This window comes from Pongo abelii, chromosome 20, assembly GCF_028885655.2.
Source record: "Pongo abelii isolate AG06213 chromosome 20, NHGRI_mPonAbe1-v2.0_pri, whole genome shotgun sequence".
In the NCBI taxonomy this organism is placed as follows: domain Eukaryota; kingdom Metazoa; phylum Chordata; class Mammalia; order Primates; family Hominidae; genus Pongo; species Pongo abelii.
In genome coordinates, this window is record NC_072005.2 from 8214309 (window position 1) to 8284536 (window position 70228).

General features: G+C 52.1%; 1 protein-coding gene across 4 annotated transcripts; it reads left to right on the top strand.

The window, feature by feature from the left end:
- The first annotated feature begins 3831 nt into the window (after positions 1-3831).
- CERS4 (ceramide synthase 4) lies at positions 3832-58891 on the top strand. Of its 4 annotated transcripts, none has more exons than XM_054539546.2 (12): positions 3857-4008; positions 5237-5393; positions 47561-47766; positions 50864-50981; positions 52083-52201; positions 52287-52344; positions 52699-52749; positions 53082-53174; positions 53421-53549; positions 54349-54455; positions 58141-58297; positions 58383-58891. In XM_054539546.2, exons 3-12 carry the CDS (start codon positions 47594-47596, stop codon positions 58563-58565), a joined length of 1188 nt encoding a protein of 395 aa, XP_054395521.1. In that variant the 5' UTR covers positions 3857-4008; positions 5237-5393; positions 47561-47593; the 3' UTR covers positions 58566-58891. The 4 variants fall into 4 exon arrangements, with proteins under 4 accessions (XP_054395522.1, XP_054395521.1, XP_024094013.1 ...); XM_024238245.3 differs by having other exon boundaries at positions 47593-47766; XM_054539547.2 differs by lacking the exon at positions 5237-5393 and having other exon boundaries at positions 3832-4008.
- The last annotated feature ends 11337 nt before the right edge of the window (positions 58892-70228 follow it).

A 70228-nucleotide genomic window follows, 5' to 3' on the forward strand; every position in this document is an offset into this window, starting at 1 on the left:
CCCCAGCCTCCCACTCTGTTCTTTCCTAATTTTAAGTCCAATTGTTGGCCAGGTGCATTGGCTCATGCCCATAATCCCTTGAGGGATCACTCGAGGTCAGGAGTTCAAGACCAGCCTCTCCAACATGGTGAAACCCCATCTCTACAAAAAATACAAAAATTAGCCGGGCGTGGTGGTGTGCACCTGTAATCCCAGCTACTCGGGTGGCCAAGGCAGGAGAATCACTTGAACCTGGGAGGCAGAGGTTGCAGTGAGCTGAGATTGCACCACTGCACTCCAGCCTGGATGACAGAGTGAGACTCCATCTCAAAATAAATAAATAAGTCCATTGGTGCCTCTCCCTGGAGAGAACCCAGGAGGGCTTATTGTGGCTGGGCCAGCCCTGCTGTCCTCCCAGGAAACTTCCTCTCAGTATAGTTCCCCCACCCGCTCATTTCTCAGGGCTCAGATGTCACCTTGTCCAGGAAGCCTGCCCTGAACACCCACTCACTCTCAAGCTTGGGGTCCGGCCTGAGCTCCATGCTCAGGGATCGGGGTGGAAGGTGAGGACAGGTGAGAAGCTGCCAAGCTGCAGAAGGTGCAGCCTGGGTCCCTTCCTGCCTGGCTGACCCCAGGTGTCTTCCTCCAGCTTCCCAACCTTTGCCCCATGTGGTACCTTCCACCTGAAATCTCTCTCCAGCCCTGGCCCACCCAGGTCCTCTTTTGAGCTCTCCTACTCCACTTGTCCGGAGTCCTGGGGCTTCTCCCCTGGGGTTTGGACTCCACCATTCCACCATGTATCCTGTATTATATTATCATTATTGTTTGTAGATACCGGGGTCTCACTATGTTGCCCAGGCTGGTGTCTCCTTTTTTTTTTTTTTTTAATTGAGACAGGATTTCACTCTGTTGCCCAAGCTGGAGTTCAGTGGCATGATCATAGCTCACTGTAGCCTTGACTTCTGGGCTCAAGTGATCCTCCCACTTCAGCCTCCCACTTCAGCCTCCCGAGTGGCTGGGACTACAGGAGCACACCACCACACTTGGCTAATTTTTGTATTTTTGGTAGAGATGGAGCTCTTGCCATGTTACCGAGGCTTGTCTCAAACTCCTGAGCTCAAGCAATCCACTCACCTCAGCCTTCCAAATTGCTAGGATTACAGGTGTGAGTGACCAAGCCCAGTCATATATTATTATTAATACAAACAAATGCCATGCTCTGAGCACCCTGGAGTGTGCGACGTGTGATATTCAATAACTCCCTAGTCACGACAACTGAGAAAAGTTGCTTTATTATCTTTCTTTTCCAGGTGTGCAAACAAGCTCTTGGAGGGAAGGAGAGGAGAAAATAAACAAGTGAATATGGTGGGGGTGGGGTAGAGCAGGCAATGGAGGAAGGAGGAGGGGACTGAGGGCTCAGGGAGAAGGATGGATGCTTTTGAAAAGGGAAAGAGGCTGGGACACAGCGGCTCTTGCCTGTAATCCCAGCACCTTGGAAAGTGGAGGTGGAAGAATCACTTGAGCCTAAGTGTTCCAGACCAGCCTGGGCAACATAGCAAGACCCCACCTCTACCAAAGTTGTTTTTTTTTTTTTTTTTAATTGAGACAGTCTTGCTCTGTCACCCAGGCTGGAGTGCAGCGGCACGATTTTGACTCACTGCAACCTCCGCCTCCTGGGTTCAAGCAATTCTCCTGCCTCAGATTCTCGAGTAGCTGGGATTACAGGTGCGCAACACCATGCCCAGCTAACTTTGGTATTTTTAGTAGAGACGGGGTTTTGCCATGTTGGCCAGGCTGGTCTCGAACTCCTGACCTCAGGTGATCCACCTGCCTCGGCCTCCCAAAATGCTGAGATTACAGGCATGAGCCACCACACCCTGCCTACCAAAGTTTTTTTATTTAAAAAAAAAAAAAAATTAGCCAGGCATGGTGGCAGACATCTATATTCCTAGCTACTCTGGAGGCTGAGGTGAGAGGACTGCTTGAGCCCTGGAGTCCCAGGCTGCAATGAGCTAGGATCATGACATTCCATTCCAGCCTGGGCAACAGAGTGAGACTCTCATCTTTAACGAAATTTTTTTTGATAGAGTCTCACTCTGTTGTCCAGGCTGGAGTGCAGTGGCACGATCTCCGCTCACTGCAACCTCTGCCTCCTGGGTTCACGCAATTCTACTCCAGGCTAATTTTTGTGTTTTTAGTAGAGATGGGATTTTGCCACGTTGGCCAGGCTGGTCTCGAACTCCTGACCTCAGGTGATCCACCCGCCTCAGCCTCCCAAAGTGCTGGGATTACAGGTGTGAGCCACCACACCCAGCCTCTAACAGATTTTTTTGAAAAAAGAAAAGAGAAGCCCGGGCATGCTGGCTCACGCCTGTAATCCCAGCACTTTGGGAAGCCAAGGCTGGCGGATCACAAGGTCAGGAGTTTGAGACCAGTCTGGCCAACATAGTGAAACCCCCGTCTCTCCAAAAAAAATTATATATAAAAAATTAGCCGGGTGTGGTGAGCGCCTGTAATCTCAGCTACTCGGGAGGCTGAGGCAGGAGAATCGAATGAACCCGGGATGCAGAGGTTGCAGTGAGCCGAGATCGTGCCGTTGCCGTCCAGCCCGGGCCACAATGCAAGACTCCGTCTCAAAAAAAAAAAGAAAAAAGAAAAAAAGAAAAGAAAAGAGAAATAGTGTAGCAGAGGGAAGGCCAAGTGCAAACGCTAGGAGTCTGAACTTGGAGGGACAGGTTCTTCCACACTTGCAACAGATGTCTCCCGCCTCCCTGACCGCCCCGCCCCCGCGCCCCTGTCTGTGTGAGGAAATCAAATCTCAGCTTGCCTAGGGCCCTATGGCAGGGAGGCCCCAACTTCACCCCATGGGTCTTGGGTCTGCTGAGCTGAGTCAGAGAAAGGTTTATTATCCCCATTTTACAGAGGCTTATTGTCCAAAGGCGAAGCCACTTGCCCAGAGTACATGCGGTGGGCCAGCGACTATGAAACCCCCTGGGGCTGTCCTCTGTTCAGGGATCGCCCAGGCTCCCTGCCCCTGCGCGCTGCTGAGACTGGGTCATTTTCGGTTCTACCAGGCAAGCGGGGGACCCAGCCCCCACTGCTGCTGCCCTCAGCCAAAACCAGGGCTGCGCCACCACCCACCCGGCCTATCTCCCATCTTATCTCCCCAGTTCTGTCGCCTGACCCCTGCACCCCACCAAATCGCAGGCTTTGCCCGGTGCCCTCACCGCCTCGGTTGACCCCGCGCGCGCCTCGGGCGAACCCCTGGACTGGCCCTCCAACAGGGCCCCAGACTCGGGGTACCCAGGGTGGCCGTTGAGGCCTGGGGAAGTCTGGGCCTCCCCTGTGCACCACCCAACTGAACGCCCCAGAGGCTCAGGGCGCCCCGGGAGTGTGGGGGTGTGGACAGATGAGCAGGGCCAGAGCATCTCGGGCAGAAGAGGGGACCTGGGAGGGGGCCGGGGAGACAGACAGCGAACAGGGGTGAAGCCGGGGCCGGACGGAGCGCGCAGCGGACAATACTGGGTTCAAAGGCGAGAGATAAGGCGCAGACTAGAAACGCTAGGCTGGACCCGGGCCAGGCGCGCCGCGGGGCAGAGATGGGCGGAGCGGGAACGGGGGCGGGGATGGGGTGCGGGTGCGGGGTCGGGGGCCAGGGAGAGGCCTAGTTGCGTCGAGGGGGGCAAGCGCCCGGAGGACCCGGCGCCCGCTCCAGGCCCTGCCCCTCCAAGGCCCTGCACCAGGCCCCGCCTCTCCAGGGCCCCAGCCCCGCGCCAGGCCCCAGCCCCGCGCCAGGCCACACCGTTCCGGGGCGCGTGCCCCGCCCAGGCCCCGCCCCCACGGCCCCGCCCCGGGCTCCCCCCACTCAAGCCTTTTTTCCCCTGCTGGGGGCCGAGGCCCGGCCGGGAGCAGAGTCCGGCTGCCTGGAGCGGGCGGCGCGTGTCTGCAGCTGCTCCAGGTACCCCGCTAGGCGCGCCGTCCCCAGCCCCGCCGCCGGCCCTCGGTGCGCCCGGCCGCCTGCGCCCCAAGGTAAGCGAGCACCCCGCGCCGCGAACACCGCCCCGAACGCCACCCTCACGGCGGGCCCCGGTCCCGCCTCCGCGGCCATGGCGGCCCCAGCCCGGCCCCCACTCGCAGCTGGGTTCCAGCCCCCATCACCCCGCCAGGGACTGTCCCCCTCGGGGCTTCCCATCTGGGCCGTCTCCCCGAACGATCCGCGCTCCCCCACGAGGGCCAGGGCGCAGCGGGTGCCCGAGGACGCGGCTGCGAAACGGGCGGGAGCGAGTAGGGGCGATCCTGGCCTCGTGACGCGGGGGAATCCGGATGTGTGAGCCGGGGGAGCGCCCCGTGCCCCCGACGTGCCAGGGCTGGGGACGCAGCTGGGGCCCTGGCCTCGGAGCCCGCAGCCCGGCCTCGTAGACGGCTTCTGAGAACCGCTTAAACACGTCATTCCAAGCCCGAGCTAGCCCATCAGGCGGCCGGGGTGAGGTGGAGGTGCCCAGGCGGGGATAATGTCATTTGGCCTGGTCGGACCAGCCAGCGAGAGCTTTTTAGGCCCAGGAAACAGCAAGGTTGTGTGGCAGGGCCCAGCCGGGAGTGTGTGCGGAGCAGAAAAGAGGCCAGCGTGGCTGAAACGCGGAGAGGGAGGGTCTGAGGTGGAGAGAGGTTGGCCGGGGCCTGGGAAGCGGCGAGGAGAGTGTGGAACCCGTTCTCGGGGCGGTGGGGACCAGGGAGGCTTGGAACAGCAGGTGCATGGCGTGATCGGATTGTGTCTTAAGAACATCCCGTAGCCGCTGTGGGTAGGAGAGATGGGGATACTTGGAAGGGGGCTGCTGGCTTGACCTGGCTGGAAGGTGTGATAGGAAGTGGGTGAACTGAAAATTCGCTTTGGCACAGGAACATCGTCTAATTCTGTTTGCAAGTGGCGCGTGGGGGACCGATGTTTCTCCTGGGTAGTTAGAAGTATATAGAAGAGGCTTTCATTGCTGGGATGGGAGACTTGAGGAGAAGCTGCTCTGGGGGACACAGGGAGGGGGGCGGGGGAGAGGCTCTTGTGGTTTGCAAAACCTATGAGATGGGGGAATGCTCCCATCGACTCCAGTCTGAGCTCAGGCAAGGTCTCAGGCATCTGAGCGCAGAGGCCAGGGTGACCCCACTGGGGCGACCTGGGTCTGTTATATGGCGATAGGGTTCCTGGACTGTGGAATTGTCTTTGAAGCCCTCGGCCTCCCCAGCCTCAAATGGGTCTGCCTTCCAGGAGCAGCTGCTGTGAATAAACACAGAAGTGGAGCTGGGGGGCTGATTAGAAGCCTCATTCAGTGCACCTGGGCCCCAGCAGGCCCAGCCAGGCGTGGAGGAAGAGGCATTGAGGACTTTCCTTACCTGTTTTTCCAGCTCACCCACTGCCAGCAGAGGTACTCTGAGCCTGGGGGGTGGGGGGTGGGGGGCGGCCTTGGTCATTGAACTGGCTGTAGGGCCCCCAGGGAAAGGTTTCTGAGCTTCAGTTTACCCATCTGTAAAATGGGTCAGTAGTATCTGAGCCTGGGAGTGTTCATGGATCAATGAAAGCCGAGGCTAGGCAGATCTCGGTGGCAGCCACACCCCTAAGGAACCAGGGAGGGCTCTAACGGCCGGTGGGAGTTCAGGGGGATGTATGGGCTTCCATTTTCTCCTCTAAGAAATTCACAACAGTGTCCACCTCCTGACCCAGGGCTGTCTGCAGGTTGAATAAAGCGGTTGATCCAGTGCCTGGCACAGAATGTCTTGGCTCAGGAGTCACTGGGATGCCTGTAGTTGGCAGCAGAAGTGAGCCCAGGTTCCCTTCTCCCACCCGTGGGATGGCACAGAAAGGCAGGTGCCTTGGGAGCTCGCTGCCCTGTCCCCTTCTCTGAGCACCACAAGCTTCTCCCTTTCCGACCAGCTGGGCTTGAGCCTGACCACCCCCCGGCCCTGTCCTGCCACTTTGAGTTGAGGGCCTCCGGGCTACTGACTTCACCACCTCTTGCTTCAGTTTCTCCACCTGTAAAATGGGATAATAGCAGTCATGACCTATAGGTGAAGAGCTGAACACAGTGCCTGGCTGGTTGTGAATACATGCTAAACAGGCTATTAAAATATCACGAGTATCACAGAGCTGGAGGCTATTAAAATATCACAGAGGGGCCGGGTGTGGTGGCTCACGCCTGTAATCCCAGCACTTTGGGAAGCTGAGGCAGGCAGATCACCTAAGGCCAGGAGTTCGAGAGCAGCCTGGCCAACATGGTGAAACCCCATCTCTACTAGAAATACAAAAATTAGCCGGGCGTGGTGGCATGTACCAGTAATCTCAGCTACATGGGAGGCTGAGGAAGGAGAATCTCTTGAACCTGGGAGGCAGAATTTGCAGTGAGCCGAGATCGCGCCACTGCACTCCAGCCTGGGTGACAAAGTGAGACTATCTCCAAAAAAAAAAAAAAAAAAAAAAAAAAAAAAAAAAAAAATCAGAGTCATGCCTGGGGTCAGGGGGAGTCCAGAGGAGTCACCTGACTCAGCCTAAGGAGGAGTCAGGGAAGGCCTCCTGGAGGAGGTGACAGTTGGCTGGGTCGCTAAGGGTGAGGAGGAGTTAACCAGGCCAAGAGACCAGTGGGCAAATTGCAGAGGAGAGAAACTGCCAGGGTGCTTGGATGAAAGAACCACAAAGCCAGGGTTGTAAGATCCAGAAGAGGGGAGAGGAGGAAGGGCAGAGCCGGCCTGCCAGCCTCGAACAAGCATTTGGCATTATTTAGAGCTCAGGGAACAGACTGCAGGGGTCAAAGGCAGGAGCCTGGAGACCAGGATGGAAGGGACTGCACCAGGCCAGGAGAGTAATGATGGGGCTGGACCAGGTGAAGGCGTGGACGTGTGAGACTTGGGTGGATCTTGGAGAGATATGGAGAGGCCGGGGAAGGGAGCAGCTGCTCATGGGGGAGCAGCTTTAGGTGCAAGTCAGCAATCTGTTCTCAGCATCTGGAAATTGCCATGCCACTAGACACCCAGGTGGTATGGCGTAGGATGGGCTTTAAAGCAAACTGGGAGCTTGGGAGACAGCAGAAAGAGGGCAAAAGGAAAACCAGGAGTGGGTGGCAAGCTGGGAGCCAAGGGAGCTGGGAATGTCATAGGAGGAAAGGATCTTGAAACCCCTGTTTGATAATTCAGTAGCAGGCATCTTTTTTCTTGGAATGGAGTTTCGTTCTTGTTGCCCAGGCTGGAGTGCAATGGTGCGATCTCGGCCCACTGCAACCTCCACCTCCCAGGTTCAAGCAATTCTCCTGCCTCAGCCTCCTGAGTAGCTGGGATTACAGGTGCCTGCCACCACACCTAGCTAATTTTTATATTATTAGTAGAGATGGGGGTTTCACCATGTTGGCCAGGTTGGTCTCGAACTCCTGACCTCAGGTGATCCACCTGCCTCGGCCTCCCAAAGTGCTGGGACTACAGGTGTGAGCCACCGTGGCCAGCCCGTCTCACTCTCTGTTGTGGCTGCTCTTTACCAACCCTGTTCTCTTCCCCATGCCTTTCAGTACAAGCTCTTTTCTTTGCTTTTCTTCCTTGTTTTTGTTTTTTTTCTTCAAGACAAGTTCTGGCTCTATTGCCCAGGCTGGGGTGCAGTGGTGCAATCTTGGCCCACTGCAACCTCCACCTCCCAAGTTTAAGCAATCAGCCTGGGACTACAGGCATGAGCCACCACACCTGGCTAATTTTTGCATTTTTTTGTATGATTTTGTAGAGTTTTGCCAGTTGCCCAGGCTGGTCTGAGACTATTGAGCTCAAACGCCTCAGCCTCCCAAAGTGCTGGGATTACAGGCATGAGCCACTGCACTCGGCCTCTTTCTTTCTTTCAAAGGGAGAATCCTGCTCTGTTGCTCAGGCTGGAGTGCAGTGGCATGATCATAACTCACTGCAGCCTTGACCTCCTGAGCTCAAACTCAGCCTCGACCTCCTGAGCTCAACCTCAGCCTCCTGAGAGCTGGGACCACAGGCATGCACCACCATGCCTAGCTAATCGTTAAAAAAAATTTTTATACAGATGGACAGGGGTCTTGCTATGTTGCCCGGGCTGGTCTTGAACTACTGGCCTCAAGCAAGCCTCCAGCCTCAATCTCCCAAAGCACTAAGATTATAGGCATGAGCCACCGTGCCTGGCCAAGCACAGGCTTTTCTTTGCCATCCTTGAATAGGCCCCTCAGACCCATCATGGCTCTGACCAGAGTAGCATAGAGGGGCCCGGTGCGGTGGCTCACACCTGTAATCCCAGCACTTTGATAGGCCGAGGCGGGCAGATCACCTGAGGTCAGGAGTTCGAGACCAGCCTGGCCAACATAGTGAAACCCCGTCTCTACTAAAAATAGAAAAATTAACCCTGTGTGGTGGCATGCTCCTATAATCCCAGCTACTTGGGAGGTTGAGGCAGGAGAATTGCTTGAACCCAGGAGGCAGAGGTTGCAGTGAGCCAAGATCGCACTACTGCACTCCAGCCTGGATGACAGAACAAGACACTGTCTCAAAAACAAACAAACAAAATACAGAGTAGCATAGAAGAGACCTTCCCCTCCCTGAGTCTGGACTCTATACCTTTGTTAATGGGATGCTGTCACACACACACACGCTGAACCGCCTGGAGCTCAGCTCAGCTTTCCCTCCCTACCCTCTCCTGGACTCCTAGAGACAGCTTTTAATCCAGGGTCCCACGACACTGTATCTGAAGAGTGATCATTTCCTACCAGCCATGCCCTGGGGACCCCTTCTGCCCTGTGCCTGGCCCCACTTTCTTCCCACCCCTGTCTGTCTATCATTTGTTCATTCAGCACAGACTTAGGAAGTGTCTGCAGTGGGAGGCAACGGGGACAGACAGTGAGCCACAGGAAGGCTTACAGAGCTGATGTCCCCGCAGGGAGAAGGTGATGGGGACAAGGATGAGGCTTGAAGGAGCAGCTAGACATCTGGAGGAAGAGTGCCCCAGGCAGAAGGCCCAGCAGGTGCAAAGGCCCTGAGGCTGGAACAGGCATGGTGTGTTGGAGGAACGCAATGAGACCGGGGTGCCTGGAGCAAACTAAGCAAGGAGTCATAGAGTAGAGAGAGGAGTAGATGAAGAGACTGAAGGTCCTTGGGAACCCCCAGTCCAACCACAGCAGACCCTGGAGAGTCCTTGCTCAAGGGGACTTGAGGGGTGAAAGGTTATGGGACCCTACTGCTTTTGCACGGTTACTTTGTCGTCCTGTATGTGCAGTGGTCACCTGTGCTGGGGTGCTCGAACCTTGAAGGCTGAGGAAACTGGCAGGAGGAAGGAGAGGAGGACCACTCAGTGGCCAAGGCTTCTCGTCCTCCCCTCCACACAATGGGGCTCAGCTGAACTGGGAGAGGGAAGTAGCCAGGGAAGGGTACTGATGAGCGTATGGAAGCAGAAGAGATGAAGGGCAGTGCGGAGGAGGTGGGGGAGGAGGAGGAGGAGAGGGAGGAAGAGGAGGGGAGGAGAGGGAGGAGGGGGAGGAGGAGAAAAAGGAAGAGGAGGGGGAGGAGGAGGAGGAGGATGAAGCGATGGCAGCAGCCAGAGCTGGATGGAGGAGCCAGGACGTTCTCAGATAGGTGATGGGGGAGCCCTAGGGATGCAGGGATGGTAGCCTCGATCAGGGGCCTAGAGGACAAACAGCAAAAGCCAAGCAGCAGGGCCAGGTGCGGTGGCTCACACCTGTGATCCCAGCACTTTGGGAGGCCGACGTGGGTGGATCGCCTGAGGTCAAGAGTTCGAGACCAGCGTGGCCAACATGTCGAAACCCTGTCTCTACTAAAAATAGAAAAATTAGCCAGGTGCAGCGGTGTGTGCCTGTAGTCCCAGCTACTCAGGAGGCTGAGGCAGGAGAATTGCTTGAACCAGGGGGGCGGAGGTTGCAGTGAGCAGAGATCACACCACTGCACTCCAGCCTGTGCAACAGAGCAAGACTCTGTCTCAAAAAAACAAAACAAAACAAAAAAACAAGCAGCGGGTGTGTCTGGGGGATGGACCAGCCTCTAGCCTGTAGTCACTCCCTTCCCAGGCAAAAGAGAACTCGGTCCCCTCTCCCTGTACCCCACAAGAGCCTGGGCACCCTCCCCACCCCCACCACGAACCTGGGCTTCACTGGGAGGGAATTTGGACACTTGGATGCTGGAGCCTAGATCTGAGGTTCTGTCGAGCCACGGCACTGTGACCTGGACTGTCCCCTCCGTCCGAGTCCAAACTGGGAGGGGGCATCCCTTGTCTCTGGCACTCCTCTGTGATCTGACAGGTGTGATGAGCCACAGCAGGGACAGGGGAATAGGGGCTGGGCTTTTTAGGGTGATAGCACCCAGACAGTGACGGGACGGGAGGGAGGTGGTCCTCTGGGTTTTGTTTCTCCATCTGGGATGTTGGTGAGGGCAGGCATAAGCAGAAGGCTATAGGAGTTTGAGGCTGCTGTGACAGGATCACGCCAGTACACCCCAACCTGGAAGGCACAGCGAGACCCTGTCTTTAAAAATAAATGGAGGCCAGGCATGGTGGCTCACGCCTGTATTCCCAGCAATTTGGGAGGCTGAGGCGGGCGGATCACCTGAGGTCAGGAGTTCGAGACCAGCCTGGCCAACATGGTGAAACCCTGTCTCTACTAAAAATACAAAAATTAACTAGGCATGGTGGCATGAGCCTGTAATCCCAGCTACTTGGGAGGCTGAGGCAAGAGAATTGCTTGAACCTGGGAGGCAGAGGTTGCAGTGAGCTGAGATCATGCCACTGCACCCCAGCCTGGGCAACAAGAGTGAAACTCCATCTCGAATGAATGAATGAATGAATGAATGAATGAATGAAAGGCTGTCACCTCCCTGCCCTCATCTCTTCCCACGCACTCCTCCGTTCCACCCACACGAGCCACCTCTCTGTGCCTTGAGTCCAGGATGCCTGGCCCTGCCTCAGGGCCTTTGCACTGGCTCTTCTCCCTTTCTAGAATGTTCTATCATCAGGACTTCCTCCCTCACCTCCCCACCTTCTCAGGGAGGGCTTCCTGACCTCCCTCTTTAAAACTGTAGCCCTGCCGGGCACCGTGGCTCACACCTGTAATCCCAGCACTTTGGGAGCCTGAGGTAGGCAGATCACCTGAGGCCAGGAGTTCGAGACCAGCCTGGCCAACACGGTGAAACCCCATCTCTACTAAAAATGCAAAGATTAGCCAGGCATGGTGGCGGGCGCCTGTAATCCCAGCTGCTTGGGAGGCTGAGGCAGGAGAATCACTTGAACCTGGGAGATGGAGGTTGCAGTGAGCCGAGATGGTGGCACTGCACTCCAGTCTGGGTGACAGAGCGAGACTTTGTCTCAGAAAAAAAAAAAAAAAAGAAAATTGCAGCCCCCACTGCCTGACTCCTCATTGCTTTTCCTGCCTTATTTTTCTCTCCACCTGACAATAACAAAACAAATTATCAAAATGCAGGGCCAGATCAGGTGGGTCATGCCTGTAATCCCAGCACTTTGAGAGGCCAAGTTGGGCAGATCGTTTGAGCCCAGGAGTTCAAGACCAGCCTGGGCAACATAGCAAGACCCCATTTCTAAAAAAAAAAAAAAAGAAAAAAAATTAAGATATAGAGTCTTTGCCACTCCCTCATCTCCACCATGTCCAGAATATCGGCTCCATGGAGTGAAAATTCTTGTCTACTCTGTTCTCTGCTGGGATCCCAGTGTGTAGTTGGTATGCAGTGGGCACCCAATAAATGTGAAGTGATCCCAGGCATCCCGGGTCCTTATGGCTGCAGCCTGAGAGGTTGGACGTGGGGGGTGAATGGCGTTGGGGGTAGGGTACCTCAGGTGGCAGGTAACAGGCAGGTTCTGGAGACAGGCAGGCTTGGGTCCAAGTCCCAGACTCTACTCCCTACTTTATGACTTTGGATGACTCCATGCCTCACTTTCCCCAGTTGCAAAGTACAGATGACAGAGGGACCTGGCACTGCAAGGAGACGGTATTTTATTTTGGGCAGTCAGGACCCCTCTGAAAAGGCGACATTAGGGCTGGGGCCTGAGTGGGAGTGAGTGATGGGCTGAGACAGGAATTGGACTTGTTTACTGCCCTCTCAGAGACTCCTCATTCAGCGGGGAGACAGACGTGTCCCTGGGCAGTTACAAGGCAGATTAACCAGGGTACAAGGAAAGCAATCAGAGACACTGAAGGCAAGGAGAGGCTCCTTTTTTGTTTTTTGAGACAGAGTCTCGCTCTGTCGCTCAGGCTGGAGTGCAGTGGCGCAATCTCCGTTCACTGCAATCTCTGCCTCCCGGGTTCAAGCGAGTCTCCTGCGTCAGCTTCCTGAGTAGCTGGGATTACAGGTGTCCACTACCACACCTGGCTAATTTATTTATTTATTTATTTTTTTTTTTTTTTTTTGAGATGGAGTCTCATTCTTTCACCCAGGCTGGAGTGCAGTGACTCCATCTCGGCTCACTACAAGCTCTGCCTCCCGGGTTCATGTCATTCTCCTGCCTCAGCCTCCCGAGTAGCTGGGACTACAGGTGCCCGCCACCACGCCTGGCTAATTTTTTTGTATTTTTAGTAGAGACGGGGTTTCACTCTGTTAGCCAGGATGGTCTCGATCTCCTGACCTCGTGATCCGCCTGCCTCGGCCTCCCAAAGTGTTGGGATTACAGGCGTGAGCCACCGCGCCTGGCTAATTTTTGTATTCTTTTGTAGAGACAGGGTTTTGCCATGCTGGCCAGGCTGGTCTCGAACTCCTGATCTCAAGTGATCTGCCCGCCTCATCCTCCCAAAGTGCTGGGATCTGCATTTGGCATTTCTTTTTTGTTTTTGCTTTTATTTTGAGACAGAGTCTCACTGTCACCTAGGTTGGAGTGCAGTGGTACAATCTTGGCTCATTGCAACCTTTGCCTCCCGGGTTCAAGCGATTCTACTGCCTCAGCCTCCCAAGTAACTGGGATTACAGGCACGTACCACCATATCCAGCTAATTTTTGTATTTTTAGTAGAGATGAGGTTTCACCATGTTGGCCAGGCTGGTCTTGAACTCCTGACCTCAGGTGATCTGCCCGCCTTGGCCTCCCAAAGCACTGGGATTACAGGCGTGAGCCACTGTGCGTGACCAAGGAGAGGCTCTTGACCCAGGCTGGGAGTCTTCAAGACTTCCTGGAGGCAGCCACAGGCAAGCTGCCCACTTGAAGGTTTAACCATGCCAGGCATCAGATAACGGAATGCTGAACAGTGATTTAGAGGGAGCGGCCCAGGCAAAGGCCTGGCATCCGGGAATGGCATCGGAGCAACATTCCTAAAATTGAAGGAGACTCTGGGAATCCGCCCGTGGAGACCCTAGGCCGAGAACCTCGGAGTCAGGGTGGCTGCGGGCGGAGGGCAGACAGGGAGGCCAGGACAGGGCGGTGGGCTGGACCAGGTCACAAAGGCCTCGAATGCCAGGTCAGAAGCCACGGGGAGCCTCCCAGGAGATCTTGAGATGGGGAAGGGATAGGGTGGTACTCAGAGCCACTGCTGAGAGAGGGATGGACTCCATCTGTGTGTATCCCAGAGGAGGGGCGGTCCTGGACCGTCATCTGAGAGGAAGTGCTTTGCCTCCAGTTACACAAACACCTCCGGTCCTTAAAGGGACCATAGGTAGCCTCTGCCTCCCCACTGGGGGCCCTTCTCTGTGCCAACCCATCCAACCCAGAGGGCTGACGGAAGACATGTGCTCTGCAGGGGCTCTCTGTGGCTTCTTGCTTCACTAGATGGGTGGGTATCAAGATAGTGACTTGAGGCCAGGCACGGTGGCTCATGCCTGTAATCCCAGCACTTTGGGAGGCCAAGGCAGATGGATCACCTGAGGTCAGGAGTTTGAGACCAGCCTGACCAACATGGTGAAATCCCGTCCCTACTAAAAATACAAAAAAATTAGCCAGGTGTGGTGGCACATACCTGTAACTCCAGCTACTCAGGAGGCTGAGGCAGAAAAATCGCTTGAACCCGGGAAGTGGAGGTTGCAATGAGCTAAGATTGTGCCTCTGCACTCCAGCCTGGGCAACAAGAGAAAAACTCTGTTTCAAAAAAAAAAAATTAGCTGGGTATAGTGGCATGAGTGCCTGTAGTCTCAGCTATTCGGGAGGCTGAGGCAGGGGGATCATTTGAACCCAGGAGTTTGAGGCTGCAGTGAGCTATGATCATGCCACTGCACTCTAGCCTGGGCAACAGAGTGGAATCCTGTTGTCTCTAAAAAAAAAAAAAAAAAAAAAAAAAGTTAAGTGGATGCCTGGGGACCCTAGAGCTCCACGGCTGCTGCCCTCACCCTGTTGTTTTCCTCCCTCTCGGATGGTGCCATCTTAGAATTCCACGCCTGGAATTTGCCCACCTGACTCTCCTCGCCCCCTCCCACCCCTCGGCTGTGTGTCCCCATATTCCTGCCCAAGCAGGCAGTTCCCAGATCTACCCCAGATACTCATCCCAATCTGCCACCCCCACCCCTTGAAGACACCCTACCTGGACCTCAGCACCCCTCCCCCAGGCTCCTGTCTCTGCCACCTCCTCCACCATCAGCCTCCCTCTCTCTTCTTTTTTGGAGACAGCGTCATGCTCTGTTACCCAGGCTGGAGTGCAGTGGTGCAATCTCAGCTCACTACAATCTCTGCCTCGCAGGTTCAAGCGATTCTCTTGCCTCAGCCTCCTGAGCAGCTGGGATTACAGGCATGCGCCACCATGCCCAGCTAATTTTTATATTTTTAGTAGAGATAGGGTTTCACCATGTTGGCCAGGCTGATCTGGAACTCCTGGCCTCAGGTGATCTGCCCGCCTCGGCCTCCCAAAGTACTGGGAATACAGGCATGAGCCACTGCATCCGGCTGAGCCTCCCTACCTGTTCTGACCCAGCTTCCCCACTCGGGCTGCTGTCACCTGCAAGAGGCCAGCCAGCCTCTGAATGACCTCCAGGGACGGGACAGCCTCCTAGGGCAGCCCGCGTTGCCAGGAGAACTCCCAGAATCGCTCCCTCCCGAAATCTCTGCCGCCTTCCCATGGCATCAAGGCTAAGGGCTTCTGTTACTACTGCTGTTTTGAGTTTTGTTTTTTGTTTTTTTGTTTTTTTGGAGACGGAGTCTCGCTCTGTCGCTGGGGCTGGAGTACAGTGGTGCAACCTCGGCTTACTGCAAGCTCCGCCTCCTAGGTTCATGCCATTCTCCTGCCTCAGCCTCCCGAGTAGCTGGGACTATAGGCGCCCGGCTAATTTTTTTGTATTTTTTTTTAGTAGAGACAGGGTTTCACCCTGTTAGCCAGGATGGTCTCGATCTCCTGACCTCACTATCTGCCCACCTCGGCCTCCCAAAGTGCTGGGATTACAGGTGTGAGCCACCGCGCCCGGCCTGTGTGTGTTTTGTTTTTTTGTTTTTTTGTTTTTTGTTTTTTGTTTTTTTTTAACAGAGACAGGGTCTTGCTATGTTGCTCAGGCTGGTCTTGAACTGCTAGGCTCAAGCAATCCTCCCACCCCAGCCTCCCAAAGTATTGGAATTACAGGTGTGAGCCACTGCACCTGGTTCTGCTGCTGTGTCCTTCAAGACATGGTAACAGACACTTGCTAACCTCCCCTTGAATCTGGAGTGCCCAAGGGCCTGGGCTGGCAGCCTTGCCAACATCGGGAACTGGTCAAGACTGCACTTTGTTTTGTGTTCATTGTATTTGTTTTCATGGCTAGCCTCTGTACGTGATACCAGTGCTGGCTTGCTCTTTCAGGGAGAGAGGGAGGGAGAGAAAGTGTCTTATGAAAATAAATGTATTTTGGTAAACAAACAATGTGAGCCTTTTAACTTTTTTTCTTATTTTTTTGAGACGGAATCTTGCTCTGTCACCCATGCTGGAGTGCAGTGGCACGATCTTGGCTCACTGCAACCTCCATCTCCCAGGCTCAAGCGATTCTCCTGCCTCGGCCTCCCGAGTAGCTGGGATTACCATGCCCAGCTAATTTTTTTGTATTATTAGTAGAGACGAGGCTTCACCATGTTGAGGTCGAACTCATGACCTCAAGTGATCCGTCCTCCTCAGCCTACCAAAGTGCTGGGATTACAGGCATGAGCCACCACACCCAGACTAAAATTTTATTTTATATTTACTTACTGACTTATTTATTTTTTATGTATTATTATTATTTTTTTTTTTTTGAGACGGAGTCTTGCTCTGTTGCCCAGGCTGGAGTGCAGTGGCACGATCTCAGCTCACTGCAAGCTCTGCCTCCCAGGTTCACGCCATTCTCCTGCCTCAGCCTCAGCCTCCGAGTAGCTGGGACTACAGGTGCCCGCCACCACGCCCAGCTAATTTTTTGTATTTTTAGTAGAGACGGGGTTTCACTGTGTTAGCAAGGATGGTCTCAATCTCCTGATCTCGTGATCCACCTGCCTCAGCCTCCCAAAGTGCTGGGATTACAGGCGTGAGCCACCGCGCCCGGCCCTATTTATTTTTTTTTTGAGATGGAGTCTCGCTCTGTCACCCAGGCTGGAGTGCAGTGGTGCAATCTTGGATCACTGCAACCTCGGCCTCCCAGGTTCAAACGATTCTCCTGCCTCAGCCTCCTGAGTAGCTGGGATTACAGGCATCCGCCATCATGCCCAGCTAATTTTTGTATTTTTTTGTAGAGACGGGGTTTCACCATGTTGGCCAGGCTGGTCTTCAACTCCTGACCTTAGGTGATTAGCCTGCCTTGGCCTCCCAAAGTGCTGAGATTACAGGCATAAGCCACTGTGCCCAGCCTAAAATTTTATTTTTATAGATAGGATCTTGCTCTGTCACTCAGGCTGGAGTGCAGTGGTGCAATGATAGCTCACTGCAGCCTTGACCTCCTGGGCTCAAAGAGGTCCTCCTGTGGAGCTGGGACTGCAGGCATGTGCCACCATGCCCAACTAATTTTTACCTTTTTTTGTGTGTGTGTGGAGTTGGAGTCTCACTATGTTGTCTGGAACTCCTGCGCTCAAATGATCCTCTTGCCTCAGCCTCCGAGAAGTGCTGGGATTACAGTGCCTGGCCAGCATGAGCCTTCTTTTTTTTTTTTTTTTTTTTTGGTGAGACGGAGTTTCCCTCTTGCCCAGGCTGGAGTACAATGGCGCGATCTTGACTCACGGCAATCTCCGCCTCCCAGGTTCAAGCGATTCTACTGCTTCAGCCTCCCAAGTAGCTGGGATTACAGGCATGTGCCACCACACCTGGCTAATTTTGTATTTTTAAGAGAGACGGGGTTTCTCCATGTTGGTCAGGCGGGTCTCGAACTCCTGACCTCAGATGATCCACCTGCCTCGGCCTCCCAAAATGCTGAGATTACAGGTGTGAGCCACTGTGCCTGGCCAGCATGAGCCTTTTGAAGGAGAGCAGTGAGTGCCTCACAGCACAGGTGGAAAAGGGACAGGTGGCCACAAGGGTGGAGGGAAAGCCTGAAACTGGAGCTTGGTTGTTCTCTGGGATCCTGAGTGCCCTGGTCTCAGTTGAGCCTTTTATTCATCTGTGCAGTCGGTGGACAGTTTCCTGCTACCCGTCGTGTGTCAGGTGCTGGGAAAATGGAGAGGTCCTCATCACCAGGATATGGGGAAAGATAGTTGTCCCTGGCTGGGTGCAGTGGCTCATGTCTATAGTCCCAGCACTTTGAGAGGCTGAGGTGGGAGGATCACTTGAGGCCAGGAGTTTGAGACCAGCCTGGGCAACATAGGGAAACCCTGTCTCTGCCAAAAAAAAAAATTAGCTGGGCATGGCGGCATGTACCTGTAATCCCAGCACTTTGGGATCCTGCTGAGGCAGCAGGATCACTTGAACCCAGGAGTTTGAGACCAGCCTGGGAAACATAGACCTCGTCTCTACAAAAAAATTTTCTTTTTTAATTGGCCGGGCCGGGTGTGATGGCTGATGCCTGTAATCCCAGCACTTTGGGAGGCTGGGGTGGGAGGATCACTTGAGCTCAGGAGTTCGAGACCAGCCTGACCAACATGGTGAAACCCTGTCTCTACTAAAAAAATACAAAATTAGCTGGGCATGGTTGCACACACCTGTAATCCCAGCTACTTGGGAGACTGAGGCAGGAGAATCACTTGAACCTGGGAGGTGGAGGTTGCAGGGAGCTAAGATTGCACCATTGTGCTCCAGCCTAGGCAACCAGAGAGAAACTCTGTCTTAAAAAAACAAAGACAAAAGTATCCGGGTGTGGCAGTACACACCTATAAACCCAGTTACTCAGAAAGCTGAGGTGGGAAGATCACTTGAGCCTGGGAGGTCGAAACTGCAGTAAACCTTGATCATGCCACTGCATTCCAGCCTGGGCAACAAAGCAAGACCCTGTCTCAAAAACAAAAACACAAGAAACAGTTGTCCATGGCTGGGTGCAGTGGCTCATGCCTGTAATCCCAGCACTTTGGGAGGCCGAGGCGGGCGGATCATTTGAAATCAGGAGTTTGAGACCAGCCTGACCAACATGGTGAAACCCCGTCTCTACTAAAAATACAAAAAAAATTAGCCGGGCATCATGGTGCATGCCTGTAGTCCCGGATACTTGGGAGGCTGAGGCAAGAGAATCGCTTGAACCTGGGAGGTGGAGGGTGCAGTAAGCTGAGATCACACCACTGCACTCCATCCAGCCTGGGTGACTTTTTTTTTTTTTTTTTTTTTTTTTAAAAAAAAGGCCAGGCACGGTGGCTCATGCTTGTAATCCCAGCACTTTGGGAGGCCAAGGTGGGCGGATCACGAGGTCAGGGGTTTGAGACCAGCCTGACCAACATGGTGAAACCCTGTCTCTACTAAAAATACAATAATTAGCCGGGCGTGGTGGCACGCGCTTGTAATCGCAGCTACTCAGGAGGCTGAGGCAGGAGAATCGCTTGAACCTGGGAGGCGGAGATTGTGGTGAGTAGAGATTGTGCCACTGTACTGCAGTCTGGGTGACAGAGCGAGACTCCATCGCAAAAAAAAAAAAAAAAAAAAAAAAAATTGTTGCCCCAAAAGTTCTGAGAAAGATGAGGTAGGAGAACCCAGGAGGGGAGTGTCCCCTAACCCAGCCCAGCAGTGATTGGTAGGCCCTCCTAGAGGAAGTGTCTGTTGAACAGAGTGGTGAAGAGCTGGGAGGAATTTGGCAGGCTGAAGGGAGAGCATTAGTGGTAGGGGAATGGCATTTGCCAAGGTCCATTTGCTGGGGAGCACAGTGCCCGGGCAGTGAGAGCACTTGCAGGATTCGAAGCTGCGGGTCTGATTTGCAGGCAAGAAGAAAGACCTGGGTGCTGAGTGGGGAGGCGGCCGCCATAATTCAATCAAGAAATGGGAGCTGTGGAAATCGGGCAGAGGAGGGACCTTCGCGGGAAAGACGGACTTAATCGCGGAGCTTAATGAGGAGCTGAGTGCCCAGAGGGTGTGAGATGGAGTCAGAGATGACTCTCAGAATTTTGTCCCTGAATAGTGGGTGGAGGGTGGGATCTTGGCCAAGAAGCCAGCGGAGGAGGAAAGAAGGCTCTGTGGGAGATGACTTCAGCCCTGACGTGTCTGGACAGCACGCAGATGGGAGGTATTGGGGCAGCAGGTTTGGCTTTGGCGGGATGGCGACCTGGAAGCAGCAGAAATCTGGAAACTGACAGCATGGATGTGCTGACCGCAACTTCCAGGCAGGTGAATTTCCCAGGGAGAGCGGATGGCGTGAGGGGATCCAGGACTGGCATAATTTAGGGAGAAAACCCAGCACGAATTAGAGAAAACAGCGGAAAGGAGGGGAACCAGGAGGTCATGATTCTGGGAAGGAGGGATGAGCAAGGGGAGGAGATGCTACTAGAGGGTCCCAGTTTCATGCTCAGAGGAATTGACCACTTGGGATTGGCCATGGGAGCTGTGACTGATGGCAAAAGCCAAAGGCTGGAGTAGTAGGGTGGGGACAGAGAGGTGGCAGTGGACAGTGAATAGAAGCATGAAGGCAAGTCCTGTTTTCCAATAATTCTTTTTTTTTTTTTGAGACGAAGTCTCACTCTTGTCCCCCAGGCCGGAGTGCGCAATGGAGCGATCTCGGCTCACTGCCACCTCCGCCTCCCGGGTTCAGGCAATTCTCCTGCCTCAGCCTCTCGAGTGGCTGGGATTACAGGTGCCCACCACCAAGCCCAGCTAATTTTTGTATTTTTAGTAGAAACGGGGTTTCTCCATGTTGGCCAGGCTGGTCTTGAACTCCTGACCTCAGGTGATCCGCCCACCTCGGCCTCCCAAAGTGCTGGGATTATAGGCGTGAGCCACCGCACCCAGCCGTGTTTTCCAATAATTCTGAGGCTACTGCTGATGAGCTGAGTGTCTCTGGGCCCATGTCTGTCTGGAATGCCCGGTGCCACAGAGCTGGGGTCAAATTACTGCCTGGCCATTTGTCAACTATGTGACCCTGTGTAGGTGATCCGGCATGTCTCCAAGACTCAGTTTGTTCATCTGTGAAATGAGAATGGTGACCAGACAAGGTGACTCACGCCCGTAATCCCAGCACTTTGGGAGGCCAAGGCGGGCAGATCATTTAAGTACAGGAGTTCGAGACCAGCCTGGCCAACATGGTGAAACCCCGTCTCTACTAAAAAATGCAAAAATTAGCCAGGTGTGGTGGCGCAGGCTTATAATCCCAGCCACTTGGGAGGCTGAGGAGGGAGAATCGCTTGAATCCGGGAGGCAGAGGTTGCAGTGAGCCGAAATCACACCACTGCACTCCACTCCAGCCTGAGTGACAGAGCAAGACTCTGTCTTAAAAAAAAAAAAAATGGTAACAGTATCTTCCTCAGGGTGTGGCTGATATTTCCAATGCAGGGAGGTAAGGGCTTGTCCCTGGGTAAGCGTCTGATGGATAATACCTGGGATGGTACCGATGCTATTGGTCACTGGTGCCTTAGGATAATCCTGGTGTGGGTGTGGGCAAAAGCCTGCTCTCCCACAGAACAGTCTGGCTTTGCACCTGCTTGGCCCTAAATGAATCTACCTCCATGTATGCTATCACCAGGGAGCAGCACAGGGGCCCAGCCAACAGCTGGTGGGAGAAGGAGGGGCAGATGTTAAAGCAGGTTGAGTGAAGGAAGGATGCCATCAGAGCATAACCCAGATTTCACAATTATCTCCACCCTGGAAGGTGAGCAGGGACATCACCAAAGGGGCTGATCTTGATGGAGAATTTGTTTCTTGGCTCGGTGTAGTGGCTCATGCCTGTAATCCCAGCACTTTGGAAGGCCGAGGTGGGCAGATTGCTTGAGCAAAAGAGTTCAAGACCAGACTGGGCGCGGTGGCTCACGCCTGTAATCTTAGCACTTTGGGAGGCTGAGGCAGGCGGATTGCCTGAGGTCAAGAGTTCGAGACCAGCCTGGCAAACATGGTGAAACCCCGTCTCTACTAAAAATACAAAAGTTAGGCCAGGCGCAGTGGCTCACACCCGTAATCCCAGCACTTTGAGAGGCCGAGGCAGACGGATCACCTGAGGTCAGGAGTTCGATACCAGCCTGACCAACATGGAGAAACACTGTCTCTACTAAAAATACAAAATTAACTGGACGTGGTGGCGCATGCCTGTAGTCCCAGCTACTTGGGATGCTGAGGCAGGAGAATTGCTTAAACCTGGGAGGCTAAGGTTGCAGTGAGCCAAGATCGTGCCATTGCACTCTAGCCTGGGCAACAAGAGCGAAACTCTGTCTCAAAAAAAAAGAGAATTGGTTTCTTAAGTAGTGAGGTGGGGGTAGAGGGCTCATTCCCTACCAAAAATGCCCCCTCTCCTGTATCAACCCTGTCTCCTGTAACAACCACACCTTCAGTGGAAATCTTTTCATTTTCCTGTACTATAATTTTCTATTTAAAAAGTCACCCTTAATATATACATATACACTGGAATATGATTCGGGTTTTTTTTCTTTTTTTTTCCTTGAGACAGAGTCTCACTCTGTCATCCAGGCTGGAGTGCAGTGGTGCGATCTCAGCTCACTGCAACCTCCGCCTTGATCTTGGCTCAAGCAATTCTCATGCCTCAGCCTTCCAAGTATCTGGGACTTACTTGGAAGTAAGCTGGCCACCACGCCTAGCTAATTTTTGCATTTTTAGTGGAGATGGGGTTTCACCATGTTGCCCAGGCTGGTCTCGAACTCCTGATCTCAAATGATCCACCCGTCTCAGCCTCCCAAAGTGCTCGGATACAGGCATGAGTCACTGCACCCAGCCTGATTCAGCCTTAAAAGGGAAGGATGTAACATGTCATGTGGGTGAACCTTGAGGACATTATGGTAAGTGAAATAAGCCAGTCACAAAAGGGGAGATACTGTGTGATTCCACTTATATGAGGCCCCTAGCGTCACCAGATTCACACAGAGAGAAAGTAGAATGGTGGGTGCCAAAGGAGAGGGAACAGGGAATTATTGATTATTAGGCATGGATTTTCAAGTTTTTGTTGTTGTTGTTTAGAGACGGAGTCTCACTATGTTGCTGGGCTGGAATGCAGTGGCGTGATCTCGGCTTACCGCAACCTCTGCCTCCTGGGTTCGAGTGATTCTCCTGCCTCAGCCTCCCAAGTAGCTGGGATTACAGGCACCCGCCACCACGCCCAGCCAATTTTTGTATTTTTAGTAGAGACGGAGTTTCACCTTGTTGGCCAGGATGGTCTCGATCTCTTGACCTCATGATCCGTCCGCCTCGGCCTCCCAAAGTGCTGAGATGACAGGTGTGAGCTACCGCGCCCTGCCAGAGTCTCATGATCCGTCCGCCTCGGCCTCCCAAAGTGCCGAGATGACAGGTGTGAGCCACCGCACCCTGCCAGAGTTTCAGTTTTACAACATGAAAGAATTCTGGAGCTGGATGGTGGTTATGGTTACACAACCATGTGAAATATTTAATGCCACTGAACTGTATAATTAAACACGATTAATGGTAAATGTTATGAGTATTTTACCACAATTTAAAAAAATGTTTTAATATGTCAGCCGAGCATGGTGGCTCACACCTATAATCCCAGCACTTTGGGAGGCCTAGGCGGGCAGATCACCTGAGGCCAGTAGTTTGAGACCAGCCTGGCCAGCGTGGCGAAACCCCATCTCTACTAAAAATATAAAAAATTAGCTGGGCGTGGTGTAGGTGCCTGTAATCCCAGCTACTCGGGAGGCTAAGACAGGAGAATTGCTTGAACCTGGGAGGCGGAGGTTGCAATGAGCTGAGATCCTGCCATTGCACTGCAGCCTGGGCAACAAGAGCAAAACTCCGTCTCAAAAAAAAGTTGTTTTTTTTTTTAAGAAGTCACCCTTAAACCCACTCCTTATAAAAAAAAATCAGTGAAGGCCGATCATGGTGGCTCACGCCTGTAATCCCAGCACTTTGGGAGGCCAAGGTGGGAGGATCACTTGAGGTCAGGAGTTCAAGACTAGCCTGGCCAACATGGTGAAACCCTGTCTCTCCTAAAAATACAGAAATTAGCTGGGCATAGGGGCACATGCCTGTAATCCCAGCTACTTGGGAGGCTGAGGCAGGAGAATCACGTGAACCCCTGGGGCGGAGGTTGCAGTAAGCGGAGATTGCGCCATTGCACACACCAGCCTGAGCAGGGTGAGACTTCATCTAAAAAAAAAAAAAAAATCCATGAATGCCAGGTGTGGTGGCTCATGCCTGTAATCCCAGTACTTTGGGAGGCTGAGGCAGGCGGATCGCCTGAGTCCAAGAGTTTGAGACCAGCCTGGCAACATAGTGAAACCCCATCTCTACAAAAAATTAAAACAGTAGCTAGGCAAGGTGGTGCACACCTGTAATCCCAGCTACTTGGGGAGCTGAGCTGGGAGTATCACCTGAGCCCAGGAAGTGGAGGCTGCAGTGAGCTATGATCAGTAAAACACAAGAGAGGTTCACTGGCTCCCATCCCAACCCGGACCAGCTGCCTAATATAACAACTCACATGAATGTGGACTATACCCTAATAGCCTTCTTCTTCTTTCTTCTTTTTTCTTCTTCTTTCTTCTTTTTCTTCTTCTTCTTGTGTCGCTCTCACCCAGGCTGGAGTTCAGTGCGATCCCAGCTCACTGCAACCTCAGTCTCCTGGGTTCAAGTGATTCTCCTGCCTCATCCTCTGGAGTAGCTGGGATGACAGGCGCCTGCCACCATGCCCGGCTATTTTTTTTGTATTTTTAGTAGAGACAGGGTTTCACCATGTTGGCCAGGCTGGTCTTGAACTCCTGACCTTAGGTGATCTGCTGCCTGCCTTGGCCTCCCAAAGTGCTAGGATTACAGGTGTGAGCCAACATACCCGGCCTTTTTTGTTTTTTGAGAAAGGGTCTCACTCTGTCAGACAGGCTGGAATGCAGTGGCATGTTCAGGACTCACTATAGCCTCAACCTCCCGAGCTCAAGTGATCCTCCTGCCTCAGCCCCTAAAATAGCTGGGACTACAGGTGCATGCCAGCACACCCAGCTAGTTGTTTTTTGTTGTTGTTGTTTGTTTTAATTTTAGTAGAGACAAGGTCTCACTGTGTTTCCCAGGCTGGCCTCAAACTCCTGAGCTCAAGTGATCTTCCTGCCTCAGCCTCCCAAAGTGCTGGGGTTACAGGTGTGAGCCACCGTATCTGGCCTTACAACCTTCTTCTGTGTGTTTATGTGCATATATGTAGCCATAGGGAAAAAAATCAAAATCCTTTGGTGTTCTTTCTTATTTTTTCAAATATTTCACCTGCCCCATTCTCTTTCCTTTCTCCTTCTAGTACTCCCATTGCATGCAAGTTAGACCTTTTTTTTTCTTTTCTTTTTCTTTTTTTTCTTTTTTTTGAGACGGAGTCTCGCCTGAGCTGGAGCGCAGTGGTGCGATCTCGGATCTCGGCTCACTCCAGCCTCTGCCTCCCAGGTTCACATGATTCTCCTGCCTCAGCCTCCCGAGTAGCTGGGATTACAGGCATGTGCCACCACGCCTGGCTAATTTTTGTATTTTTATTAGAGAGAGGGTTTCACCATGTTGGCCAGGCTGGTCTCGAACTCCTGGCCTCAAGTGATCCACCCAATTCAGCCTCCTAAAGTGCTGGGATTACAGGCGGGAGCCACTGTGCCCAGCCATAAGTTAGATCTTTTGATATCATCCAGAAAATACCAAGGCTCTATACACTTTCTAAATTGAGGTAAAATATATGTAATATAAAATTAACCATTTTAACCATGTTTAAGTGTGCAACTTAGTAGTATTAAGTACATTCAAAGTGTTGTGCAACCATTACCACTATCCATTTTTACTTAAACTTTTTTCTTCTCTGTTCTTCAGTTTGGATATTTGCTATCAATCTGTCTTTAAATTTGTTAACACTTTCTTTTATCATCTCCAATCTGCTATCAAGCCCACACAGTGAATTTTTAAATTTCAGCTTGTGTATATTTTTAAGTTTTAGAATTTCCATTTGTTTTTTGTTTTGTTTGTTTGTTTGTTTTTGAGACAGGGTCTCACTCTGTTGCCCAGGCTGGAATGCAGTGGTGCAGTCACAGCTCACTGCAGCATGAACCTCTTGGGCTCAAGTGATCGTCTTGCCTCAGCCGCCCAAGTAGCTGGGACTACGGGCTTATGCCACCACGCTCAGCTAATTTTTGTATTTTTTGTAGAGACGGTGTTTCACCATGTTGCCCAGCTGCTCTTGAACCCCTGAGCTCTAGTGGTCACCCACCTTGGCCTCTCAAAGTGCTGGGATTACAGACATAATAGCTGCCTCAAAGACCTTTCTGCTAATTCCAACATCTGGGTCACCTCAGGGCCAGTCTCCTTTAACTTCCTTCTTTCCTGAGCATGGGCCATATTTTCCAATTTTGTGAGATGTCGAGAAATTTTGGATTGAGTTCTGGACATTGTGGAAGATGCGTTGTAGAGTCGCTGGATTCTGTTATGTTCCTTTGAAGAGCAATGATTTTTTAAAATTTAACTATGTTTTTATCAGGCAGTTAACCTGGCTGGACTCAGACTCCAAAGTCTGTTTCTCCTGTGGTGGGTAGCAGATGAAATCTTGGCCTAGTTCTGTTAGCTTCAGCAGGGCTAGTTGGAGTACATCCAATATCCATGGGCTAAGAGTCAGCAAGAGATGTACACAGACTTTTAATGTAGAATATGGGGCTTTCCATCTCTGGCTCTTTTCTTTTTCTTTTTTTCTTTTTTTTTTTTTTTTTTTTTTTTGAGATGGAGTCTTGCTCTGTCACCCAGGCTGGAGCGCAGTGGCGCGATCTCGGTTCACTGCAAGCTCCGCCTCCCGGGTTTGCAAGCTCTGCCTCCCGGGTTCACACCATTCTCCTGCCTCAGCCTCCCGAGTAGCTGGGATTACAGATGCCCGCCACCATGCCCGGCTAATTTTCTTTTTGTATTTTTAGTAAAGATGGGGTTTCATCATGTTAGCCAGGATGGTCTCGATCTCCTGACCTCGTGATCCGCCTGCCTCAGCCTCCCAAAGTGCTGGGATTACAGGCATGAGCCACTGCGCCCTGTCTTTTTTTTTTTTTTTTTTTTTCAGAGACAGTCTCCCCAGGCTGGAGTGCAGTGGTGCAATCATAGCTTCTGGACTCAAAGGATCCTCCCACCTCAGCCTCCTGAGTAGCTGGGACTACAGGCATGTACCACCTCACCCAGCTTTTTCTTTTTCTTTTTCTTTTTTTTTTTTGGTAGAGACAGGGTCTCACTATGTTGCCAAAGCCGGTCTCAAACTCCTAGCCTCAAGTAATCCTCCCATCTCAGCCTCCCGAAGCAGTGGAATTATAGGCATGAGTTACCACACCCGGCCCTATCCTCTTAATCTTTAAGCCAGTTTTTATCTCCAATGAATAGCAATAAAAATGAGAAATTCACCCAGTGCCATTTATTTCTTCCATTTATAGATTCCCTTCCAACTGCTACTTGTTTTTCCTCTCTAGAGTGATACTGTCCAGTAGGATTGTATTTTTTTTCTTTTTTCTTTTTTTTTTTTCTTGAGACAGAATCTTGCTGTCACCCAGGCTGGAGTACAGTGGTGCAGTCTCGGCTCACTGCAACCTCCACCTTCCAGGTTCAAGCAATTCTCCTGCCTCAGCCTCCCAAGTAGCTGGGATTACAGGCGCCTGCCACCACGCCCAGCTAATTTTTTGTATTTTTAGTAGAGACAGCATTTCACTGTGTTAGCCAGGATGGTCTCGATCTCCTGACCTCAAGATCCGCCCACTTCAGCCTCCTAAAGTGCTGGGATTATAGGTATGAGCCACCACACCCCGCCTCCAGTAGAATTTTCTTTTCTTTTCTTTTCTTTTTGAGACAGAGTTTCCCTTTTGTTGCCCAGGCTGGAGTGCAATGGCGCAATCTTGGCTCACCGCAATCTGCGCCTCCCAGGTTCAAGCAATTCTCCTGCCTCAGCCTCCCTAGTAGCTGGGATTACAGGCACGTGCCACCACACCCGGCAATTTTTTGTATTTTTAGTAGAGACGCGGTTTCTCCATGTTGGTCAGGCTGATCTCGAACTCCCGACCTCAGGTTATCCGCCCACCTCGGCCTCCCAAAGTGCTGGGATTATAGGCATGAGCCACTGTGCCCGGCCTAGAATTTTCTACAATGATGGAAATGTTCCATATCTGTACTCTGCAAAGTGGTAGCCACTGGCTACACGTGGCTATTGAGTATACAAATGTTGTTAGTGCAACATATTTATTAAAACCTTTTTATTTAAACTTTTTTTTTTTTTTTTTTTTTTTTAGACACGGTCTCACCCTGTTGCCCAGGTTAGAGTGCTGGTGGTGTGATCACAGTTCCCTGCAGCCTAGATCTCCCAGGCTTGTCATCCTTCCACCTCAGCCTCCTGGAGAGTGGCTAGGACTACAGGGAGACACTACCATGCCTTGCTGATTTTTTTTTTTTGAAGTGGAGGTGAGGTTTCACTATGTTGTCCAGGCTGGTCTTAAACTCCTGGGCTCGAGTGATCCTCCCGCCTTGACTTCCCAAAGTGCTGGGGTTACAGACATGAGCCACTGCAGCCAGCCTGAATCTTTTTATTTTATTTTATTTTTTTAAGAGATGAGGGTCTCTCTCTGTTGTCCAGCCTGGTCTCAAATTCCTGGCCTCAAGCAATCCTCCAACTTCAGCCTGGGATTACAGGCAAAAGCCACCACACTCGGCTAATTTTTTTTTTTTTTTTTTTTGCGGAGTCTTGCTCTGTCACCCAGGCTGGAGTGCAGTGGTGCGATCTCAGCTCACTGCAACTTCCGCCTCCCAGGTTCAAGCGATTCTCCTGCCTCAGCCTCCCGAGTAGCTGGGATTACAGGCACGTACCACCACGCCCAGCTAATTTTTTGTATTTTTAGTAGAGATGGGGTTTCACCATGTTGGCCAGGCTGGTCTCGAACTCCTGACCTCAGGTGATCCGCCCGCCTCAGCCTCTCAGAGTGGTGGGATTACAGGCGTGAACCACAGAGACCAGCCTCACTAATTTTAATTTATTTAAATTTAAAATAGGCACATATAGGTAGTGACTACCATACTGGATATTGCAGCATTAGAGCTTTCAGATAGTTTTTGTTTTTGTTTTTATGAGACAGAGGCTTGCTCTGTTGCCCAGGCTGGAGTGCAGTGGTACAGTCTCGGCTCACTGCAACCTCCGCCTCCCGGGTTCAAGTGATTGTCCTGCCTCAGCTTCCCGAGTAGTTGGGATCACAGGCGCCCACCAGCATGCCAGCTACTTTTTGTGTTTCTAGTAGAGACGGGGTTTCACCATGTTGGCCAGGCTGGTCTCGAACCCCTGACCTCAGGTGATCCACCCACCTCAGTCTGCCAAAGTGCTGGGATTACAGGTGTGAGCGACCGTGCCCAGCCCAGGTAGTTGTTTTTTTATATTTAGCTCAGTGTTTGTCATTGTTATCTATGAAAGAGCTGGCCTGATGTGGCTGCCTTCACCATTACCAGAAGGAGAACTCTTGTGGTTTTCCATTGTATAAATTAAGTATCAGGCCATAAGTGTCTCTCTGTACTTTGCTTTTATTTTTTTTAACTCCATAATCCTCCCAAGCCATTGAACATAGCTCTTCCTCCACCCCATACCTCCTTTAGTAATTTTTAAAATTAAAAAATGTTTTAATTGTGGGGCCGGGCGCGATGGCTCACGCCTGTAATCCCAGCATTTTGGGAGGCCGAGGTGGGCAGATCACGAGGTCAGGAGATCGAGACCATCCTGGCTAACACGGTGAAACCCCGTCTCTACTAAAAATACAAAAAAATTAGCCAGGCGTGGTGGTGGCACCTGTTGTCGCAGCTACTCGGGAGGCTGAGGCAGGAGAATGGCGTGAACCCGGGAGGTGGAGCTTGCAGTGAGCAGAGATCGCGCCACCGCACTCCAGCCTGGGCGACAGAGCGAGACTCTGTCTCAAAAAAAAAAATTAAAACATTTTTTAATTGTGATAAAATACATATAAAATTTATCATCTTAACCATTTTTAAGTGAACAGTTCAGTATCGTTAAATATATTCACATTGCTGCACAGCCAATCTCCAAAACCTTTTCCTTTTTATTTTGCATGAAAGGCCCTCTTTGATTTTTTAATTTTTTTTTTTTTTTGAGACGGAGTTTCGCTCTTGTTGCCCAGGCTGGAGTGCAATGGTGTGGTCTTGTCTCACTGCAACCTCTGCCTCCTGGGTTCAAGCAATTCTCCTGCCTCAGACTCCCAAGTAGCTGGGATTACAGGCATGCTCCACCACGCCTGGCTAATTTTGTATTTTTAGTAGAGACGGGGTTTCTCCATGATGGCCAGGCTGGTCTCAAACTCCTGACCTCATGTGATCCACCTGCCTCGGCCTCCCAAAGTGCTGGGATTACAGGTGTGAGCCACCGCACCCATCTTTTTTTTTTTTTTTTTATGAAATAGGCTGGGTGTGGTGGCTCACGCCTGTAATCCCAGCACTTTTGGGAGGCCATAGCAGGTGGATCACTTGATTCCAAGAGTTTGAGACCAACCCAGGTGACATGGCGAAACCCTGTCTCTACAAACAAACAAAAACACAAAAATTAGCTGGGCATGGTGGCACATGCCTGTAGTCCCAGCTGCTCAGGAGGCTGAAGCGGGAGGACCACTTGAGCCTGGGCGGTGAAGGTTGCAGTTAGATAACACCACTGCACTCCAGCCTGAGCAACAGAGACCTCGTCTCAAAATAAGAGAGTCAGCCGGGCGCGGTGGCTCACGCCTGTAATCCTAGGACTTTGGGAGGCCGAGGCGGGCGGATCACAAGGTCAGGAGATCGACACCATCCTGGCTAACACGGTGAAACCCCGTCTCAACTAAAAATACAAAAAATTAGCCGGGCATGGTGGTGGGTGCCTGTAGTTCCAGCTACTCAGGAGGCTGAAGCAGGAGAATGGCGTGAACCCAGGAGGCGGAGCGTGCAGTGAGCTGAGATTGTGCAACTGCACTCCAGCCTGGGCAACAGAGCGAGACTCCATCTCAAAAAAATATAAATAAATAAGAGAGTCTCCCTCTGTCTCCAAGGCTGGAGTACAGTAGTGCAATCATAGCTCACTGCAGCCTCCAACTCCTGGGCTCATGCAGTCCTCCTGAGTAGCTACACCACAGGCATGAGCCACAGCCCCCAGCTTCCAGAACCTTTTTGTTTTCCAAAACTGAAACTCTGTACTTTACCCATTCAACTTTAACTCCCCATTTCCCTTCCCCTGGCACCCACCTATTTTTTTTTTTTTGGAGACAGTCTTGCTCTATCCCCCCCAGGCAGGAGTGCAGTGGCTTGATCTAAACTCACTGCAACTTCTGCTTCCCGGGTTCAAGCAATTCTCCTGCCTCAGCCTCTCAAGTAGCTAGGATTACAGGCGCGCACCACTATGCCCAGCTAATTTTTTGCATTTTTAGTAGAGATGGGGTTTCACCTTGTTGGCCAGGCTGGTCTCAAACTCCTGACCTCAGGTGATCCACCTGCCTCCGCCTCTCATAGTGCTGGGATTACAGGCATGAGCCACCGTGCCCTGCCCCATTCTACTTTCTGTCACTATGAATGGGACTATTCTAGAGACCTCATATAAGTGGAATCATACAGGATTTGTCCTCTTGTGACTGGTTTATTTCATTCAGCATAACGTCCTCAAGATTTATCCATATTGTATCTTTCTCTTTTTCTTTCTTTTTTTTTTTTTTTTTCCAGACAGAGTTTCGCTCTTGTTGCCCAGACTGGAGTGCAATGGCATGATCTCGGCTCACTGCAAACTCCGCCTCCTAGGTTCAAGTGATTCTCCTGCCTCAGCCTCCCGAGTAGCTGGGATTAGAGTAACACACCACCACGCCTGGCTAATTTTTGTATTTTTAGTAGAAACGGGGTTTTACCATGTTGGCCAGGATGGTCTTGATCTCCTGACCTCGTGAGCTGCCCCCATCGGCCTCCCAAAGTGCTGGGATTACAGGCGTGAGCCACCACACCTGATATAATAGAGACGAAGTTTCGCTATGTTGGTCAGGCTAGTCTCAAACTCCTGACCTCAGGTGATCCACCTGCCTCGGCCTCCCAATGTGCTGGGATTACAGGGCCATCTTTTTGCTTTTTTTTCCCCATTTGCTGTTTTAAAACTTCTAGTTCAGGCCGGGCATGAGGGCTAATGCCTATAATCCCAGCACTTTGGGAGGCCGAGGGAGGTGGATCTCCTGAGGTCAGGAGTTCGAGACTAGCCTGGCCATCATAGGGAAACCCTGTCAAAAATAAAAATAAAAAATAAAACTTCTAGTTCAGGCTGGGTGTGGTGGCTCATGTCTATAATCCTAGCACTTTGGGATGCCGAGGTGGGAGGATTGCTTGAACCTAGGAGTTTGAGACTAGCCCAGGCAACATAGTGAGACCCTCCCCTCAATCTCTATAAAGAATTTTAAAATTAGGCAGGCTGGTGGCATGTGTCTGTGGTTCCAGCTACTCAGGAGGCTGAGGTGGGAGGATCACCTGAGCCCCGGGTGGGTTGAGGCTGCAATGAGCTGCAATCGTGCCACTGTAGTCCAGCCTGGGCAACAGAGCAAGACCCTATCCCAAAACAAAAACAAAACAGGCTGGGCGCGGTGGCTCACGCCTGTAATCCCAGCACTTTGGGAGGCCGAGGCGGGCAGATCACGAGGTCAGGAGATCGAGACCATCCTGGCTAACACGGTGAAACCCCATCTCTACCGAAAATACAAAAAAATTAGCCGGGCGTGGTGGCCGGCGCCTGTAGTCCCAGCTACTCGGGAGGCTGAGGCAGGAGAATGGCGTAAACCCGGGAGGTGGAGCTTGCAGTGAGCCAAGATCGTACCACTGCACTCTGGCCTGGGCGACAGAGTGAGACTCTGTCTCAAAACAAAACAAAAAAACAAAATGCCTTCTAGTTGAAAAGGTTTTACATGTCCTATTTCATAAATTGTTGTTTGGTATACCAGAGTTTTGTTCAAATCGAGAAAGACGTTTCCTAACATGACATATGTGTTAGTAAGGTTTTCTTTGGAGGGGGAGCTCTGTATATGTTAGGTGTTTCTTAAACTTTCCCAAGAGTTTGGGTCAAATTTCTGCTTATGGCTGGGCGTGGTGGTTCATGCCTGTAATCCCAGCACTTTGGGAGGCCAAGGCAAGAGGATCGCTTGAGCCCAGCCTGGGCAACATGGTGAAATCCCATCTCTACAAAAAAGTACAAAAATTAGTTGGGCGTGGTGGCACCTGCCTGTAGTCCTAGCTACTTGGGAGGCTGAGGTGGGAGGATCACTTAGGCCCAAGACGCAGAGGTAGCAATGAGCCGCGATCTCGCCACTGCACTCTAGTCTGAGCAACAGAGCCAGGCCCTATCTTTAAAAAAAAGAAAAGAAAAGAAAAAACAGGGCTGGGCGCGGTGGCTCATGCCTGTAATCCCAGCACTTTGGGAGGCTAAGGCGGGTGGATCACTTGAGGCCAGGAGTTTGAGACCAGCCTGGCCAACATGGCGAAACCCCATCTCTACTAAAAATACAAAAATTAGCCAGGCATCGTGGCATGGACTTGTAATTCCAGCTACTCAGGGTGGCTGAGGCAGTAGAATCGCTTGAACCGGAGAGGTGGAGGTTGCAGTGAGCCGAGATCACGCCACTGCACTCCAGCCTGGCAACAGAGCGAGACTCTGTCTCAAAAAAAAAAAAAAAAAGGAAAAGGAAAAGGAAAAAAGAAAGAAATCTGTTTATTTCTTAGCTTGCAAGGCACCTTGCTGTTAGTTCTCCACAGTTATCTGCCCCAGGAACATAGAGACGATTATAGATAGAGATCCTGTTACCTTGGACCTGGTAAAGGCTGCTGGACTAGGTATAGCTCACCCAGCCTCCAGCCTCCTGTTCATGATCTTGATTGAGGGGATGATTTCATGTGTGTGTACATATATCCAAATGTGTTGGAGCTGCTGGGTGCCATGGCTCATGCCTGTAATCTCAGCACTTTGGGAGGTGGAAGCGGGCAGATCACCTGAGGTCAGGATTTCAAGACCAGCCTGGCCAACGTTGTGAAACCCCATTTCCACAAAAAACACAAAAAGTTAGCCATGCATGGTGGTGGATGCCTGTAATCCCAGCTACTCGGGAGGCTGAGGCAAGAGGATCACTTGAACCCGGGAAGTGGAGGTTGCAATGAGCCAATATCATTCCACTGCACTCCAGCCTGGGCATACAGACTCCATCTCAAAAAAAAACAGAAAAAAGTAGGCCAGGCATGGTGGCTCACGCCTGTAATCCCAGCACTTTGGGAGGCCGAGGCGGGTGGATCACAAGGTCAGGAGATTGAGACCATCCTGGCTAACATGGTGAAACCCTGACTCTACTAAAAATACAAAAAAATTAGCCGGGTGTGGTGGTGGGTGCCTGTAGTCCCAGCTACTCGGGAGGCTGAGGCAGGAGAATGGCGTGAACCCGGGAGGCGGAGCTGGCAGTGAGCCGAGAATGCGCCACTGCACTCCAGCCTAGGCGACAGAGCGAGACTCCGTCTCAAAAAAAAAAAAAAAAGTGTTGGATCTCACACTTTAAACACATACAGCTTCTTGCCTGTTGCTTATACCTCTGTAATGCTGTTTTTATTTTTATTTTTTATTTTTATTTTTTACCATTAATAGCCCAAGTGGGACCCCCTCACACTCCCACGTGTATACTTAATCCTGTCTCTGTGTGAGTTAACAATCAGATGCTAATCCCCCACCACCACCCCTGCCCCACTACTCCACCTCTGGGGCTGGGGACTGCTCATTTTTTCCCTCCAACCCCCAGAGACCAGATCCTCTCTCCTCCCTCAGGGACCTCCCCCATTTACTCTGGGATGCTGGGGGCCCCTGGAGATCTCACCCTGGCCTGACCATCACTAATTGGGGAGGGATTTAGAGGCAGACTTGAGTACTCCAACCTCCAGGGAGCCAGGGCTGGCTCAGAAGAAAGGCCTAGGGGCAGGGAGGGGATTGGCTGGGGAGGGGGCTCTGCCTAGCATAGGAAGAGCAGGGGCCTGGCGCGGTGGCTCACACCTGTAATCCCAGCACTTTGGGAGGCCGAGGCGGGTGGATCACGAGGTCAGCAGATCAAGACCATCCTGGCTAACACGGTGAAACCCTGTCTCTACCAAAAATACAAAAAATTAGCCAGGCGCAGTGGCAGGCGCCTGTAGTCCCAGCTACTCAGGGTGGGGCTGAGGCAGGAGAATGGCGTGAACCCGGGAGGCGGAGGTTGTGGTGAGCCGAGATCGCACCACTGCACTCCAGCCTGGGCGACAGAGCGAGACTCCGTCTCAAAAAAAAAAAAAAAAGGAAGAGCAGGGGAGGCCTCTTAAATAGGGATTTTAATCTGATCCAGGACTTGAAAGGCAAGTGGGAACTGGCCCAGGGAAGAGGGCGGAGGAATGTAGGTTTTGAAAAAGGGCACTGATGCAGAGGCCTGGAGGCTTGGAGCTGGTCTTGGGAATCGTACCATCTGAATGGCATGGGGCTGAGGTAACCACAGCTTGAATAGAGCTGCAGAAGAGAGAGATGATTCCAGAAGGGTAAGGAGGTAGAGGCCCCTCTTTACTTCCTTCCCGCAGCCAGCACCAGGCCAGAGTTGGGTGGGCACCTGCTGGGGGATTCTCATGGTCCAGTATTGGTTGTAGGTTTTGAGGGGGCTGACAGGAAAGATGGCTGCCAGGGAATGGTTCCAAGAAGATGCAATAGGGGAGGAGGCTGGGGATACCCAGGGGACATGGCCCAGCTTACGGAGGCTCCTGAGCTTCCACGGGCATAGACATTAAGAAATTGCACACTGAGCCTGGGTGTGGGGGCTTGTGTGGGTAATCCTAGCACTTTGCGAAGCTATAGTACGAGAATGGCTCAAGACCAGGAGTGCAAGACCAACCTGGGCAACATACCAAGACCCTATCTCTACAAAAAAAAATAACAAAAATTAGCTGGGTGTGCTGGCATGCTCCTGTAGTTCCAGCTGCTTGGAAGGCTGAGGCAGGAGGATCACTTAAGCCCAAGAGTTCAAGGCTGCAGTGAGCTGCGATGGTGCCACTGCACTCTAGTCTGGACAACAGAACGAGACCCCATCTCTTTAAGAAAGAAAAATTGTGGCCAGGTGTAGTGGCTCACACCTGTAATCCCAGCACTTTGGGAGGCCGAGCCAGGTGGATCACCTGAGGTCGGGTGTTCGAAACCAGCCTGGCCAGCATGGTGAAACTCCGTCTCTACTAAAAATATAAAAATTACCCAGGCATGATGGCAAACGCCTGTAATCCTAGTTATTCGGGTGGCCGAGGCAAAAGAATCGCTTGAACCCAGGAGGCAGAGGTTGCAGTAAGCCGAGATCACGCCACTGTACTCCAGCCTGGGCAACAAGAGCAAAACTCCGTCTCAAAAAAAAAAAAAAAAGAAAAAAATTGCATGATTAGCTTCTAGTACCCTGAAAGCTTAGAGGGCAAGTAGAAGGAGAAGCTTGCTTTTTGGGGAAACTTTAATCAGCAGAGGTAGGCCTGGGGAAGCCTCCACAGGGTCCTATTTACGCTAAGCCCACTGTGGGAGCAGAGCAGCCCCCTCCTCACCCAAGGGAGCTTCTAGCCTTGACTCTCCCCCTTGCTGACTGAGTGACCTGTGACCTGTCTCCAGTCACTTCTTGCTTTGAGCCTTGGGCTTCCCAGTTCCCACGTTTCCTTTATGGGAATGTTTATGGAGATCAAGCCAACCATGCCTGTTAAGGGTGGGTTATTTTTCTAGAGAGTTTGACCACCTGAGCTAACGTCCTTGCACCCTCCCACCTGTCCATCTGTCTATTCTACTCATACATCCATGTAGCAAACATTTATGTGGCATCTAATGTGTCCAGCCCTGTCTGAGGCTCTGAGGATACAGCAGTGACTCAAACAACATTCTTTGCTTTCATGAAACTTATGCCTTGGGGTAAAGACACCCCAATGAAACAGATCAACTGGGACAAGAGGGTTGAAGGAACTACACAGGATCAGGAGACAGAATAATATGGTGGCCTCTTTGGTGGTAGTCTGAGAAGGCTTCTTGGAGAAGGTGACATTTGAGCTGAGATAAGAATGATGACACAGTCAGACATGTATGTGACTGTCTGGTGTGCAAACATGGTACAAGTGAGCTTGGTGAGTTGGAAGCCCAGCAAGCAGCAGTTGCTATGGATTAAGCTGGGGAGGCAGCAGGGCCAGAATGTAGAGGGCAGGAATGTGTCCAGAAATAAGGGGCTCAGGTAAGGCAGAACCCTGGACTTGGAGTCCACCTTGGGGTCTTTGGGGGAAGTGGTACCTCAACCGGCAGCATGTCTGGTCACTAGCACCCTGTGGGACCCCTGCTCAGAGAGGCTCAGAGTGGAAGAGACAGGTCCATCTGGAAGGGACAGCCAGGACCCGGTGCCGAGGCAGGCCGTGGTTATCTGCAAACAGCCCCCTTCCTTCCAGCACATCACGTGCTCCCGCCTGAGCCTCTGGCTGCAGGAATCAGGTGACCCTAGGCAGCGGGCCAGGCTGCAGGGGCGGGTGAGTGAGTCAATGTATGCAAGAGTGTGTGTGTGTGTGTGTGTGTGTGTGTGTGTGTTTTCATCTCTGGGAGGCCCAGACATCTGGGGTCTGAATTAATTGCCTTTTTCACAACCCTGGACAAGTCCTGTATTTCCAGCTAGACTGAAAGCAAAACAAAACAAACCTATGTGCGTAGCTCTGATCTGCTGAGCAGTGCCGGGGTCCTTGGGGGTTCGGGGAAGCTGTGGGAACCAGTCCTTCTCACTCAGACCCCTGAAGAGGGGCAGGGATCCTCTGCTCATCCCCCGCAACCCACCTCCCGTGTCAGTACAAAGCCCCATTCTCTCTCTTTCCCCCAATCCGGGGCTATTTTTAGCCACTAAGAAGGATTATCAGTTTGGTTCCCAGGTGGCAGGGGCCAAGCTGGGAGTGGGGCCAGGGAGGCTTCAAACAGCAGCCAGGCTTGGGGGCAGGTGGGGTGAGGGGAGAAGAGACTCGGGCTGGTCACACTGGCCCTGCCACCCACACAGTGGCTCTGCAGATGACCCTGAAGCTGCTGTCGTCCAGCCCAGCTCAAACACATCAGCTGCAGCTTTAAGGGAAGGTGGCAGAGGCAAGGAAAGCTTCCAGCAGCCTTAGGCACCTCAGATGCTGGAAACCATCCTAAGGGCTTGGAAGAACCATCTAGAAGCCAGCACCCCTTCTTTCCAGACCACTGCCCATCCTGCCCCTGCCTCCTGTCTACTAGTAATCATCACAGTCTCTAAGTTGTTTTTTTGGGTTTTTTTCCGAAACAGGATCTGCCCTGTCACCCAGGCTGGGGTGTAGTGGTGTGATCACAGCTCACTGCAGCCTCAAACTCCTGGGCTCAACCAGTCCTCTCACCTCAGCCTCCTGAGTAGCTGGGATTACAGGTGTGCGTCACTATGCCCACCTAATTTTTAAATTTTTTTAATCTCACTATGTTGCCCTGGCTGGTCTTGAACTCCTGACCTTAAGCAGTCCTCCCACTTCGGCCTCTCAAAGTGCTGGGTGTGAGCCACTACACTCGGTCCTCTAAATTTTACTAGGTGCTCACTCCATCTCAAGTGCCATTCCGAACCACTCCATGTGGAAGAGGGGCTATTGTTTGTTCCATTTTACAGATTAAACTGAGGCACAGATAGGCCACGTTCCGTGGCTGGTAAACGGGTGAGGCAGGAATCAGGAATCAGATCCGTTGTGATATCAGCATGGAGTGTTTATAAACTGCCCGCCTGCCCTGAGCCTCACAATAGCCTGGTAGAACAAGGAGGGAATCTAGCTGTACCCATTTTTCAGATGGGACAACTGAGGCCCAGGAAGACAGAGGATGACAGGGAACAAACAGAAGAACTGGATCCAAAAGAGAAAAGCTAGAAAGTGAGGAACACATCCCTCAGCCTCATTTCCTCCCTTCCCTCAGCAGAAGAAGTTGAGCCTTGTTGGCCTGAGGTGCCTGGTTACAGCCATACCTGAGCCCCTCCCGTATGCCAGACTCTGCCTCAATGCCCCAGGTGCAAGGTCTCTGAGCTGCTTAACCACCCTTCAAGGAAGGCACCTGTCCCACCAGCAGGTGACGAAATTGAGGCTCCCAGGGCTTTGAAGCATTGCAGCTAGGACTCCAGCCAGTCTGCTGGGCTTCAGACCCTGTTCTTTTCTCAAACCACAGCATCTTTTATTTATGCTTTAAGAGGGAGAAGAGGGAAGGGAACAGACAGAGACAGGTTGGTGAGGTTAGTGAGAGAGTAGGACCTCTGGGGCCAGACCTCTGCAATCAGGGCATATCAGTCTGAAGCCTCCTTGGAGAGGTCCCTGGTTTAGAAAGTGCATCTGTTCCCCTTTCTGTTCCACTCAGGAAGTAATGGGCATGATTCAGCAGAGGAGAGTAGAGTTTAGAACTGGTTATGCTTCCTTCTCCAATCCTCCCTGCAAAAACACTGGCCAGCTCCTGGCATCACAGTAAGACAGGGTTGTGGGAGGGTGCTTTAATAGGATCCAAAGCAGGGCAATCGGGCTGCTTTCAGGAGGAGGTGACAACTGAGCTGGGTTTTGAAGGATGCATGGGAGTTTGCCAAGCAGAGAAAGAAAGCGTTTAAGACCTTCAGGTCAGAGATGTTGCTTGTTTTCCCCACCATTTTGTGACTTCAGCACCCAAATACTAAATGAGTATTCTAGGCAGAGGCCAGTATTTGTAAAGGCTAGGATGTGTGAAACTATATGGTCTGGTGAGAGCAAAGTATCAGCCAGTAAACTGGTGGGCATTGAAGCTGGGCACATCAGCAGAGGCGAGGCTTGAGATTGTGAGAAGCCATTGCTCCTGTGGTTCTCTCTCATTCCCTACACTCATCATGACTTGAATGTACCAAGGTGTGCAAGGATGCATCCAAGACCCTTGGGTGAGGGGAAAACATGGAGCTGGGGGTCTGGATGCCTGGGCCTTCCTGGGACACCTAGCCCCCTTCCATCTGCACCTGGGGGTCTGTCAGAAAGGTAGCAGGGTCTCTGAGAAGGCTGTACCAGTGACTTAGAAGACTGAGGTGGGAGGATGGCTTGAACCCAGGAATTTGAGGCTGCAGTGAGCTATGATCAGGCCACTGCACTCTAGTCTGGGTGACAAAATGAGACCCTGTCTCTTAAAAAAAAAAAAAATAGGGGATTGCAGATACCCTGCAGTGGTCATGGCTCTGGCTGTGAGGGCTGAGTACAGTTGGGACCAAGAGTGCCAAGCTGGCCATGTGTCCTTGAGCCCCCATGGGCACACGGGATCAAGCCAACCTTGTCTGCTAGTGAAGATGGTTTCTTTTTCTTGAGAAATCAACCACCTGGGCTGAAGTCCCCACATCCACCCAGCTGTTCATGTGTCTACTCTGTCTGGGATGCCTGGGCCTCGTTGTAGGTCTAGACTAGCTGATATCCCACACCCTTGACTGCTTGTTGGGTCACTGACTTCTAGTGCCCCTCCCCAACCAGAGTATCCAATGCTAGCAGCAGCTTCTAATACTTCACTGATGCCTAAATGTCAGTTGCCCCATAGCATGGTACTCAGCCTGCCCCCTCATGTGCACTCTCTTCCTTTCCCGCCCCACCCCGCAAAACAGGGTCTTGTTGACCCCTTGCTGATAGATAGAGGATTCCATCCATCTTCATGGATTTCAACAGCAGCCACTCGCTGACAAGTCCTACCCAGGCCCCACCCACCGCAAGCCTGTGCCCCAAACCTGAGTAGCTCCTGCCTCCTCCACATGCCCACAGGAACATTTTAGCTGCCCACCCCCACACCCACAATTTGTGTTGTCTGACACTTAGCCTGACACCGTCCTGAAATCAGCTCACCCATTCTGGTTCATCCAGTTCTTCAGACTGGAAGGCTGACAGCTTCAGTGGCCAAGTGGGGTGAGGCCGAAGATGGAATTAAGGTTGTTAATCAGCTGAGCTTGAGATGGGAGATCATCTGGGTGAACCCAGTGTCATCACAAGGGTCTTAAAATGAAGAAGACGGAGGCAGGAGAGACATTGTCAGAATGACGAGGTGGGAGAAAGACCCAACTAGCCACTGCTGGCTCTGAAGATGGAGAAAGGGGCCAGGAGCCGGAGGATGCAGGCAGCCTCTAAAGCCAGAAATGGCTCTGAAGATGGAGAAAGGGGCCAGGAGCCGGAGGATGCAGGCAGCCTCTAAAGCCAGAAAAGGCAGGAAATGGCTGGGTGTGGTGGCTGGAGCCTGTAGTCCCAGCTACTCAGGAGGCTGAGGCAGGAAGATGGCTTGAGCCCAGGAGATCAAGGCTGCAGTGAGCTATGATTGCACCACTGCATTCCAGCCTGGATGACAGAGTGAGATTGCCTCCCCGCAGAAAATGTAGTCTCTTAGCAATTTTCCAGTATATACTATATTATTAACTAAAATCATCATCATGTACAGATCTCTTGGATTTACTACTCCTGCTAACTGAAATTTCATATCCTTTGACCAATATCTTGCCAATTTCCTCTCCCAGCCTCTTTTCTGGCTCCACTTTGGAAAGCATTTGGCTCTTGGGGGGCCCCACCTCTAAAATGTCTCTGGAATCTATCCCCTTATCTCTACCTCATCTCAACTGGACATGCCACAGCACCCTCTTCTGGCCTCCAAAATGCTACGCCCTGCATGGCAACCAACACCCTGAGGATCCCTGCGTTATTCAAAATAGAACCAAGGGCAACGGAACCCCCACATTCCCCTGCTGGGAGTGTAAAATGGTGCAGTCTCACCCTGGAAAGCCGTTTGTCCACCTCGGCCTCCCAAAGTGCTGGGATTACAGGGGAGAGCCACCACTCCCGGCTGCCCCCCAGGCTGGTCTTGAACTCTTGGCTTCAAGCAATTCTCCTGCCTCAGTCTCCCAAAGTGCTGGAATTACAGGCATGAGCCACTGCACCCAGGTCTATTTTTTATTTTATTTATATATTTTTATTTTTTATTGATTTACTCTGTTTTTGGAGACAGGTATCACTTTGTCATTTAGGCTGGAGTGCGGTGGCATGATCACAGCTCATTGCAGCCCCAAACTCTTGCGCTTAAGCAATCCTCCTGCCTCTGCCTCACAAGTAGCTGGGATTATGGCCACATGCCACCATGCCCGGCTAATTTTTGTATTTTTTGTAGAGACAGTTTCGCTTGTTGTCCAGGCTGGTCTCAAACCCCTGGGCTCAAGCAATCCTCCTGCCTCAGCCTCCTAAACACTGGGTTTATGGTATTTTTATTTTTATTTATTTATTTTATTTATTTTTGAGATGGAGTCTCACTCTGTCACCCAGGCTGGAGTGCAGTGGCAAGATCTTGGCTCACTGCAGCCTCTGCCTCCAGGGTTCAGGCGATTCTCCTGCCTCAGCCTCCTGAGTAGCTGTGATTACAGGTGCCCACCACCACCCCTGGCTAATTTTTGTATTTTTAGTAGAGACAGGGTTTCACCGTGTTGGCCAGGCTGGTCTCAAACCCCTGATCTCAAGTGATCCACTCACCTTAACCTCCCAAAGTGCTGGGATTACAGGCTTGAGCCACCATGCCCGGCCTATTTTTATTTTGTAACATGGCAAGGTTATCATGAAGAACTGACAAAACTAAGCTTTGATGACAAAAAAAAAAAAAAAAAAAAGGTGGTGGGGGGCAGCGCAAGGTGGCTCACGCCTATAATCCCAGCAATTTGGGAGGCTGAGTGGGGAGGATCACTTGAGCCCAGGAGGTCAAGTCTGCAGTGAGCTATGATTGCACCACTGCACTCCAGCCTGGGCCACAGAGTGAGACCCTGTCTAAACAACAACAAAAACAAACAAACAAAAAAAAAAAACTGGAATGGTTGTTACCTTTGGATGACAGGACAGGGGTGGAGGTTGACTGGGAAGAGGTATGAGAGAAGTTTCTAGAGGAAATATTTGTGATAGGAGACTGGATTAGCCAGGTACATAGTTTTGTCCAAACTCAGTGACTATGCCCTTACAGATGTGTGCAGGCCAGGTGCAGTGGCTCATGCCTGTAATCCCAACACTTTGGGAGGCCAAGGCGGGAGGATCGCTTGAGCCAGGAGTTTGAAACCAGCCTGGATAACATAGGGAGACCCTCTCTCTACACAAAAATTTAAAAAATTAGCCAGTCATGGTGGTGCGTGCCTATGATCCTGGCTCTGCGGGGGCTGACATGAAAAGACCACCTGGGTCCAGGAGGTCAAGGCTTCAGGGAGCCATGATCTCTGCACTCCAGCCTGGGTGACAGAGTGAGACCCCGTCTAAAAAAACAAAAAGTCTGCATTTCACTTGGGTAAATTTTACCTTGAAAGGAAAAACCCATAAGCAAATATTGAACCCTAGTTAATGATCTGTGTGCTGACATGTGTAGGGGCGATGTGGCCTGAGGTCAGCTGCCTACTTTGAAATGCATCGGGAACAAGCAGATAGACTGATGATGGATAGAGGGATGGACGGGCAGATGCAGAGGCAGATGGGTGATGGAATAAACAGAATGGAATGCAAAGGGGAGAATCTAGTGGTGGGAATACAGGTATTCACTGTAAAATTCTTTCAACTTTTCTGTAGGTTTGAAATATTTATTATAACATGTTGGGGGAAGGCCGGGCACGGTGGCTCATGCCTGTAATCCCACTTTGGGAGGCTGAGGTGGGCAGATCACTTGAGGTCAGGAGTTTGAGACCAGCCTGGCCGACATAATGAAACCCCATCTGTACTAAAAATACAAAAATTAGCCAGGCATGGTGGTGCACGCCTGTAATCCCAGCTACTCGGGAGGCTGAGGCACGAGAATTGCTTGAACCCGCAAGGTGGAGGTTGCAGTGAGCTGAGATTGCACCACTGCACTCCAGGCTGGGCGGCAGAGTGAGACTCCATCTCAAAATAAAATGTTGGGGGAAGTAATCCAGATTCTTCCCTGTGGCCCCCATGCCTTGCAGACTCTGTGCTGCCCCTCATCACCTCCCTGCCCTCCCCTCCTCCCTCTCTCCCCCTTGCTCACTCTGCACCAGCCACACAGACCTCCTCACTGTTCCTCCAACATCCCAGGCATGGTCCTGCCTCAGGGCCCTTGCACCTGCTGCGTATTTATCTAGAAAGCCCCTCCCCCAGCCCCACCTTCTTGTGTGCAAACCCACAATCTTCTCATCTTTTTTTTTTTCCTCAAACATAGGGTCTTGCTCTGTCCCTCAGGCTGGAGTACAGTGGTGTGATCATAGCTCCCTGCAGCCTTGAACTCCTGGGTTCAAGTCGTACTCCCACCTCAGCTTCCTGAATAGCTAGAACTACAGATACGTGCCACCACACCTGACTACTTTTTAAATTTTTTGTAGAGACAGGGTCTTGCTATGTTGCCCAGGCTGGTCTTGAACTCCTGAGCTCAAGTGATCCACCAGCCTCAGCCTCCCAAAGTGTTCGGATTACAGGCATGAGCCACTGTGCCTGGCCTGACCTCTGCATCTTTTTTTTTTTTTTTTTTTTTTTTTTAAGATGGAGTCTCGCTCTGTCGCCCAGTCTGGAATGCAGTGGCATGATCTCGACTCACTGCAACCTCCGCCTCCCAGGTTCAAGTGATTCTCCTGCCTCAGCCTCCCAAGTAGCTGGGGTTACAGGCATGTGCCACCACACCTGGCTGATTTTTGTATTTTTAGTAGAGATGAGGTTTCACAATGTGGGCCAGGCTGGTCTTGAACTCCTGACCTCAGGTGATCCACCCGCTTCAGCCTCCCAAAGTGCTGGGATTACAGGCATGAGCCACCGCACCTGGCCTGACCTCCTCATCTTTAAGTCCCAGCTCAGATGGTGCCTCCTTAGAGAGCCTCTCCTTGATCACATTTAAAATCACACCACTCTGTTTTCTACCCGGCCCATTACACTTTGGCATCTCATTCATTTATGAATCTGTTTACTTGTTTATTGGCTGCCTTCTCTGTTGGTCTGTGAGCTGGACAGGAATGTGTTGGCTTTATTTTCCTGCTGTGTCGCCAAGGCCCAGCCCTGACCTGACATGTACAAGTCAATTGGAGAACATCTCTTGCCTGGATGGATGGATGGATGGATGGATGGATGGATGGATGGATGGACGGACAGACAGATAGATGCAAGGACAGATGGATAAATGGATGGATGGAAGGGGAAATGGATAGATGGAGGACTAGATGGACAGAAGGATGGGTGGGTGGAAGGACACACAAGTGAGTGATGCATGATGAGTGGATAGACAGATATTTAGATGGGTGGACAGATGGATGGATGATGGGTGGATGGATGGATGATGAATGGATGGATGATGAATGGATGATGGGTAGATGGACAGATTTTTGGATCGGTGGATGGATGATGGGTAGGTGGACAGATGTTTAGATGGGTGGACAGATGGATGGATGATGGGTGGATGGATGGATGGGTAGGTCGATGGATGATGGGCAGGTGGACAAATGTTTAGATGGGTGGACAGATGGCTGGATGAATGGATGGGTAGATGGATGACAGATGGACAGTGGGTGGATGGACAGGTGTTTGAATGGACAGATGGATGATGGGTGGATGGATGAATGGGTAGGTGGATAGATGATGTTTGGATGTGTGGATGGGTGGATGGATGATGCGTGGGTGGACAGATCTTTGGATGGGTGGACAGAGGGATGGATGAACGGGTAGGTGGATGGATGGATGGTGGGTGGACAGATGTTTGGATGGGTGGACAGGTGGATGGATGATGAGTAGATGGATGAGTGGATAGGTAGATGATGGATGGATGGACAGATGTTTTGATGGATGAACAGATGGATGATGGGTGGATGGATGATGGGTGGGTGGGTGGCCAGATGGATGATGGGTAGATGGATGAGTGGATAGGTAGATGATGGATAATGGGTGGATGGACAGATGTTTTGATGGATTAACAGATGGATGATGGGTGGAGGGACAGATGTTTGGATGGGTGGATGGATGATGGGTGGGTAGGCAGATGTTTGGATGGGTGGACAGGTAGATGGATGATGAGTAGATGGATGAGTGGATAGGTAGATGATGGATGGATGGACAGATGTTTTGATGGATGAACAGATGGATGATGGGTGGAGGGACAGATGTTTGGATGGGTGGATGGATGATGGGTGGGTGGGCAGATGTTTGGGTGGGTGGCCAGATGGATGATGGGTAGATGGATGAGTGGATAGGTGGATGATGAATAATGGGTGGATGGATAGATGTTTTGATTAACGGATGATGGGTGGATGGATGATGGGTGGGTGGACAGATGTTTGGATGGGTGGATGGATGATGGGTGGGTGGACAGATGTTTGGATGGGTGGACAGAGGGATGGATAGGTAGATAGATGGACAGGGGGATGGGTGGACAAATGAATGAATGAACAAACTTTCTGAGTGGGAACCACTGTGGTAGGCTGGACTCTTGGCTCAAGATCTCAGGGAAGAGAGCAGCTCTTTGGGCTCCTCAAGTAGGCTGGGACATGCTGGCCAGAGCTGCCCCACCTCGACCGCCACTCCATTATCCGGCAAGCTCAGTTATACTGTAGGCTCTCTTACCCTCTCGCTTTGTGGGCTGTGGGATAGCAAGAGAGACCCCTGAAATTCCCACCTAGAGGGGAGTCTACCTTCCAAAGATGGCCAGGAAAGGAACTCTGGATTTTTTTTTTTTTTTTTTTTTTTTGAGACAAAAGTCTTGCTTTGTCACCCAGGCTGGAGTGCAGTGGCACAATCTCTGCTCACTGCAACCTCCGCCTCCCAGGTTCAAGCAATTCTCTGCCTCAGCCTCCCAAGTAGCTGGGATTACAGGTGCACGCCACCGTGCCTGGCTAATTTTTGTATTTTTAGTAGAGACAGAGTTTCACCATGTTGGCCAGGCTGGTCTTGAATTCCTGACCTCGTGATCCACCTGCCTTGGCCTCCCAAAGTGCTGGGATTACAGGCAGTGAGCCACTGCACCCGGCCTCTGGATTTCTTTAAATCCTTCATCTTTGGGGGCTGCTTCAGAGGCAGCTTCCTGCAGTGGAAAGAAACCTTCCTGAACATTTGAGGACTCAAGTTCTTTTTTTTTGAGACAGTTTTTCTCTATTGCCCAGGCTGGAGTGCAGTGGCATGATCTTGGCTCACTGCAACCTCCTCCTCCTGGGTTCAAGCGATTCTCCTGCCTCAGCCTCCCAAGTAGCTGGGATCATAGGCACCTGCCACCAAGCCCGGCTAATTTTTGTATTTTTAGTAAAGATGGAGTTTTGCCATGTTAGCCAGGCTGGTCTCAAACTCCTGACCTGAAGTGATCTGCCCACCTCAGCCTCCCACAGTGTTGAGATTACAGGCATGAGCCATGGTGCCCGGCCACCACTCAAGTTTCTGACCCCAAACAGCCACTCCCTTGACTTCTGGCTACCATCTTGGCATCAGTTAAGTGCAGAGTAATAACTACTATTTTGGGCTGTGTTGTTATTACTCTTGTTAAAGATCAGTAGGCCAAGCACTTTAGGTTGAGAAGCCTGGGTATTACTATCTCTGTTTTTTTGTTTTGTTTTTGAGATGGAGTCTTGCTCTGTCACCCAGGCTGGAGTGCAGTGGCATGATCTCGGCTCACTGCAACCTCTGCCTCCCAGGTTCAAGTGAGTCTCCTGCCTCAGACTCCTGAGTAGCTGGGATTACAGGCATGTGCCACCACACCCGGCTCATTTTTGTATTTTTAGTGGAGACAGGGTTTCACCACATTGGTCAGGCTGGTCTTGAACTCCTGGCCTCGTGATCCACCCACCTTGGCCTCCCAAAGTGCTGGGATTACAAGCGTGAGCAACTGCGCCCGGCCTACTACTCTGTTTTACAGATGAACTTGAAGTTCAGAGAGTTCAAGTCATTTGCCTGAGGACACACAGCCCAACTCTGCCTTTAACACTGGCCAGGCAATGGAGTGGGAGTGATGAGAATGAAGTGGTGGCTCTTCTGGGGCCAGAGGACAGTTCCAAAGTCTTCTTTGGGCCATAGGGGGCTTTGGGACTCTTCTGGGGCCAGAGGACAGTTCCAAAGTCCCAGGCAAGGGGAGTTCCATCTTCCAGTCCCGCCTCCTCGTTGTCAGCTGCGCTGATAGGGGCCTGAGTAGGAGTTCTGAGGCTCCAGCCTCCCAGGCCCCACTTGCCCCACCCATTCTGCTTGCAGACCTCCCAGCTAACTGGAACCTGTGTCCACAGAATGCTGTCCAGTTTCAACGAGTGGTTTTGGCAGGACAGGTTCTGGTTACCACCCAATGTCACATGGACAGAGCTGGAAGACCGGGATGGCCGTGTCTACCCCCACCCCCAGGACTTGCTGGCAGCCCTGCCCCTGGCACTGGTCCTCCTGGCCATGCGCCTCGCCTTTGAGAGGTGAGTGTCTGCCCTGCCACGACCCATTGCCCCCGCGTTCGCTCCAGTATGTGCTCGTGCTCTGTGTGCAATTTGCCATTGCAGCATGTCCCGAGTGGAAGCTGGCTTTGCACCAAAGCGCTTTCCCTGGCTCCAGCCTGCCCCCGGCCACCACCACCCACACTTCTGGCCTCTGATTGCTGGTTTATAGGAACACCGCCTACAGCTCAGGGCTGGGTATGCCAGCATCTTCATAAAACAGGGATGGGAGGCCGGGCACGGTGGCTCACGCCTGTAATCCCAGCACTTTGAGAGGCTGAGGTGGGTGGATCACTTAAGGTCAGAAGTTTGAGACCAGCCTGGCCAACATGGTGAAACCCCGTCTCTGCTAAAAATACAAAAATTAGCTGGGTGCAAACCTGTAATCCCAACTACTCGGGAGGCTGAGGCAGGAGAATCGCCTGAACCTGGGAGGTGAGGTGGAGGTTGCAGTGAGCCAAGATTGTGCCACTGCACTCCAGCCTCGGCAACAGAGCAAGATTCCATTAAAAAAAAAAAATGTGAGCTGGGGTGTTATCCCATCCCAAAGGCATCCCAGGGCCTCTGATGGACAGTGGGGTAGGCAGAGGGTTTTCCAGTTTCAAACACAGGGGTTTTAGCCCTTTAAAAAAAAAATTTTTTTTTTGACTCTAGGCCAGACGTGGTAGCTGATGCCTGTAATGTCAGCAATTTGGGAGGCTGAGGCGGGTGGATCGCTTGAGTCCAGGAGTTCGAGACCAGACTGCGCAACATGGTGAAACCTCGTCTCTATTAAAAAAAAAAATACAAAAATTAGGCTGGGTGCAGTGGCTCATGCCTGTAATCCCAGCACTTTGGGAGGCCAAGGCGGGCAGATCATGAGGTCAGGAGTTCAAGACCAGCCCAACCAACATGGTGAAACCCTGTCTCTACTAAAAGTACAAAAAATTAGTTGGGTGTGGTGGCACACGCCTGTAGTCCCAGCTACTCAGGAGGCTGAGGCAGGAGAATTGCTTGAACCCAGGAGACAGAGGTTGCAGTGAGCTGAGATCATGCCACTGCACTCCAGCCTGGGCGACAAGAGCAACTCCATCTCAAAAAAAAAAAAAGAACAAAAGCCTCAGCCCCACCAGTAGCTGGGACTATAGGCGTGCCACCACGCCTGGCTACCTTTTTTTTTGAGACAGAGTCTTGCTCTTTCACCTTGGCTGGAGTGTAGTGGCACGATCTCAGTTCACTGCAACCTCTGCCTCCCAGGTTCAAGCGATTCTCCTACCTCAGCCTCACAAGTAACTGGGATTACAGGCATGTGCCACCACACCTGACTAATTTTTGTATTTTTAATAGAAACGGGGTTTTGCCATGTTGGCCAGGCTGGTCTCAAACTCCTGACGTCAGGTGATCCGCCCGCCTTGGCCTACCAAAGTGCTGGGATTACAGGCAAGTGACACCACAACCCAGCTAAATTTTGCATTTTTAGTAGAGACAAGGTCTCACCATGTTGCCCAGGCTGGTCTTGAACTCCTGAGTTAAAGCGATCCTCCCGCCCTCCACCTCCAAAAGGAGACTTTAAGAGGTGGGAGGCAGGAACAAAAACCAGAATCCTGAGTTCAAATTTCAGGTCTTTCGCCTGCTCACAGTGTCACCTTGGGCATGTCTCTGACCCTCAGTTTACCCATTAGGACAATAGGGACTGAGTTAGGGTTAGACGAGCCAGTGTATCACATGGACTTGGCCCCATGCTCAGCAGATAATAAGCGCTCATTCTCTCCGCATCATGATTTAGTCTGCAATGAGTTCCTTGCTAGGCTGCTCTGAGCCTTTCCCCAAATGAGGGATGATGTTAGGAGGGATGGTGGATATAAAATTCGGTCCCCACCTGTGGTGTTGGCGCGCCCTCTTGTGGGCAATGTGGTCATTGACCAGGGTCCCTGATCTCCAAGTCTCTACCCTGGAATGGGGGATGCTGGGAGGAGGGGCTTGGAGCGGGAACAGCCCCTGCCCCTGCCCGTGGGGAGCCCCTAGACTGGCGGGGGATCAGACCAGGACCCAGGCCACAGGCCACAGTGAGACAGGCAGTGAAGAGACTCTTGTCCCTGGCTTGGGATTGGGCAAAAGTACCTGGGTACCCCAAGAGTTGGTCTGCACACCCTCCCGCTGCAGACAAATCAAAAGTCCAGCTGCTTTTTTTTTTTTTTTTTTTTTTTTTGGAGACGCAGTCTCGCTCTGTCGTCCAGGCTGGAGTGCAGTGACGCAATCCTGGCTCACTGCAACCTCCACCTCCAGGTTCAAGCAATTCTCCTGCCTCAGCCTCCCGAGTAGCTGGGATTACAGGTGCACGCCACCACACCCAGATGATTTTGTATTTTCAGTAGAGACAGGGTTTCACCATATTGGTCAGTCTGGTCACGAACTTCTGACCTCACGTGATCCACCCACCTCAGCCCCAAAGTGCTGGGATAACAGGCGCGAACCAGCTGCCTTTCTTATGTTTGATCTAACACAGCAGCCAGGCTACCCCCCTCCAGGGTGCCAGGGGATGAGACCAGGAATAAGTGGAAAATCGAGTCCTGCCCCAGGAGCCTTTCTGACTCTGGGCCTCCGAACCCTCTGATCAGATGGAGAAGAAAGACCAAGTCTTAGGCCAGGCGCGGTGGCTCATGCCTGTAATCCCAGCACTCTGGGAGGCCGAGGTGGGCAGATCACGAGGTCAGGAGATCGAGACCATCCTGGCTAACACAGTGAAACCCCGTCTCTACTAAAAAATACAAAAAATTAGCCGGGCGTAGTGGCGGGCGCCTGTAGTCCCAGCTACTTGGGAGGCTGAGGCAGGAGAATGGCGTGAACCCGGGAGGCGGAGCTTGCAGTGAGCCGAGATGGCGCCACTACACTCCAGCCTGGGCGACAGAGCGAGACTCCGTCTCAAAAAATAAATAAAAAGACAGTCTTACACACCCTGCCATGTGCCAGCTGTGCTCTCTGAGCCTGTAACTTTGCCCCTCCGAGACTTGGTTTTCCCACTGGTAGCATGTCTGCCCCCACACACAGGCAGTCCCAGCTCTTCACCTGGGCTGATAGGCTCTGTCTCCTTTGCACCCAGATTCATTGGCCTGCCCCTGAGCCGGTGGCTGGGTGTGAGGGATCAGACCAGGAGGCAGGTGAAGCCCAACGCCACGCTGGAGAAACACTTTCTCACGGAAGGGCACAGGCCCAAGGAGGTGAGAGCCCCCCATGCCCTCCGACCCGCACTACTGCCCTGGCGGTGGGGCCTGCGGGTGGTGTGTGGCCCATTTGTTGGGGCAGAAGCCAGGGTGGCTTCAGGCACCCCTGCAATGCCCCTACTTTCCACTCTTCATCCCCGATTCCCTGGGAAATGGGCCTGCCCCCCAGCCTCCCCGGGAAACGAGGCCCCACCCCTCTCAGCGTCCCTGGGACATGGAGCCCCGCCCCTCCAGCCTCCCTGGGAGATGGAGCCCCGTCCCTCACAGTCTCCCTGGGAAATGGACCCCACCCCTTCCAGCGTCCCTGGGAAATGGGCCGCGCCCCTCCAGCCTCCCTGGGAGATGGAACCCCACCCCACCCAGCCACGCTGGGAGATGAGGACCCGCCCCTCCCAGCCTCCCGGGGAGATGAGGACCCGTCCTTCCCAGCCTCCCTTGGCCTTAGTGGGCACAGTTGCACAATGGACAGATTCTAGGAGGGTGAGAGTAGCTGCTTGCTCTCCTATCCTGGGGAGGAATGGAAGGTCTGAGCTGGTAGGGAATGGAGTAACAGAAGCAGCCCTGTGACCCTCCCTCCATTCCCGTCTCTGGTGTGGCTGCCAGCTGGACAGGCTCTGCTGTGGAGGCGTGGCTTCGTCCTGAGTGGGGTGGGGAATGGTGAAGACCACATACCCTAGGGGCGACAGGGCAGCTTCCAGAGAGCTAGACGTGACTCCCCCTTTACTTGTCAATTTCCCTCTTCGGGCTGGGGCAAGGTCTCAACTGCCTGCCTAGGTTGGAGGTGAGAACTGACAGTTCTGGAGGAACACAGGGAAGCCTATCTGCGGGTAGGGGATGCTGCTTGCCAGCATCTCTTAATCCCATCCCCATCAGCGACTTGCCTACCCTATGAACAGGATTTGCTTCTCTTAGGGCCCAAGTGTTCTGCAGGGCCCTACGCTGGGACCCCCAACACTGTCTCTCCATATAGACATGGTCACCCTGTAGGCAAGACGTGGGCTGCAGTGGAGGAGAGGGCAGAGCCAAGTCCTGTTTGGGGACACGGGAGAAGCCACCACAGGGCCTCTGTGACCCTTGTCCCCATCACCCCCGCCCCAGCCCCAGCTGTCCCTCCTGGCCGCTCAGTGTGGCCTCACGCTGCGGCAGACCCAACGATGGTTCCGGAGACGCCGGAACCAGGATCGACCCCAGCTGACCAAGAAGTTCTGTGAGGCCAGGTAAGCCCAGGATGGGGCTTCTGGGGTGCAGGGAAGCGAGGGCAGGGTGTGTCTGCTGTTTTCACAGCTCCCTCCCCATCCACAGCTGGAGGTTTCTCTTCTACCTGTCCTCCTTCGTGGGCGGCCTCTCGGTCCTGTACCACGTGAGTATACTGGAGTATAGCTGACTGCTCACTTGCCTCATCCACCTGGCCTAGATCTGGCGGGAGGGGGTGTGGGGAGTGGTGCAGCCAGAGAGGAAAACGTGCAGCTGAGGAGAGAGCGAGCTTGGCAAGATGGTGGTGAATGTTCACTCAACAGGTATTTGGATTTACCATGCACCAAAAGTTTGGGTTCTGCAGTGAATGAGCCCCCCAGTTGAGAGTGAGAGGCAGGAAAAAGGAGGGCTGGGTGAAGGTAGCATCTATGAGACTGTGGAATGAGAACCAGAGATGGCAGACCCAGGGTGGGAGGCTGGATTCTCACCTCCGCACAGCCTGACACCCGTTTCCCTGCAGGAGTCATGGCTGTGGGCACCAGTAATGTGCTGGGACAGGTACCCAAACCAGGTGAGTGGCAGAGAGAGTGTGAAGGCTTGGAGGGTGAGGGCGATGATCATAGTTGCTGCAGCCATAGGCATGGGACCCGAACCCTGACACTACATCATCATTCCCCACTGAGTCCCACGCTCTCTGATTCCTCTGGGGAATAGAGAGGGGCCAGAAAACTCTAAGCAGGAGCTTCCACCAAACCACTGCCCTTGATTACCTCCAGGGATGGGGAGCTCACTCATTGGGATTCAAGTATCCTGGTTTTGAGCGAAGGAGTGGGCCCCGAGCCATACCCCTGCCCCATTGGAGCCTTCACTCCCCACAGCTAACTTTGTCCTGCCCTGCTGCAGACTCTGAAGCCATCCCTGTACTGGTGGTACCTCTTGGAACTGGGTTTCTACCTCTCACTGCTAATCAGGCTGCCCTTTGATGTCAAGCGCAAGGTGAGGCCAAACAAGAGTCTGGAAGACCCAGTCTCTGGACAGGGAGCTGGGGTGCTGGGGTGCTGGGTGGTAGGGCAGCCTCACAACCGTACCTTGAGAGCTCCCTGGTGCCTCCTGTAGGAGATATAGAGACCATGGGTCCAGAGGCCACACCAACCCCATGAAAGGACCCACTTCTTGGCCCATAGGGTGGGGGACCTTCCAGCATCAAGCCTCGTCCCCACTATGACCCACGGTCTACTGCAGGATTTCAAGGAGCAGGTGACACATCACTTTGTGGCAGTCATCCTGATGACCTTCTCCTACAGCGCCAACCTGCTGCGCATTGGCTCTCTGGTGCTGCTGTTACACGATTCCTCCGACTACCTGCTGGAGGTGGGCCCGACCCCTGCCTGACCCTTCCCAACTGCTGTACCCAGCCCTCCCAGGTGCCCCGGAGATGAGGTCCCATTCCTCCCAACCTTCCTGGGAGATGGAGCCCCGCCCTCTCTATCTTTCTCGGGTTGATGAGGCCTTGCCCCCTCTGTCTTCCAGGCTGATAAGGCCCCGCCCCCTCTGTCTTCCTGGGTGATGCAGCCCCACCCCTCCTGGCTTCCTTGGGCAGAGGCCCCCCCCTTCTCAGCTTCCTTGGGAGATGAGGTCCGGCCCCCTCATCTTCCTGGGAGATAAAGCCCTGCCCCTCTCAGCCTCCCCCTTGGAGGATAAAGCTACACACATGTGCATGCACGCATGTATTCACATTTTTTTATTGAGACGGAGTCTCACTCTCACCCAGGCTAGAGTGCAATGGCACACTCTGTTCACTGCAACCTCTGCCTCCCAGGTTCAAGTGATTCTCCTGCCTCAGCTTCCCAAGAAGCTGGGATTACAGGCACCCGCCACAATGCCAGCTCACTTTTGTATTTTTAGTAGAGATGGGGTTTCACCATGTTGGCCAGGCTGGTCTTGAACTCCTGACCTCAGGTGATCTGCCCGCCTCAGCCTCCCAAAGTGCTGGGATTACAGGCGTGAGCCACCGTGCCCAGCACTATATTCACACTCTTTACCTTTCCTGAAAAGGTTGGTAGTTCCTGGAAACAAGGCCCCACCCCGACTCACCTGGTCCCATCCCATAGCACCTTCTTGAGACCAGGCCGCTGGTCCTGAGCCCATTTCTCCCTGCTGCCCTTCTCAGGCCTGTAAGATGGTCAACTACATGCAGTATCAGCAAGTGTGCGACGCTCTCTTCCTCATCTTCTCCTTGGTCTTCTTCTACACCCGACTGGTCCTCTTTCCCACCCAGTGAGTCAGCCCTCCCATGGAGCTCAGGGAGGTGGGAGGGCGTGTCTGAGATTCCAGGACTGCCTCACCATTGGTACCCTGCCCCAAGGAGCTGGGGATCTTGGCTGGGAGAGTTCCAGGAGGAGGCAGGGAAGGGTGTGCCAGGCACAGGGCACAGCATATGCAAAGACGCAGAGGTGAGACGGAATTATAATTACTCAGAGTGCCTGGACCAGGGAGTGGGACGAGGGGTCAGAGTTGCCAGCGCACCAAAGTCTGCCCAGTAAATATTTGTGGGGCCTCTTGAGTATGCTGGTGACACAGCAGATGCCACAGTTCAAAGATCCCTGCCCTCGTGAGCAGACATTGCATGGGTGGGAGCGGATGGTAAATGAGGCAGCCAGGTGAACTACACAGCATGCCAAGGAGAGATTTACTAACGAGAAAATAAATTCGAGGGGCTGGGCGTGGTAGCTCATGCCTGTAATCCCAGCACTTTGGGAGGCTGAAGTGGGTGGGTCACTTGAGGTCAGGAGTTCCAGACCAGCCTGGCCAACATAGTGAAACCCCATCTCTACTAAAAATACAAAAGTTAGGCTGGCCACGGTGGCTCACCCCTGTAATCCCAACACTTTGGGAGGCTGAGGCTGAGGCAGGCAGATCACGAGATCAGGAGTTTGAGACCAGCCTGGCCAACATGGTGAAACCCTGTCTCTACTAAAAATAAAAAATTAGCCGGGCGTGATGGTGCATACCTGTAATCCCAGCTACTTGGGAGGCTGAGGCAGGAGGGTCACTTAAACCCAGAAGGCAGAGGCTACAGTGAATCAAGGTTGTACCACTGCACTCCAGCTTGGGTGACAGAGGGAGACTTCGTCTTAAATAAAATTGGCCCAGTGTGATGGCTCACACCTGTCATCCCAGTACTTTGGGAGGCCGAGGTCAGGAGTTCAAGACCACTCTGGCCAACACAGAGAAACCCCGTCTCTACTAAAAACACAATAATTAGCTGGGCGTGGTGGCACACGCCCATAATCCCAGCTACTCGGGAGGCTAAGGCAGGAGAATCACTTGAACCCAGGAGGTGGAGGTTGCAGTGAGCTGAGATCACACCACTGCACTCCAGCCTGGGTGACAGAGCAAGACTCTGTCTCTAAATAAAAAAAGTCGGGAAGGGAGCAGGAAGCATGGGAGGGGTGGGTCGTTGGAATTAGAATGGCAGGGAATGCCTCGCTGGCAGCGTTTGTACAGAGAGATGGGAGGGAGGTGAGGGACAGAACCACGTTGATCAGAGGGGAAGAGCGTTCCAGGCAGAGAGAATGGCATGTGCAAAGGCCCTGAGGCAAGCCCATGCATGTTAGGGGAAGAGTGAAGAGGCCTGTGTGGCTAGAGCAGAGTGGGTGAGGGGGAGAGGAGGGAGGGGATGGGGTAGGCCGTGCAGGTCCTTGAGGGCTGTGGGCAGGACTTTGGCTTTGACCCCGGGGGAAATGGGAACCATGGAGGTTATAAGCAGAGGGAGGGATTCATTCTGACCTAGGTGTTCTGGGTGCCCTCTGGCCGCTGCGGGGGAAACATCATGGGAAGTGTGGGCAGGAGTGAGGGAACCCAGGGTAGGCGAGAGAAGCGGGCAGACTCAAGGGGATGCCTCTGGGATCAGATGGAACAAGCACAGAAGGAACTGCTCGAGGCAGCAGGAGCTCAGCCCTGCTGGGTTTGAGGGGTCTGTGGCCTCAAGAGGAGACATGGAGAAGGCAGTGGGCATGCCAGTCTGGGCTTCTGGGGAGAGAGGTAATGTAGGAGTTGCCAGTCCATGGCTGGTATTTGCAGCCAGCAGCCTGGATGGCATCACCTAGGGACCCAGTATGGACAGAGAGGCTCAGTCCTCAGACTCCCTGATGTTTGCAGGTCGAGAGAGGAAGAACAGGGCCCATGGAGCATATGAGTCAGATTACATCCCTCTTCTGGCTACAACCCTCCATGGCTCCCACCTGTCTTGGTTTCAAGGCCTGAGGAGATTAGGCAGAAGTGGCTGTGAGATGGGGAGATGGTGGGGTGCGGGGAGCCAGAGAGGGAAGGGGCCCAGGGAGGAGGAAGGGCTACTGGCAACCTGTTGTACCAGCTGGTGGGGGTACAGGGCTGAGCACTGTGGAGTGAGAAAGGCAAGGTCGCTGGTCACCCTACAGCTGATTGAGGGGTAGGAGAAACAGCAGCTACAGCCAGTACTTTTTGAGATGGAGTCTTGCTCTGTCACCCAGACTGGAGTGCAATGGCGTGATCTCAGCCCACCACAACCTCTGCCTCCCGGGTTCAAGCAATTCTCCTGCCTCAGCCTCCTGAGTAGCTGGAATTACAGGCACGTACCACCACACCTGGCTAATTTTTTTTTTTTAGTAGAGATGGGGGTTTCACCACGTTGGCCAGGCTGGACTCGAACTTCTGACCTCATGATCCACCCGCCTCCACCTCTCAAAGTGCTGAGATTACAGGCGTGAGCCACTGCACCCAGCCCAGCCAGTACTTTCAAGGAGTTCCAAGGAAAAAGAAATAAGCCTACAGGGAAAAGAAATAAGTTGGTGCCCAGAGGGGCAGAGTCAAGAGTGAGCTTTTTGTTTTCTTTCTTGTGTGAAATAACAGTGGGGTTGGTGTTGATCATAAAGAACCAGCAGGAAGGCTGGGTGCGGTGGCTCACGCCTGTAGTCCCAGCACTTTGGGAGGCTGAGGCAGACAGATCACTTGAGGTCAGGAGTTCGAGACCAGCCTGGCCAACATGGCAAAAACCACCTCTCTACTAAAAATACAAAAATTAGCCAGGCGTGGTGGCGGGTGCCTATAATCCCAGCTACTTGGGAGGCTGAGGCAGGAGAATCGCTGGAACCCAGGAAGTGGAGGTTGCAGTGAGCCGAGATCACGCCATTGCACTCCAGTCTGGGTGACAGAGCAAGACTCCGTCTCAAAAAAAAAAAAAAACAAGAACCAGAGCTGAGTTTGAGAAGAGGATGTGGGAGCTGGGCTCCGGGACAGTGTCCCAGGCAACAAGCAAGGAGGAGTTTGAGGGGAGGAGCCGTGCTGGGGAACATTCTTTCCAACTGGCTTGGGTTGCACAGTGAAAATGAAGCCCCACCCCTCCCAGCCTCCCTGGGAGACAAAGCCCCGCCTCTGTCCGGCTACCTGGGAGATGAGGCCCCGCCCTCTCTGCCTTCCTGGTGATGAGGTCCCACCCCTTTTATACTCCCTGGGAGATGAGGCCCCGCCCCTCTTAAACTCTGGGAGATGGAGCCCTGCTCCGTCTTCCTGGGAGATAGGGCCCCACCGCCTGCCTTCCTGAGACATGAAGCCCCTCCCCTCTGAGGTGAGTAGGCAGTCACCTCCTGATGAGGGGGAGGTGATGGGGGTCTGAGGAGTAGAGAGGAGGTGTCAGAGTACCACCCAGGAAAGCAGCTAAGTTCATAAGTACCCGCTTGGGTGGGGTTCATAGTCATGAATGGCTAGTCAGGGAGCTTATGTGTGTGTTCTGCTCATTTAGTACAAGCAAGTGAGAGGGGGCCTCACATGCCCAGCTCAAGAGTGTAGGTATCATGGGGTGGGGGGTACTAGGGATCCATAGAAGGTTACGGAGCAGGGAAGGCCATGCCAGTTAGAAATTCTTAGGACTGGAGGCTACAGCGGCTGGTCAAGTCCCAGCCTCCTCCTCTCCCTCCGGCTGTAGGATCCTCTACACCACATACTACGAGTCCATCAGCAACAGGGGCCCCTTCTTCGGCTACTACTTCTTCAACGGGCTTCTGATGCTGCTGCAGCTGCTGCACGTGTTCTGGTCTTGCCTCATTCTGCGCATGCTCTATAGCTTCATGAAGAAGGGCCAGGTATGGCTGGATCTCCCTGGGGGCCCCAGCCCTAAGCTCCTCCTTCCTCCCTGCTCTGAGCTCCATCCGTCTCTCTGTTCCCCAGATGGAGAAGGACATTCGTAGTGATGTGGAAGAATCAGACTCCAGTGAGGAGGAGGCGGCGGCGGCCCAGGAACCTCTGCAGCTAAAGAATGGGGCAGCTGGAGGGCCCAGGCCAGCCCCCACTGATGGCCCTCGGAGCCGGGTGGCCGGGCATCTGACCAACAGGCACACAACGGCCACATAGCCAGGCGGGGCTGGCTGTAAGGGGTTGCCCCCGCCCACCGCCTTGGATATTTCTGGGGTGACTGGACTGGCACCCCTGGGCCACCTTTCCGGAGACAGGGAGGGCCCCACCCGGGGTGGGCGGGGAGGGCTGATGATCTGTCTCCAGCCCCTTCCTTCTGCCCACCCGCCCTTCTTCCCTCTGGGCAACTGGACAGAGGCAGCAGCCAGCAGCTGGATGCTGTGGCTGGCCAGAGACACCTCCGGGCTGTAGCCTGGGGACTGGGGGGGAGCCCCAGGCTGAAAAGGGTCCAATTAAAACATAAATTTTCTGCCTGAGAACTTGGATCCCCATCAAAGTTCCTTCTTCATCCCCAGAGACCCCTGAGGGAGCCAGGCCTCTGCTTACATACCCCATCGACGGGATACTCACTGCCACCCAAGGATGCAGGGCCCAGGGGCCCCAGACAGCAACAGAGCCCAGAGACCACCCCCTCCCCACGCTGTTCCCAGATGAGCCCCCGACTTGCCAGCCAGCAACTCAAACAAGCCGCTCCCCTCCACCCTTAGGGTACCCTTGGTCAGCCTCTCAAAGACCCCCTTGCAGACTAGCTCTGAACGGTCAAGTCCTTTGCCCCAAGCTCACACGTAGGTCGCGGACCAGGCCTGTCTCTGCCATCCTTTAAGTATGGTAGATTGCCCACCTTTGTGGTCCCTGGAGCCTTCCTTGGGACAGTGGTGGGAGTGGGCTAAAATCCCACAGGCTTCCCAAGGGTTAGCCTGGGGAGGTCACTGTCTCTTCAAGAGCTCCAAAAATAAACAGAGGCCAGGCCCGGTGACTCACACCTGGAATCCCAGCACTTTTGGAGGTTGAGGCAGGGGGATCACTTGAGGTCAGGAGTTCAAGACCAGACTTGGCAACATGGTAAAACCCCATCTCTACTAAAAATACAAAAACTAGCTGGGCAGGGTGACGCACACCTCTAATCGCAGTTACCTGGGAGGCTGAGGCAGGAGAATCGCTTGAACGCGGGAGGTGGAGGTTGCACTGAGCCGAGATCGCACCACTGCACTCCAGCCTGGTCAACAGAGCGAAACTGCATCTCAAAACAAAAGTCGGGCACGGTGGCTCACGCCTGTAATCCCAGCACTCTGGGAGGCCAAGGCGGGCGAATCACGAGGTCAGGAGATCGAGACCATCCTGGCTAACACGGTGAAACCCCATCTCTACTAAAAATACAAAAAATCAGCCGAGCATGGTGGTGGGCGCCTGTAGTCCCAGCTACTCGGGAGGCTGAGGCAGGAGAATGGCTTGAACCCTGAAGGCAGAGCTTGCAGTGAGCCAAGATCTCGCGCCACTGCACTCCAGCCTGGTTGACAGAGCGAGACTGTCTCAAACAAAAAAAAGAAACTGGACAACAAAGTATTGGAGAGAATGTGGGGGGTCAATAATCTCACATACATTATCAGGGGGAGTATAAATTGTTACCAACACTGGAAAACCATTCAGCATTGTGTGCAACAGTTGACCTTTTATAAAGCTCAAAAGCAACCCAAATGAGATAATGTATAGGCATGAATACCTAGCTAGTAGAACTATAATAAAATATAAACACAAAATTCAAATTAGTAAATTACCTTTGATCTGGGAAGGTAAGGGGATGGGATTCAGATAGATATCAATTACTATCACTGTTCTAGTTTTTGAAGTGAGGTGGAGTTTTTTTGTTTTTTGAGATGGAGTCTCTTTCTGTCACCCAGGCTGGAATGCATTGGTGCCATCTCGGCTCACTGCAACCTCCGCCTCCCGGGTTCAAACGATCCTCCTGCCTCAGCCTCCCGAGTAGCTGGGACTATACAGGCGCGTGCCACCACGCCTGGGTAATTTTTGTATTTTTAGTAGAGAGGTGGTTTTGTCACGTTGGTCAGGCTGGTCGAACTCCTGACCTCAAATGATCCACCCGCCTCGGCCTCCCAAAGTGCTGGGATTACAGGCGTGAGAGAGGTGAAGTTTTTGAAGTGAAGTGACACACTCATTAAATACAATTTTTAAAGGGATATGACAAGCTACAAAATGGAAGAAGATATTTGCATACGATATATCTGAAGAGGTTCTAGCATCCAGGATATATATATAACTTACAACTCAACAACAAAAATCCTAATTTAAAAAATGGGTGGCCGGGCACGGTAGCTCATGCCTGTAATCCTAGCACTTTGGGAGGCCAAGGTGGGCAGGTCACCTGAGGTCGAAAGTTAGAGACCAGCCTGGCCAACATGGTGAAACTCCATCTCTACTAAAAATACAAAAATTAGCCAGGCGTGGTAGGGGGTGCCTGTAATCCCAGCTACTCAGGAGGCTGAGGCAGGAGAATCACTTGAACCTGGGAGGTGCAGGTTGCAGTAAGCCGAGATCACACCACTGCACTCCAGCCTGGCAACAGAGTGAGATTTTCTCTCAAACAAAAAAGCAAAAATATTACATGTCAATGTTTGTGGAGTGTAGCTTAAGCAATCCTTTGGAAGAAGTTTGTAGCCTAACAGGCTTATATTAGAAAAGAAAAAAAAAAAAAGCAGCCGGTGCGGTGCAGTGGCTCACGCCTGTAATCCCGGCACTCTGGGAGGCCAAGGGGGGTGGGTCACGAGGTCAGGAGTTTGAGATCAGCCTGACCAACATCTACTACAGATACAAAAAAAATTAGCCAGCAGTGGTGGCAACATGCCTGTAATCCCAGCTACTCAGGAGGCTGAGGCAGGAGAATCGCTTGAACCCTGGAGGCAGAAGTTGCAATGAGCCGAGATTGTGCCATTGTACTCCAAGCCTGGGCAACAGGGTGAGACTCTATCTCAAAAAAAAAAAAAAGAAGAAAAAGCTCAAAAATAATTAGCTAAACATTTAAGAAGATTTTAAAGAACAGTAAAATAAGCTCAATAGAAGAAAAAACACAGGATAAGTTAAAATTAGAGAGGATCATCAAACCTAAAAGTTATTTGAATGACTAATAGATTAACATCTGGCAAGATTAATAAAGAAAAATAAAAGAAGTCACAGAAAAAAATATAAAGACAGGCCAGGTGCGGTGGCTCATACCTGTAATCCCAGCACTTCTGGAGACCAAGGGAGAGGATCACTTGAGCCCAGGAGTTCAAGATCAGCCTGGCAACATGGCAAGACCCCCATCTCTGCACAAAATTTAAAAATCAGGCATGGTGGTATGTGCCTGTAGTCCCAGCTACCCAGGAGCTCAAGGCAGGAGGACCACTTGAACCAGGAGTTCAAGGCTGCAGTGAGCTGTGATCTTGCCAGTACACTCCAACCTGAGAAACAGTGGAAGACCCCAACACTAAAAAACGAAAATAAAGCATCATATATGTCAAATGTTATATTCAATGTCATATTTAATTGTTGAGCACATAACTCTTAAGGTAAGAAATAAGACAATAGCTGCTATTGCCACCCTTATTCAAAATTATTCTGGGAGTTCTAGTTAACAATAAAACAAAAAAGGCCGGGCGCGGTGGCTCACGCCTGTAATCCCAGCACTTTGGGAGGCCGAGGCAGGCGGATCACCTGAGGTCGGGAGTTCGAGACCAGCCTGACCAACAACATGGAGACACCCCATCTCTACTAAAAATACAAAAAATTAGCCGGGTGTGGTGGCGCATGCCTGTAATCCCAGCTACTTGGGAGGCTGAGGCAGGAGAATCACTTGAACCTGTGTGGCAGAGGTTGCAGTGAGGCAAGGTCACACCACTGCATTCCAGCCTGGGCAACAAGAGTGAAATTCTGCCTAAAAAACAACAACAACAACAAAAAACCACAAAACAAAAGATGTAAGTAGGAGAAATAAAGAGAATAAAACTGCCCATTATTTGTCTATGACATCTCTATATCAATAGCCCAGGATGTAGAAGGCAGCGCAAGATAACAGAACAGAAGGCTCCACCAATCATCCCTCCAACAAGGACACCAATTTAACAACTACACACAAAAAAGCACTTTCCCAAGAACCAAAAATCCCAGCCGGGCACGGTGGCTCATGCCTGTAGTCCCAGCTACTCAGGAGGCTGAGGCAGGAGAATCACTTGAACCTGGGAGTCAGAGGTTGCAGTAAGCCGAGATCACGCCACTGCACTCCAGCCTGGGCAACAGAATGAGACTCTCTCCAAAAAAAAAAAAGAACCAAAAATCAGCTGAGCACTCACAGTACCCGGTTTTAACTTTATATCACTGAAAGACACTGAAGAGATAGAAAAAACAGTCCTGCATCTCTGACGCCACCTCTCCGCCACCCCCGGCAGCATGGTATGGAGTGTGCCTCTGTGTGTTGGGGAGAGGGAGGGGCAGCAATTGTGAGGCATGGAACTCAGTGCTGTCCTTTTACAGCAGAAAGAAAAACCCGACCAAACTCAGCTGATGCCCACCCATAGAGGGTGTGGGCGGCAAGCCACCCAGGTGCCGAAGCAAGAGACCGAGGACACAAGTTGTTCCAGTAAAATAAAAAATATATACAAAATAAAAAGTTACGCTAAAAATATAGATATGATTATACATCAATATTATTAAACATTAGTTTGTAGCATTATTCTTTATTCCAATATTATAATAATCTTTGTTCTACAATTATAACCTAGGAAAAACCAGGCCATACAGAGATAGGAGCTGAAGGGACACGGTGAGAAGTGACCAGAAGACAGAGTGCGAGCCTTCTGTTATGCCCGGACAGAGCCACTAGAGGGCTCCATGGTCTAGCGGTAACGCCAGCGTCTGGGAAGGCACCCGTCACTTAGCAGACCGGGAAAGGAAGTCTCCCTTTCCTTGGGGGAGTTAAAGACTCTGCTCCACCACCTCTTGTGGAAGGCCTGACGTCAGTCAAGCCCCCCACTCCCCACAGCCATCCAGAGTCCTGACTGTCTCCCTGTGATGCTGTGCTTCAGCAGTTACGCTCCTGTTTCACTTTCATGTTCCACCCTGTACGCCTGGCTCCGCCTTCTAGATAACAGTAGCAGAATTAGTGAAAGTATTAAGCCGTTGATCTCTCCAAGAAATACAAGAAATAATGACATAAGCTGTCCCCTCTCTCTCTCTGCCTCGGCTACCAAACAGGGAAGGGCTCCCTGTCCGGTGGACACATGACTCGCGTGACCTTACCTATCACTGGAGATGACTCACACTCCTTACCCTGCCGCCTTGCCTTGTATCCAATAAACAACAATGCAGCCAGGCATTCGGGGCCACTACCGGTCTCTGCGTCTTGGTGGTAGTGGTCCTCCAGGCCCCAGCTGTCTTTCCTTCTCTTTGCCTTGTGTCTTTATTTCTACAATCTCTCATCTCCACACATGAGGAGAAAAACCCATAGACCCTGTAGGGCTGGTCCCTATAGAGGGGTCATTTAAACCAGCCCTGACAAGAGGGAAATTATGGATCCCAGTGGAATTTAAGTTCCTGCAAACTTTGCCACCCACCGTGGGCTAAAATGCTCTGGGTCTCTAAGTAAATTTGAAAGGCAGTCTAGGCTATCACTGCAACTCCTAGGCAAGTCCTAGTGAGGTAGAAGATAGGATTTGACTTCAGAGGTGGGGCTCAGATACCAGACCATATTGAGGACTAGCTAAAACAGGTGAAGGAAAAGGGAGGGGGGAGCAGCTTTCGATAAGACATGCCCACCAGTGTGCCGTGTCAATTTCACATTACCATGCTAACATCCAGGAATTACTGCCCCTTTCCATGGCAACACCCCAATGATTAGCACCCCTTCCCTAAAATTTTCCATATAAACCACCCCTTAATCTAGATGCATGCGATTAAAAGTGGGTATATGCCAGGCACAGTGGCTCACACCAGTAATCCCAGCACTTTGGGAGGCTAAGGCAGGTGGATCGCTTGAGCCCAGGAGTTCAAGACCAGCCTGGCCAACATGTCAAAACCCCATCTCTACTAAAAATACAAAAATTGGTGGGGTGCGGTGGCTCATGCCTGTAATTCCAGCACTTTGGGAGGTTGAGGCGGGCAGATCACAAGCTCAGGAGATCGAGACCATCCTGGCTAATGTGGTGAAACCCTGTCTCTACTAAAAAATACAAAAAATTAGCCAGGCCTGATGGTGGGCACCTGTAGTCCCAGCTACTCGGGACGCTGAGGCAGCAGAATGGCGTGAACCCAGGAGGCGGAGCTTGCAGTGAGCCAAGATTGGGCCACTGCACTCCAGCCTGGGTGACAGAGTGAGACTCCATCTCAAAAAATTAGCCGGGCCTAGGCCGGGCGCGGTGGCTCATGCCTGTAATCCCAGCACTTTGGGAGGCCGAGGTGGGTGGATCACGAGGTCAGGAGATCGAGACCATCCTGGCTAACACGGTGAAACCCCGTCTCTACCAAAAATACAAAAAAAAATTAGCCGGGCACAGTGGCGGGTGCCTGTAGTCCCAGCTACTCAGGAGGCTGAGGCAGGAGAATGGCATGAACCCGGGAGGCAGAGCTTGCAGTGAGCTGAGATAGCGCCATTGCACTCCAGCCTGGGCGACAGAGCAAGACTCCGCCTAAAAAAAAAAAAAAAAAAAAAAAAAAAAAAAAAGGTCTCCCTCTCCCGCATCTCCCTTGTTTTTGGTCTCCCTGTGTTGCCGAAGCTGGACTGTACTGCCGTGATCTCGGCTCGCTGCAACCTCCCTGTCTCGGGCTCCTGTGATTCTCCTGCCTCGGCCTGCCGAGTGCCTGGGATTGCAGGCGCGCGCCGCCACGCCTGACTGGTTTTTGAATTTTTGGTGGAGACGGGGTTTCGCTGTGTTGATTGGGCTGGTCTCCAGCTCCTGGCCTCGAGTGATCTGCCCGCCTCCGCCTCCCGAGGTGCTGGGATTACAGACGGAGTCTCGCTCACTCAATGCTCAATGTTGCTCAGGCTGGAGTGCAGTGGCGTGATCTCGGCTTGCTACAACCTCCACCTCCCAGCTGCCTGCCTTGGCCTCCTAAAGTGGTAAGATTACAGCCTCTGCCCCGCCGCCACCCCGTCTAGGAAGTGAGGAGCGTCTCTGCCTGGCCGCCCATCGTCTGGGATGTGAGGAGCTCCTCTGCTTGGCCGCCCTGTCTGGGAAGTGAGGAGCGCCTCTGCCCGGTCGCTCCGTCTGGGAGGTGAGGAGCACCTCTGCCCGGCCGCCCTGTCTGGGAGGTAAGGAGCACCTCTGCCTGGCCACCGCCCCATCTAGGAGGAAGTGAGGAGCGCCTCTGCCCGGCCGCCCCGTCTGGGAAGAGAGGAGCGCCTCTGCCTGGCTGCCCCGTCTGGGAAGTGAGGAACGCCTCTGCCCGGCCGCCCCGTCTGGGAGATGAGGAGCGCCTCTGCGCGGCCACCCAACGTCTGGGAAGTGAGGAGCGCCTCTGCCCGGCCGCCCCGTCTGGGAGGTGACGAGTACCTCTGCCCGGCCGCCACCCCGTCTGGGAGGAAGTGAGGAGCGCCTCTGCCCGGCCACCCCGGTCTGGGAGATGAGGAGCATCTCTGCCCAGCCGCCCCGTCTGGGAGGTGAGGAGCGCCTCTGCCTGGCCGCCACCCCGTCTGGGAGGAAGTGAGGAGAGCCTCTGCCCGGCCTCCCCATCTGGGAAGTGAGGAGCGCCTCTGCCCGGCCGCCCCGTCTGGGAGGTAAGGAGCGCCTCTGCCTGGCCGCCACCCCGTCTGGGAGGAAGTGAGGAGCGCCTCTGCCTGGCCTCCCCATCTGGGAAGTGAGGAGCGCCTCTGCCCGGCCACCTCGTCTGGGAAGTCAGGAGCGCCTCTGCCCGGCCGCCCATCATCTGGGATGTGAGGAGCGCCTCTGCCTGGCCGCCCATCATCTGGGATGTGAGGAGCGCCTCTGCCTGGCCGCCCCGTCTGGGATGTGAGGAGCACCTCTGCCCGGCTGCCACCCCGTCTGGGAGGAAGTAAGGAGCGCCTCTGCCCGGCCGCCCTGTCTGGGAGATGAGGAGCGCCTCTGCCCAGCCGCCCTGTCTGGGAGGTGTACCCAACAGCTCCGAAGAGACAGCGACCATCGGGAGCGGGCCATGAGGACGATGACAGTTTTGTTGAAAAGAAGGGGGGGAAGTGTGGGGAAAGGAAGGAGAGATCAGATTGTTGCTGTGTCTGTGTAGAAAGAGGTAGGCATAGGAGACTCCATTTTGTTCTGACTAGGAGAAATTCTTCTGCCTTGGGATGCTGTTGATCTATGGCCTTTCCCCCAGCCCCATGCTCTCTGAAACATGTGCTGTGTCAACTCAGGGTTAAATGGATTAAGGGCAGTGCAAGATGTGCTTTGTTAAACAGATGCTTGAAGGCAGCATGCTCTTTAAGAGTCATCACCACTCCCTAATCTCAAGTACCCAGGGACACAAACACTGCAGAAGGCTGCAGGGACCTCTGCCTAGGAAAACCAGAGACCTTTGTTCATGTGTTTATCTCCTGACCTTCTCTCCACGATTATCCTATGACCCTGCCATATCCCCCTCTCCGAGAAACACCCAAGAATCATCAATAAATACTTCATAAAAATAAAAAAAAACACCAAAAACAAAAAACAAGACCCACCTAGTATGTGCTCTTTACAAGAGACATGACTTTGATTCAAAGAGTTTCGAGATAAAAGGATGGTAAAGATATCTCATGCAAGCAATAACTTTGCAAGAGCCAAAGTGGCTGTACTAATATCAGAGAAAATTTAAACACAAAGGAACTACTTAATTTAAAAAAAAATTTAAGTGCATAGTTTAGATTAGGAAATCAATTTTTGTGGTGCACAGTACTATGGGTTTGGCAAGTGCATAGTGTCATGTATTCACCATTACAGTACTGTACACAGTCGTTTTACCATCCCCCAAATGCCTTCTGGTACAACTATTGATTCTTCCCCTTCCCCACTCCCTGAGCTTCTGGCAACCACTGATCTTTTTCACTGTCTATGATTTTGCGTTTTCCAGAATGTCAAACAGTATTGTTGCCTTTTCAGACTGGCTTCTTTTACTTAGCAATATTAATTTAAGGTTCCTTCATGTTTCCTAATAGCTATTGACAGCTCATTTATCTTTATCACTGAATAATATTCCATTATATGAACATACCACAGTTTTTATCCATTCACTTGTTGAAGGACATCTTGGTTGTTTCCAAATTTTGGCAATTATGAATAAAGCTGCTATAAACAAAAAAACAAACAAAAAAATTAGCCGGGCCTGCTGGTGCCTGCCTGTAGTCCCAGCTACTTGGGAGGCTGAGGCAGAAGAATCACTGGAACCCAGGAGGCAAAGCTTGCAGTAAGCTGAGATCACATCATTGCACTCCAGTCTGGGCAACATCAGCGAAACTCCGTCTCAAAACAAAAAGAAAATGAAGATGAAGATGAAAAGAATACCTTTATGGAAAAATATAAAATGCAAAACTGGCACCAAGAGGCACCAAAAAACTACTAAATCCATAATATTAATGAAATGAAAATAACTTGGGGGAGGGGGCAGACAATATGGTTCATGCCTGTGATCCCAACATTTTGAGAGGCTGAGGTAGATCACTTGAACCCGGGAGTTTGAGACCCATCTGGGCAACACAGAGAAACCTGGTCTCTACAAAACAATTTAAAAATTAACTGGATATGGTGGTGTGTGCCTGTAGTCCCCACTACTCGAGGCTGAGGCTGGAGGATCGCTTGAACCCAGGAGGTCAAGCCTACAGTGAGCCAGGGTGGTGCCACTGCACTCCAGCCTGGTTGACAGAGGGAGATACCCTGTTGAAAGAAAGAAAGAAAAAAATGAGAGAAAGAGAGGAAGAGAGGGGAAAATGAAGGGAGGGGAAGGGGAAGGGAAGAAACAAACTACCTTCCCCTAAAGGACAAAACCCAGAGGATTTTCCAATCAACTTTTTTTTTTTTTTTTTTTTTTTTAAGGCAGAGTCTCGCTCTGTCGCCCAGGCTGGAGTGCAGTGGCACGATCTCCACTCACTGCAAGCTCCACCTCACAGTTTCACGCCATTCTCCTGCCTCAGCCTCCCGAGAAGCTGGGACTACAGGCGCCTGCCACCACACCTGGCTAATTTTTTTGTATTTTTAGTAGAAATAGGGTTTCACCGTGTTAGCCAGGATGGTCTCGATCTCCTGACCTCGTGATCCGCCCGCCTCAGCCTCCCAAAGTGTTGGGATTACAGGCGTGAGCCACCGCGCCTGGCCCCAATCAAGTTTTATCAACATTTCAAGTAACAGTTATTTCTCATCTAATTCAGGCTGATACCAAGAAAAGGGGGAGGAAAAAAAAAGAGGGAAAGGGGGAGAATATCCAATTTATTTTTAAATTTTTTATTTTAGAGACAGGGTTTTGCTCTGTCACCCAGGCTGGAGTGCAGTGGTGTGATCACAGATCACTGCAGCCTCCAACACCTGGGCTCAAGCAGTCCTCCCGCCTCAGTCTTCCCAGTAGCTAGGACGACAGGCGCACACAACCACACCCAGCTAATTTTTTTTAGTTTTGGTAGAGATGAGGCCTTGCTATGTTGTCCAGGATGATCTGAATCTCCTAGCCTCAAACCATCCTCCCACCTTGGCCTCCCAAGCACTAGGATTACATGTGTGAGTCACCAAAATGAGTACAGGGCTTCCTTTTGGGGTCATGAAAATATTCTGGCAGTATATCTACTGCCAGATATGGTTGCACTGCACTGTGAATGCCACTGAATCATTCACTTCACAATGGTTAATTTTATGTTATATGAATTTCACTTTGATAAAAACAGATGTGGCCGGGCACAATGGCTCATGTCTGTAATCCCAGCACTTTGAGAGGCCGAGGCCAGTTGATCACCTGAGGTCAGGAGTTCGAGACCAGCCTGACCAATATGGTGAAACCCCATCTCGAATCTCTACTAAAAATACAAAAATTAGCTAGGCATGGTAGCATGTACCTGTTGTCCCAGCTATGGGAGGCTGAGACAGGAGAATTGCTTGAACCTGGGAGGTGGAGGTTGCAGCGAGCCAAGATCACACCACTGCACTCCAGGTTGGGTGACCGAGCACGACTCCATCTCCAAAAAAAAAAAGAGGCCGCCAGGCACCATGGCTAAATTCTATCATCCCAGCCCTTTGGGAGGCCAAGGCGGGTGGATGACTTGAGGCTAGGAGTTTGAGACCAGCCTGGGCAACATAACGAGACCCCATCTCAAACAAAAAAGATTTCTTGGCCAGACGTGGTGGCTGACGCCTGTAATCCCAGCACTTTGAGAGGCTGAGGCAGGTGGATCACAAGGTCAGGAGTTCAAGACCAGCCTAGCAAACATAGTGAAACCCCATCTCTACTAAAGATACAAAAAATTAGCTGGGCGTGGTGGTGCATGCCTGTAATCCCAGCTACTCAGGAGGCTAAGGCAGGAGAATCACTCTAACCCAGGAGGCAGAAGTTGCAGTGAGCTGAGATCATAGCACCACTGCACTCCAGCCTGGGCAACAGAGCAAGACTGTCTCAAAAACAAAAAACAAACAAAAACAGTTCTAGAGATGCGTGGTGGTGATGAGCACACAACATTGTGAAAATACCGAATACCTTTGAAGCCCACTTTAAAATTGTTAAAGTGGTCAATTTTATGTTATTTTTAGGTACAATACTCATGTACTTTTTGTATTTTTTTGTATTACTTATGTATTTATATGTATATTTAACAGTAGAAAAAAATGCTGATGGTCACTTGATGGGAAACA

What these genes read in the sequence shown, in the direction of transcription:
- CERS4 (XM_054539547.2), top strand. Translation starts at nt 47,594, where the DNA reads ATGCTGTCCAGTTTCAACGAGTGGTTTTGGCAGGACAGGTTCTGGTTA. An exon ending in AAGAAGTTCTGTGAGGCCAG is followed by an intron (nt 52,202 to 52,286) that starts GTAAGCCCAGGA and finishes CCCCATCCACAG; the next exon opens with CTGGAGGTTTCTCTTCTACC. An exon ending in GGGACAGGTACCCAAACCAG is followed by an intron (nt 52,750 to 53,081) that starts GTGAGTGGCAGA and finishes GCCCTGCTGCAG; the next exon opens with ACTCTGAAGCCATCCCTGTA.